The following is a 67,546-nucleotide window of genomic DNA, read 5'->3' as shown; positions in this document are numbered from 1 at the left end:
CTTTTTTCCAGGAGCTTGAATATGAAACAAGGAAGGAAAGTCTCATCTTTACAAGGTATTCTTTAATGAGTAAGCTGCACTTGCATTTCATACGTATTGGAGCTATTTCTGGATGGTGAAATAAGGGGCTTGGAAGTTCTTTGGAGAGGTGCGGAGAAGCTTTTGAAAGAGCATTTATATTGAAACTCTGCATTTAGGTGAGTGTACAGTATTCGTCATATACTGTATATACACACAAACATATATGTACACATATAAACACACACATAGATACATATATATACACATATAAACACACATACATTTACATACATATACACAGAAACATACAGTGGGGCAAAAAGTATTTAGTCAGCCACCGATTGTGCAAGTTCTCCCACTTAAAATGATGACAGAAGTCTAATTTTCATCATAGGTACACTTCAACTGTGAAAGACAGAATGTGAAAAAAAATCCAGGAATTCACATTGTAGGAATTTTAAAGAATTTATTTGTAAATTATGGTGGAAAATAAGTATTTGGTCAACCATTCAAAGCTCTCATTGATGGAAGGAGGTTTTGGCTCAAAATGTCACGATACATGGCCCATTCATTCTTTCCTTAACACGGATCAATCGTCCTGTCCCCTTAGCAGAAAAACAGCCCCAAAGCATGGTGTTTCCATCCCCATGCTTCACAGTAGGTATTGTGTTCTTGGGATGCAACTCAGTATTCTTCTTCGTCCAAACACGACGAGTTGATTTTATACCAAAAAGTTATATTTTGGTTTCATCTGACCACATGACATTCTGCCAATCCTCTGCTATATCATCCATGTATCCATTTTGGTATTTTGGTAATTTCAGTGCCCCTCCCGAAAATCTCCTGGGGCAACCATTCTCCCGATTTTCACCCGGCCAACAATATTGGGGGTGTGCCTTAAAGGTACCTTTAGCGTCCTCTCTCACCTGAGACCTTCACCCCTTAACAGCCGGCAGCTGTCCAGCCATCCGCTTTTCCTCCGTATAAACAATGTGCCGGCCCAGTCACATAATAATGTAGTGTTGAACGGGTTTAACAATGATCTTTATTTGAAGATGTCAAGAAATGCTGATACGTTGTGTGATCTTTTAACTGGTTAAATGATAACGTTAATTTCAAGCACACACACACACACGCACACACAAGTGAATGCAAGGCATATTTGCTCAACAGCCATACATGTCATACTGAGGGGGGCCGTATAAAAATCTTTAACACTGTTACAAATATACGCCACACTGTGAACTGTTGAGAGGCACTTCTAGTGCCGTCTCACCCGGGCCGGGAGCAGGAACACAATTCGAGGAGGCAGAAGTTGAGTCAAGTAGAAGTATTTTATTGAACGCAGTCTGCAGAGAGCGGAGATCGTACAGTACCCTTGACGTGCATTATACATGGTGCATTCAGGGCAAGTATGTACATGATATTAACACATATCTTTCAAAAATGGGTGCCACCAATTTTCGAGGTTTCTCTGTATCTGTGCAGCCCCGACGTGTCCCACTCCGTGCACCTCAGTTAGTGCTATGTTTTTTATTCCAGGTGGTAGCACAATCCGGCCATCTGGACTTCGCCACAAATCGTCGGTTTTTGTGCAGCCTCTGGCCAGCCATAGTGATTTCTCCTCCGGTGAGGCGTTTTTACATGTACAAGTTCCCTATCGGTGTCTGGGGTTGTCTCAGTGTCAGAGCAGAGTCAACGCAACGTAAGGGTTGGGAACTGGGATGGTTTGCGTGCATAACGCAGAGTTAATGGCCCTAAGATCATGAACCATGCGATATTTACCAGTGCCGTTCTTTTCAATGGGCCATATGGGAGTGTTCCATTCCGAGGATGTTTTTACCAACACCCCCTTTTCAAATAGACCTTCAATGGTATCTGCAATGCCGATTTCGGCGTCTTTTTTACTTGGGTATTGGGGAACCCACACTGGGTTGTTATTTTTCAGCTTGAAAGTAACTGGGGGGCAGTCGACTAGGCCAACATCCGTGGGCCCAGCGGACCATAGTGAGTCAGGCAGTGAATCCAGCAACAATGCTGCTTCGGGGTGATCTGTTTTCTCTCGGCCATGGTGGCAGGAGATTTGAGCGTGTTCAAGGAGAGCGTGGTCAGTGCAAGAAACCTGTATTTTGTAGATTTGGGTTGCGGGTGAATACCACAACGAAGAGCCAACCCTCTGCCAATCAGTTTGCAGTTGTGCTGTTTTAACTATAGAACCCAGCTCTTTGGCTTGGTGCTCTGGATGTAAGGCTAAAGACATATGGGGGGAAGCCTCGTCACTCATCATGTACCACTGTAGTTGCTCTGGGGTGAGAGAAACTTCTGCCGCTACACCTATGGGAGCCACATAAATGTTATTAGTGGAAAGAGCCCAATTAGTTCCCTCTATGTCCCTGCTAAACTGTTCCTCATACCACTGTGTATCCTCTCTATCATAAAACAATGTCATATGAGGAGGGTCAGGAGGGGCCACATAGGGGTGTATTTGGGAGATCCAGGGTTTCCAAGTCAGGTAAGCCGACAGGATTCCACCTTTATCACTAGTTTCACAGTGTAGGAGACCCCAGTAGATGTCAGCCGATCTGTCTGCAACTGGCTGAATCATGTATTGGCTTGAATGTGAAGACTCAATACTGGCGCAGGGTAGAGATGTTCCATCAGGGAATGAGACTGTTAGTCCGTCAGGCGAGCAGAGAATAGTAGCCCCCAGTCGAGTCAGGAGGTCTCTCCCCAGCAGGTTGGAAGGTACCTCAGGGGAGTAGATGAAAGGATGCAACACAGTCTGATTGCCAAGCCGTGTTGTGAAAGGCTTGGTGTAAGGCAGCGTAGTAGGAACCCCAGAGAAACCCATGACTGTTATGACGTCTGATGAAAGCAGCTTCTTTTCCACAGTCTTGATAGTGGAGACGGTAGCACCGGTATCCACTAAGAAAGGCAGCAAGTCCTGATTTACTGTCGCTGACAGCACCGGTTCTGCCGTAAGGTGCTGTTCAGGGCTTCTCTGTGGGGCGTGTCACTCAGTGTCTTGCCACAAGGGGAACTGTGGTGCGGGTCCTCTCCCTTGAGACTGAGGAGGGTGTGTTCCTCCCCTGTTCTGAACTCCTCCTCTCTGTGGAAACCCTCCTTGTGCAGAGTTATATGGGCACTCCCTCACCCAATGGGAGGAGTCCCCACACAGGAAACAGCCTTGGTTTCCTCCTTGAGGCCTTCCCCCTGAAAACCCCCTCCTTCCTCCACCCCGTGGGCCTCCCCTTCCCCTATTTTGTCCTCCCCCTCTTCTGAAATGTGGCGTCCCAGACTCCTGAGCGTTATCGCCGTCCCACTGCTGTACAGTTTGAGACATAACCTTGACCTGATCTTTCTTCCCCTTCTTTTTGTCGTTTAAGTCATCTCTAGCTTTGGCTAGTTGTAACTTCAGTAATTGTGCCTGCAAATCTGCTTTGTCTTTCTCATCTTGTTGTGTTTTGTCTTGAGCCGTGGTAAGGTGATGAACGAGATGCTTCTCCCATGTACAAAGTCAGGGTTACTTTTCATGGCTGTTTGCACTGACTCAGGCACTCCACTCAGAACTGCTTGTCGGAACCACTCGGCCTGTGACCCAGTGTTACCGGGGTGCTGGCCGGTTTGATTGGTCCAGGCCTCTTTGGCTTCACATAAAAACTGCCTGGGGTTTTGTTTGGGGGTCCCATCTAATTTTAGGCATAACGGCTGAATTAGGCAGTGGGAAATGACTACGCATTGCAGCACCAAGAGCAGTGCAGAGTTGGGTGAATCTGACCTCACCGGACAGTGTTAGAGTTTTTGCGTCCGTCTCTACATCTCTAAGATTAGTCTGGGTCATGCACCGAGCAGCAACAGCGCGGAAATCTCCTAATGCCAGAGTGTGGCCGGCTGTTAAGGTGTCTAATTTATTCATCCACAGCCCTCCTCCATCGGTTACTGGAGGTAATTTATCTACCATTGCTTGCACATCACCAAAAGAGAATGGTTTATACCTGGCTACTTGTCCCTGAGCTGTGGGCACAAGTGGGTACGCAGATGCGACATGTCGTGGGTTGGAGGCGCATAGGGTGGAGGACATGTGGGGACATGAGGTGTAGTTACCGATTTGGAGTGAAGCTCCCTTTGGTGCAGATGTTTGGTGCTTTGCCAGCAGATCAACAGTTCAGCCCACTCCCGTCGCTCCTTCTCCCAGTCGCGCTCCTTTTTCCTCCAACTGGACTTCTGCAACAAACCTGCAATCTTTCCCTGCTCTTCCGCTTCATCTGTCTTTACAGCGGCTGTGTTCAGCTTATCAAGTATCAATTGTCCTAAGGGCCCGCTGTGTTCCAATGTTTTCCCCATGTCCTGAATAAGTTGTTCTAATTTTTGTTTTGCTTTTGTTATTTTCTTCTCTTTATCTGTTGGCTTTGATGTAGCAGCTAGGGCATTAGCTGTGGATCCAATTTGGGTCAATAGGGTGACATATGGGCTGACCGGGCCCCATCCATCATCATCTATTTCTCTATCAAACTCTCCTTCCAGTTTAACTAGACTGTGAGCTCCGCAGTTTTATTGCGACAACAATCTTCCCGGAGATAGCTGCGTTAGCCCACTGCGGTTCTCTGAGAGACAAGCTTCTAGGCCGGCCCTAAAGGTCGGTCCGGTCTCCCACTGGGTGTCCTATCACAAGAACCACAGCGTTTACGCCAAAGATAAGATATCTCGCTTATCAACTGGGTGATTTAGCCCTCGCTGCGTGTCTGTTGGTCAGATATGGATGGTTTTCACCGCCCACCCTGCCCTAAACTGTAGCGAATGAACGACGTTCGTTTACACCGTTAGGTATCCCGTCAGTTCATCAGCTGCAGACCCAGCACACAACGAGTATTCACACAACGATTTACTCAGAGTCTTATTCTCCCCACTTCCCTTCTTACCTCAACAACACTTAAAATACACACACAAAGTTAGTGTCACATACACATTCGATACCCACACAGTATTTTCTTTAGCTTAAAGTTGTGTTATCGAAAGACTACTCAGTCTCTGTTTTCAACTGCAGTTTCCTTCGACTGTATTTTTCTTCTCCCCTCGTTTTTCCCACGTAAAATAACCTATTTTGTTGTTTTGAGGAGTTTTATACAGCGATATTTCAATCTCTCCAAGGTTTATAAACCTATTTTCCCAAACGTTTTTGGAGTTTTCATATTGTAACAACAACTAGAATTTAGGGACCTCAACCCCCGGGACTCTAACCCAGCCGCGGTACTAACCGCTCCTGGACCCCGTCGGATCTCAGGTGGAGTTACGCCACTCTCGAGGTTACTGTGTATTCCTCCTGTATCGAAGTTATTTTAGATTTACACTTCTACTGACTCTTTTAGTTTTTATGTTTTCTTACAAGTACATAGGACAGGACACTATTTTAGTAGTTTCCAATATGCAGAATTTTTTTTAACAGGTTTCTGCTTACCTTATTTGTAAGTGCCGGCTAGTGTCTTTGTCCTTTGTCCATGAAGAACATTTTTAGGTCCGAATGGTCCTCTCGATGTTCTCCTCACAACTCCCTCGATCCCGGACGAGCCCCCAAATTGTTGAGAGGCACTTCTAGTGCCGTCTCACCCGGGCCGGCAGCAGGAACACAATTCGAGGAGGCAGAAGTTGAGTCAAGTAGAAGTATTTTATTGAACGCAGTCTGCAGAGAGCGGAGATCGTACAGTACCCTTGAACAGTAGTACCAGTAAAACCCAAAGCGATCTCATGAGAGTTTGCTGTGCAGCAGCTTATATACTGTGCCAGTAGTTATCTGATTGGTCAGTCTACTGACTGACGTCTGTTGCTATGTGTCTCGTGTCTAGGGATAATTATGCTGAACTACTCTTGGTTTCCTGTTATGCTCGTTGTTGCTCAAGTATCTGTTTCCTGTATGTGCAGTGTTTGGCACACTGAGTCAAATTGAGGTCAGGACGTGTCCTGTTTTATTTGGTAGACTCTGTACTCTGAGACATGAGGCCTTGTACACTCATTAGAACCGACATCAAACAAGAATGACAAACACATTTCGGGAGAACATCCGCACCGTAACACAACATAAACACAACAGAACAAATACCCAGAAGCCCTTGTAGCACTAACTCTTCCCAAACGCTACAATAACTTCTACGGCTTTTGGAGCTCAGTGCACAACTGCACACACAACAAGAAGGAGACGAAGCAGAAGAACGAAGAAGAGACATGGCGACAACGAGTAAGAAGAAATACGCTTGCAAGTTCCAAAATGATTGGAAAAAATAATTTAATTTCATCCAGGACAGCTCGAAGGGGAAGAGGTATGCTGCCTGCACCTCAACCCCCCCTGACCCCCATCTCCCGAATTCGGAGATCTCAATGTTGGCAAGTATGGGTCGGCGCGAGTCCACATTTGAAATTGTTTTTGGAAACCTGTGGACGTTGTGTCCTCCGGACTAAAGAGGAAAAGAACCATCTGGACTGTTATCGGCACAAAGTTCATAATCAAGCCTCTTTGATGATATGGTGGTGTATTAGTGCCCAAGGCATAGGTAATATACACATCTGTGAAGGCACCATTGATGCTGAAAGGTACATACAGCTTTTGGAGCAACATTGTTGTCATCCAAGCAACGTCTTTTTCATGGACACCCCTTCTTATTTCGGCAAGACAATGCCAAGCCACATTCTGCATGTGTCACAACAGCGTGGCTTTGTGGTAAAAGAGTGCGGGTACTACACTGGCTTGCCTCTATTCCAGACCTGTCTCCCATTGAAAATGTGTGTTGCATTATGAAGCGTCAAATACCACAACGGAGACTGTTAAACAACTTAAGCTGTACCTAAGCTGTACATCAAGCAAAAATGGGAAATAATTCCCCCTGAAAAGCTTCAAAAATGTGTCTCCTCAGTTCTTAAACGTTTACTGAGTGTTGTTAAAAGAAAAGGCCATGTAACACAATGGTAAAATATGCCCCTGTGCCAACTTTTTGCACTGTGTTGCTGCCATTAAATTCTAAGTTAATGATTATTTGCAAAAAAAAAAAAAAATGTTTCTCAGTTTGAACATTAACTATCTTGTCTTTGCAGTCTATTCAATTGAATATAAGTTGAAAAGGATTTGCAAATTATTGTATTCTGTTTTAATTTCCTAATTGCACAACATGCAAACTTTACTGGTTTTGGTTTTTGTATATTCATATACACAAACACATATACACATATATACATATATATGTGTGTGTGTGTGTGTGTGTGTGTGTGTACAGGTACATTGCATTTATTCATTTTTCAGTATGCCGCCATCGGGGGAAACAGTTAGGAAACCCCTGCTTTATTGAACCTAAAATGAGGTTAGTTGGGTCTATCCACACAACAGTGCAGGTCTTTCAATATCCATATACTGTTTATCTGCAAAGGATAAGACGCTTACTTCCACTGAGACAGTAAAATTGCCTAATTGTTTTTGTTTTTATCGTTTGGAACAATACTCAGCCATTTACCAGAAAGGTCCAATCGCTTCCAGAGGTGTCCTCCAGGGCCAAACAAAAACTGGCTCAGGCAGAAAGATGTACGGACAAAGCTGAAGTGCATTTATAGGCATGAATTATTAATTTTGGATTGAGAGATGCATTAAAGGGCTCAGAAAGACAGAGAGAGAGAGAGACAGAGAGAGAGAGAGAGAGAGAGAGAGAGAGAGAGAGAGAGAGAGAGAGAGAGAGAGATAACCTGGGCGGAACAAAAAAAAGAATATCCATCCATCCAACCATCCATCCATTTTCTACCGGGGTCGCGGGGGGCTCTGGCGCCTATCTCAGCTACAATCGGGCGGAAGGCGGGGTACACCCTGGACAAGTCGCCACCTCATCACAGGGCCAACACAGATAGACAGACAACATTCACACTCACATACTAGGGCCAATTTAGTGTTGCCAATCAACCTATCCCCAGGTGCATGTCTTTGGAAGTGGGAGGAAGCCGGAGTACCCGGAGGGAACCCACGCATTCACGGGGAGAACATGAAAACTTCACACAGAAAGATCCTCAGCCTGCAATTGAACCCAGGACTGCAGGAGCTTCGTATCCATCCATTTACTACCGCGTATTCCCTTTTCGGGTTGCGGGGGGCGCCGGCGCCGAATATGAGCCCTCCAAATGGGACGCAGTCCGTCCAGCTGCAGCAGCAGATTTAGGTGTCCTGCTCTACAGACATGAACATAAAGCCACAGACTCAGTGGCATTTCTTGTTAGAATAGTTAACATTGAATGGCAGAAACAAAGATAAATCTAGATTGGGATGGCTAAAAGTTCATTGGAGCTTTTTTATGCATCCACACGTACAAACCCCGTTTCCATATGAGTTGGGAAATTGTGTTAGATGTAAATATAAATATAAAAACGGAATACAATGTATTGCAAATCCTTTTCAACCCATATTCAGTTGAATATGCTACAAAGACAACATGCCTGAAGGAATCAATAAAGTACTATCTATCTATCTATTTGATGTTCAAACTGATAAACGTTTTTTTTTTTTGCAAATAATCATTAACTTTAGAATTTAATGCCAGCAACACGTGACAAATTAGTTGGGAAAAGTGGCAATATATACTGATAAAGTTGAAGAATGCTCATCAAACACTTATTTGGAACATCCCACAGGTGTGCAGGCTAATTGGGAACAGGTGGGTGCCATGATTGGGTAAAAAAACAGCTTCCCAAAAAATGCTCAGTCTTTCACAAGAAAGGATGGGGCAAGGTACACCCTTTTGTCCACAACTGCGTAAGCAAATAGTCAAACAGTTTAAAAACAACGTTTCTCAAAGTGCAATTGCAAGAAATTTAGGGATTTCAACATCTATGGTCCATAATATCATCAAAAGGTTCAGAGAATCTGGAGAAGTCACTCCACTTAAGCGGCATGGCCGGAAACCAAACATTGAATGACCGTGACCTTCAAAAACGGACATCAATCTCTAAAGGATATCACCACACGGACGCAGGAACACTTCAGAAAACCACTGTCACTAAATACAGTTTGTCGCTACATCTGTAAGTGCAAGTTAAAGCTCTACTATGCAAAGCTAAAGCCATTTATCAACAGGCCAATTTATCATCCAAAAATGCCGCCGGCTTCTCTGGGCCCGAGGTCATCTAAGATTGACTGATGCAAAGTAAAAAAGTGTTCTGTGGACTGACGAGTCCACATTTCAAATTGTTTTTGGAAATATTCAACATTGTGTCATCCAACTGAAGGGAAAGCGAACTATCCAGACTGTTATCGACACAAAGTTCAAAAGCCAGCATCTGTGATGGTATGGGGGTGCATTAGTGCCCAAGGCATAGGTAATATACACATCTGTGAAGGCACCATTAATGCTGAAAGGTACATACCGGTTTTGGAACAACATATGCTGCCATCTAAGCGCCATCTTTTTCATGGACGCCCCTGCTTATTTCAGCAAGACAATGCCAAGTCACATTCAGCACGTGTTACAACAGCGTGGCTTCGTAAATAAAAGAGTGCGGGTACTTTCCTGGCCCGCCTGCAGTCCAGACCTATCTCCAACTGAAAATGTGTGGTGCATTATGATGCAAGGGCGTAGAATTGGGTAGGGACGCTAGGGACACGTCCCTACCAATATCCAGCCGTTACTGTGTAGTCACTATCAATACAAGCGCTGCTCGTAATGTTTAGTCAATGATTATGGCACAGAAAGGGTTAAATGTCGGTCTCTGCTAGAAGTCCCGCCTCTAACCTAAATATCGCTCCCTGATTAGTTGCTAACTTACGTGTGATTGGCTGTCCCCGCTGTCACTCCTTCTGCTTGTAAAAGCTAGCCTACATGCTAGTTGCTAGCGAGCGGACGAGAGGGAGTGCAACTGTCAGTGCAAGTTGTCAACATGTTCGGCATTTGTTGTTCCTGGCACACGGTAGCTGGATGGATTTTAATATCAGTGCTGTGATTTACATTGTGTTTGTGTCTGTTTGCGTGCGTGTGTGCTGTAGGTTTTGAAGGATGTCAATGAAAAGAAAACCGGATATAAGAGACTTCTTTAGGAGTCAAACTGTAAGTTACATCAAGGGTGTATAGAGGCTCAACAATATTGAATAATTAAACAATATATCACTCCAGTCACGCCCCTTAAGAGTGCTATAATGAGCATATACCATGGACTGGAGTGATATATTGCTTTTATAAAACGGTTACCAATAAAGGCAATATGAAATAGGAATACTCAATCAATTTAATGTAGTTTTATTCAACCAGAAATACATATTCAATAAAATAGCCTCACTGTGGAAAAAAATTGTCCCACCTATCTAGACGTTAGCTCCAAATTAGCACTGCATCTCGTCTTTTCCTCCGCTTTTTGTCAGGTGAAAGTCAATGCTCAGTCCCCTCTACCATTGTTAACCCTCCCCAGAGGTGAAAGTTAACCTTAAACATGTGAATTCAACTACTTTAGTCTCCGTTTTTTAACATCGTAAAAACATCAGCTGTCTTTTACTATGGACTGCAACAGTCCGTTGTCATGGATACATGACAACAACTTCCATTCATACCAGTCATACGTGCCTGAGGCGGAGTGATAGCCTGCGCTGTGATAAGGCTTTAGAATATTTAAACCAGGGTTAACAGCCAATCAGATCGTTTTATTTTTTACATTATATTTTAGTTTCATGTATTTGTGTAGAAGTGATCAACGGTTTGAAAATACCAATGAACAAAACTTTGTGGTGGAAATACAATAAAACCTCACTAGACGATCATGTGATTATACAATTATAAAATATAATTAATTAATATTAAATAATATTCATATTTAGTAAAAACCTTTTTGCTCAGGCAGTAAGGGTACCATCAAGCTCTATGGTCATTTTCCCTAATGTATCTGTTATGCATCAACATATTTTTTTGTAAGGTGACAGACAGCAGAGAGGCTGGAGGAGATGGAGGAGGAGAGGCCAGAGAAGTTAGAGGAAGAGAGGCAGGAGGAAGTAGAGAAGGAGAGGCTGGAGATTATTACAGTTCATTTATGTTTATTTACAATGTTGTATTGCATTAATGTATTTCTGATGTTGTTGATGGATAGTAGGCTATGTTAATTGACAGTATGATGCACAGTTGCACTACAGCCCTACACTAAAGAGTAAAGATGAAAACTCTTTGAAGTTGTCTCCTTTGCTTTCATTTTAGTTGCTTTACCCTACAACATCTGCAAGACGTGAAATTATGATTACTAATGTAAAAAAAAAAAAAAGTTAACTTTCAGAGTGCTGCCTTGGAGCACTTTTGTGTCCCCACCAATCTTAAAATCAAACCTACTCCCTTGTTATGACGCGTAAAATACGACACCGGAGACCCCGGAATATTGAACGACTGAAGTTCTACATAAAACAAGAATGGGAAAAAATTCCACTTTCATAGCTTCAAAAATTAGTTCCCAAATGTTTATTGAGTGTTGTTAAAAGAATAGGTGGTGTAACACAGTGGTGAACATGCCCTTTCCCAACTACTTTGGCACGTTTTGCAGCCAAGAAATTCTAAGTTAATTATTATTTGCAAAAAAAAAAAATAAAGTTTATGAGTTTGAACATCAAATATATTGTCTTTATAGTGCATTCAATTGAATACGGGTTAAAAGGATTTGCAAATCATTTTATTCCGTTTATATTTGGGCCTACCGAGGATGTCGTGGTGGTTTGTGCAGCCCTTTGAGACACTAGTGATTTAGGGCTATATAAGTAAACATTGATTGATTGATTGATATTTACATCTAACACAATTTCCCGACTCATATGGAAACGGAAAATTAACGAATTACACAATGTGCTAACTTCACTGGTTTTGGGTTTTGTACTTCACGGAAATAAAACTACCAGTCAGGCCGTGAACAAATTAACAGTGATAAATGAGGATTTACTGTATTCTGTAAGGGTCTGTGATGTATGACTGATTGAAAAATAATGTTAAAGCCCAGCTTCATTGCATGTTTTATACTTATTTTTTCTTTACAGTTTTTTCGTAACTATGTTTATTTAAACAAATGAACTTGAAAACATGAAAACATTCAGAGAATGGTACGTGTAATTGGTGAGTTAAGTGTGCCCTCTGCAGATGAAAGTAAGGTATAGCACAAGGCTCGGTTTATGAACCTTTACTGTATTAAGGCTGAAAGTATCAAAGAGACTCGGGGTATACATCATTTGACTTGAAAAGGGTTGATAAATTAGTCCTCCATCACTTCATCTCATCAACTGGTCCATAAATAGTAAACAAATTGTTTCTGAACAATCTTTAAAAAGCTGAAAAACTAATGTGATACCATCCTAAACACCCAATATTACAGCTTAATAACGGTACAAAATATGCAATCACATCACAAAAGCTTATATCTTTAAGAAATTCGCAACACATTTGGAAGCAGTAGAAATTGACATAACTGCAATGTAAGTTTATTTGCAAAAATCAACGGGCTTGATTTAGCAATCTACCACTAGGTGTCCTTATTGTGCTGGAAGAGATGCTGTCACACATTGTAAGGACTTCTAAAACATTAAAAGTTAAAGTACCAATGATTGTCGCACACACACTAGATGTGGTGAAATTTGTCCTCTGCATTTGACTCATCCCCTTGTTCACCCCCTGGGAGGTGAGGGGAGCGGTGGGCAGCGTTGCCGCGCCTGGAAATCATTTATGGTGATTTAACCCCCCATTCCAACCCTTGATGGTGAGTGTCAAGCAGGGAGGTAACGGGTCCCATTTTTATAGTCTTTGGTATGACTCGGCCGGGGTTTGAACTCCCAACCTACCGATCTCAGGGCGGACACTCTAACCACTAGGCCACTGATGTTGACTTGTTTATGGCAATGCCGTTTCAAAGTGTGTTTTAGAGTGCATTTAAAAGAAAATGTGGGTGAACTTTTAAACAGAATGTAATCTTTACTACTAAAGGCTATGTAGCTGCTTCCACATTCAAACAAGCTGTTCCGCTGGCAGTCTGGCCTCATATTGAAGACACTAAGGACGTTTAAAATAAAAATAAAAACCTTTTCTAGTCTACCAGCCATCGACACTATGGAGGTGGAGGGTAGGAAGGCTGAGTGGTTCTGGTGCCGCCGGTTGGCGCGGACACTTAAAGAGAAGGTGAAGGATGCCTTGTGAGCGAGTGGTTCCAATTGACAGGGTTGGTCATGGTCAGCCTTGTGAGTGGAAATCCACGTGAGAATGTAGCAGTTGGCCCAGCGAGGGTCACAAGAGGCCAACAGTCAGACAAAGGGGGCACTCACGGATAAGCTGGATACAACTTCCATTGATTTAACTCTTCATCAACTGGTTATCCATTGCAGTTAATAGAAGTGAGTGTGACTTGCTACGGTTAAGGGTCGCAAAATAAAATTATCTCCAGTTTGATGAGTAAAGATTGTCCTGCTTTGCTACAATAAAAACTCTAATTGAGTTAGTGCACGTAAACTCAAGAGGCAACCAGACCTCAACCGTACTTGTGACTTTTTTTTTTTTACCAATTAGCCAAGGGCTGTCGGCTGAATGTGATTGGCTGCTTTAATGTCTAGGAGGGCCGCGGGGTCAGTGCTCAATCACAGTCTAGTTGGAGAGGTTATGTGTATGAACGACTTGCTAGTTGACAGGGCGGGGATGGGGTCAAAAGGAGTAAGGGCGGGGGAAAGGACCCCTGCCAGCTCTAAAGAGTTGCCTTTTGTAGCCAACACAGTGTTCGAGGCGGCCAAGCCTTTCAGGACTCTCCGTGCCCCCCTCCCCTCCAAACCCACAACAGCTGATGACAAGGCCCCAGCTGCTAATTATCCGAGTGACAGAGAGTCACTGAAGTGGGCCTGTCAGAGTGAGGGGTGGCCCTTGTGTGTGCAGCGGGCTAACTATGAGTGAGGGGGATCATAAAGAAAGGCCGACCCTGGCCGAAAGTGATTGAACTCAAATTAATATTTCTTCCAGTTAAACAATCCTAATCAGTCTATTTGTATCCACAAAAAACTACAAATTATGTTTACTGTCACATAAATGCTATATGTATTGAGCTGAAGTAACAGACTACAATTTACATGAAATGTCGTATCAAAGTATCATACATAAATACTTGGATTAGGAAGACTAAAAAACCTAAAAGTAATCAGACTAATTACAGTTTTACAATTATTTAATCATGATTAATCACCATTTATTCTGTTTCTGTCATCATTTCCTGTTTGGTAGTTTTATTTTCTTATAATGCATTGTTTCGTAATTTCTAAACACAGGCCTGCTATCTCCTGCTTCCCGCTATGTTTTTACTCTGTGCCTTATCTAGTTAGTTTGCACCACTGTCTATTTGTGACTTTTTTTGTATCTTGCTGCTTCGTGTGAAATTATGATTTATTAATAAATACTTTATTGATCCTCCGAGCAGCCATGTCTTTACATCCTGGAGTAACTCCAGACAAAATCAGGGCAACACGTAACAGTTCCCCCGTCATGACAAAAGTGTGGCTTTCCATGATGCGTATGTGTAAATCAGGTTAAAAAAAATGCAATGTAATTAATGAGAAAACTTAGTTACTGCCGTTAACATACAATTTTTGACAGCCCTAATAAATACTTGTCGCCTTTTTGAGTCCATATTAGAGTAACATCTGGGATACAGGAGAAGTTCCGGTGGAATTCCATATGAAATAGTCCTTAGATTGGAGTTCACGAGCTGCATGAAAGCAGGGAAAAAATACTTTTAGTTTACAAAAAATATGTTTTGTAGCAATAGTTTAAAAAAAAATAGCACAAACTTACAAGTCGTAATCTTTGGTTTGGCACAGGAATAGACCTGCACCGAGTGCTGATCCACACAGCATCCTGACAGCGTCATGTCAGGCACTTTGAAATACAACTTGGAAGCAAAACAAAAACAGTTAATCACTTTAAAACAACATATAGCTTACAAACACAGTGGTACCTCAGTTTTTGTTAGTAATCTGTTTCAAAAAATCTGTGAAAGACCGAATTGTACGAAAAGCAAAGCAATTTTTCCCATAACAAATAATACAAACCAAAAAATTATGTTCCAGGCACGGACACCCAAAAAACTTTTTATAAATAATAATAGTAGTTTTACATACAGAAAACACTTTTAAAAATATGTATAAATGACAAATTCAACTAAACATTACAAACAGAGAAAAGGGGGTTATGCAGAAGCCACACATACTTTGTTAGGAGTTCTTTCTTGAATTCAATAGTGTTTCTCACCTTCTTTAAAAAAGAGCAAGTATTCCAACTCTCTCTGTCCACATGGTGGATTATTTTGCAGTCTCTATATAGAAAGTGAAGTGAATTATATTTGAATAGCACTTTTTCCTAGAAAGACTCAAAGCTCTTTACATAGTGAAACCCATTATCTCCATCTTAAAGCTGAATTTAAACCAGTGTGGGTGGCACTGGAGGATGGTGGGTAAAGTGTATTGCCCAAGGACACAAAGGCAGTGACTAAGATGGCGGAAGCTGGAATCAAACCTGGTACTCTTAAGTTGCTAGCAAAGCCACTCAACCAACTACAGCCACGCCGCCCCGTTAGCAAATAAACTATAGCGCTTTTTTTTAGATTTTGACTATCATTTACATTGCCTGTGTGAGACAAGCACACATATAATTTTCTTTTTTTTTATGCATATCAAATCGTAAATAAAAGCTAGCAAAGGGTGGCTAACAATGCAGGCAATGGGGATTTCATCTATTCGGTCTATGAAGCCCTAAAAAACAATCAAAACCCTCCAACACCGTTTTATATACATGCTGTAAGTATGTAAATAATTTAGTAACAGACAAATAATAATGACATTTAATATCAGTTGAAGTGTTACGACACATTTATTTCACAACATTCACTATTTCCTTCATTAAAATACAACTATTACCAAACATGGCAGACTTCATGAGAACATAATGTAGCAGTATTGCTCAATGCTGAACAACAAATACGAAGTACAAACATAATTAAACAATCATTTTATAGTGTCTGCTCTCAAAACTTGTGTATTCTGTTTAGATGTTGAATTCAGCATAATCCTCACTGAGGTGAAAAAAAAAAAAAACGACTTTTGTGGTCGATCATCGCGTTGTCTCCGGGACTAAAGTGAATCTCAAATTTGACTACCGGTAACTTCCAGGTTTATGGCCACAACCTTCTGCTATACAAGTGAGAGGCATGGATCATTATACGGATTTAACTTTTACCAACTCAGAGGCAATGCAGCAGTTCACCGACTCAATATGTGATTACGGCACTGATAAGAGTAGTCCCTCGGTGTTAGCGCTTATAATAGCAATGTCGTTAATACTTTGTTAATATTCAGGTGGTGACATGTAAATTGGGAATATTGTGAGCGGTTTTTGGGCAGTAAAGACTAATTAGTGGTCTTGTACAAGCCTAATATTACAAATTAAATTGCATAAAAAAAGAGAAAAACATGTTTTCTTGTTTGACATATGAATTGTGAATGGTAAGCCAAACTCCAAAAAAAGTTCACTTCGCCTTTTGAAACAGTAATACTAACCGTCGGGATTTTTACCCAAAGGACCCGGATTTCCCTCGCCCGTACGCGGGTCTCCGGGCCCCCCCCCTGGAGCCAGGCCAAGAAGTGGGGCATGATGGCGAGCGCCTGGTGGCCCGGCCTGTCCCCATGGGGCCCGGCTGGGCACAGCCAGAAGAGGGAACGTCGGTCCCACCTCCAATGTGCTCACCACCCAGAACAGGGGCCATAGAGGTCGCGTGTAATGTGAGCTGGGTGGAAGCCAATTTAGAATCAGAATCAGAATCAGTCATACTTTATTAATCCCCGAGGGGAAATTAAAATTTTCAGCAGGGTACTTGGCGGTCCAATCCTCAACTACATAAGCCTAGCTCTTGCGACATGGAACGTCACCTCGCTGGGGGGCAAGGAGCTACAGTAGTGCGCGAGGTGGAGAAGTTCAGGCTCGATATAATCGGACTCACTTTGACGCACAGCAAGGGGCTCTGGAACCAGTTCTCTCGAGACAGTCTGGACTCTCTTCCACTCTAGCGTTGCCAGCACAGAGAGGCGACGGGCTGGAGTGGCAATTCTTGTTGCCCCCGGCTTAAAGCCTGCACGTTGGAGTTCAACTCGGTGGACGAGAGGGTAGCTTCCCTCCGCCTTCGGGGGGTAGGACGAGTCCTGACTGTTGTTTGTGCCTACGCGCCAAGCGGCAGCTCAGAGTACCCACCCTTTTTGGATTTACTCGAGGGAGTACTGGAGAGTGCTCCCCCGGGTGATTCCCTCGTTCTATTGGGGGACTTCAACGCTCATATTGGCAATGACAGTGAAACCTGGAGAGGTGTGATTGGAAGAATGGCCGCCCAGATCTGAACCAGAGTGGTGTTTTGTTATTGGACTTTTGTGATCCTCACAGATTGTCCATAACAAACAACAAGTTCAAACATAAGGGTGTCCTTATGTGCACTTAGCACCAGGACACCCTTGGCCGCAGTTCAATGATTGACTTTCTAGTTGTGTCATCGGATGAAGAGAGGGGCGGAGCTTTCTATCGTGGTGAGTTGACTGCAATGGTGCGGGACGACGCCTTACAGACCTGGCAGGCCTAAACACACTGTGAGGGTCTGCTGGGAACGCCTAGCAGAGTCTCCTGTCAGAGAGAGTTTCAATTCCCGCCTCCGGAAGAACTTTGAACATGTCACGAGGGAGGCGCTGGACATTGAGTTTGAGTGGACCATGTTGAGTACCTCTATTGTCGAGGCGGCCGATTGGAGCTGTGGCTGCAAGGTGGTTGGTGCCGGTTGTGGCGGTAATCCTAAAACCCACTGGTGGACACCAGCGGTGAGGGATGCCTTCAAGCTGAAGAAAGAGTACCATCAGGTTCTTTTGACTCATAGGACTACGGAGGCAGCAGACAGGTACCGACAAGCAGTCGCGGAGGCAAAAACTCGTACATGGAAGGAGTTTCAAGGAAGCCATGGAAAACAACTTCCAGATGGCTTCAAAGCAATTCTGGACCACCATCTGCCGCCTCAGGGAAGCAGTGCAATGTCAACACCGTGTAGGGTGGGGATGGTGTTCTGCTGACCTCAACTGCGAATGTTGTGTATCGGTGGAGGGAATATTTCGAAGACCTCTTCAATCCTACCAACACATCTTCCGATGAGGAAGCAGTGCCTGGGGAATCTGTAGTGGGCTCTCCTATATCTGGGGATGAGGTCGCTAAGGTAGTTAAAAAGCTCCACGGTGGCAAGGCCCCGTGGGTTGATGAGTTCCGCCCGGAGTTCCTTAAGGCTCTGGATGCTGTGGGGCTGTCTTGGTTGACAAGACTCTGCAACATCGCCTACCTCTAGATTGGCAGACCGGGGTGGTGGTTCCTCTCTTTAAGAAAGGGAACCGGAGGGTGTGTTCAATCGTGGGATCACAATCAGCCTTCCCCGTAAGGTTTATTCAGGTGTAATGGAGAGGAGAGAAGATAGTCAAACCTTGGATTCAGGAGGACCAGTGTGGTTTTCGTCTTGGTCGTGGAACTGTGGACCAGCTCTAGAGTCTCGGCAGGGTTCTTGAGGGTGCATGGATGTTTGCCCAACCAGTCTACATGTGCTTTGAGGACTTGGAGAAGGCATTCGACCGTGTAACCCGGCAGGTCCTGTGGGGAGTGCTCAGAGAGTATGGGGGAAAGGACTGTCTGATTGTGGCGGTCCGCTCCCTGTAAGATCAGTGTCAGAGCTTGGTCCGCATTGCCGGCAGTAAGTCTGACCCGTTTCCAGTGAGGGTTGGACTCCGCCAAGGCTGCCCTTTGTCACCGATTCTGTTCATAACTTTCATGTAAAGAATTTCTAGGCGCAGTCAGGGCGTTGATGGTATCTGGTTTGGTGGCTGCAGGATTAGGTCCCTGCTTTTTGCAGATGACGTGGTCCTGATGGCTTCATCCAGCCAAGATCTTCAGCTCTCACTGGATCGGTTCGCAGCCGAGTGTGAAGCGACTGGGATGGGAATCAGCACCTCCAAGTCACAGTCCAAGGTTCTCGCCCGGAAAAGGGTGGAGTGCCATCTCCGGGTTGGGGAGGAGATCTTGCCCCAGGTGGAGGAGATCAAGTACCTCGGAGTCTGGTTCAAGAGTGTATAGTGAAATCGACAGGCGGATCGGTGCGGCGTTTTCAGTAATGCGGACGCTGTATCGATCCGTTGTGAAGAAGAAGGAGCTGAACCGGAAGGCAAAGCTCTCCATGTACCGGTCGATCTACGTTCCTATCCTCACCTATGGTCATGACCTTTGGGTTATGACCGAAAGGACAAGATCACGGGTACAAGCGGCCGAAATGAGCTTCCTCCGCCGGGTGGCGGGGCTCTCCCTTAAAAATAGGGTGAGAAGCTCAATCATCCGGGAGGAGCTCAAAGTAAAGCCGCTATTCCTCCACATCGAGAGGAACCAGATGAGTTAGTTCAGGCATCTGGTTTGGATGCCACCCAAACGCCTCCCTGGGGAAGTGTTTCGGGTACGTCCGACCGATAAGAGCCTACGGGGAAGACCCAGGACATGTTTGGAAGTCTATCTCTCCCGGCTGGCCTGGGAATGCCTCTGGATCCCCCGGGAGGAGCTGGACAAAGTGGCTGGGGAGAGGGAAGTCTGGGCTTCCCTGCTTTGGCTGCTGCCCCCGTGACCCGACCTCGGATAAGCGGAAGAAGATGGATGGATGGATGGGAGTTTTACCACAGTTTTCATTAATACCGTTTATATTTATATCCCTACCCAACATCTACCCATTTTTCTACAGCGAGCGTCTGCCACCTTTGATCAGAAGTGGGATAAATCAGACAAAAACAGCCCGGTTGTTTTTATGTGTGTACCCCGCTTAAATCACCAACGCGTGGGATTCTTTGTTTGGGCACTCAATTCCGTGGAAAGAGATTAGTTTGTTAGGCACTATGTTTGGCCATTCCATATACATGATGGTATACCAAAACCGCGGCAAACTTTTGGTGAAAATGTATTTAGAATATGGAATGCAAAGTGGGGCCCACAAAAACTGAGATACCACAGTACTTTTTACATTTCAAGATGATTTACACATATGCCTTTATGTCTGAACTATTACCAACTTGTCATCTTTGAAAATACGACATATGGTGCAATATATATAAACTTGCAGATTTATAATTGCAGCAGTTTTGTGTATTAACCTACTTTGACATAGGCGATGAGGTCTGTGCAAAGGGGGTCAGTCGGTCCTGCTGCCGGACCTGAAAAGTCGATGTTGCCTTCCATTGTGATTTCGCGAGATTTAGGAAACTTTTGTCCTGAATGTTAATGAAGGCAAAAAAAATCCGTAGTTGTTCTCCTTCTTTCTTTAAAGAATGTATTCTCTGAGTAACCAACTCTTACCGAGGACCCACACAAGAAGGTTCTTCTCCTTAGAAACATCTAGTTGTCCAAAGCTCACTTTAACATCCACACACCCCATCTGAGGTCTGCACAAAAAAAATAAATATAATGCAAACACATTAAACAAAAATATATTTGGATTTAAGGTAGTCTAAGATTCTTTTATCAGTATGGTGTTGATCTGTGGTACAACATTACTTCCAATTTTGTCACCATGAGCTATATTTCACAATATTGTAGTGCAGCACAATTCTACTACAGTATAAATGTGGTTGAATATTAGGCTTGACATTGCAATTCTCTGAGACAATTTTTCAAACACCATGTACAGGACAATGGGCTTTTTATTTACATTAAATCACACTGTTTTACTATAATCATACTTCAAATATTGTAAGTTTCCTATCGTCTTGTTCTTAGTGTCTATTGTCTTTCTGCCATATTTAAATGGGAGGTCTGGAAAGGGCAATCGATTTAGGAACCTTTTCAATAATAATTAATAGAAAGTAGACAAAATAATACATTGAGTAAAAACATTTTTAGCACACTCGCATACTCCACAATACATTCATGCATGTAATAGACAAGTAAAAATAGGAAATTATTAATGCGATCCTTACCCCGCGAGCTGATGAATTATAGCCATGCGTGCATCAATGGCCAGAGCAGTGTCGTCAGGATGTTGGTTTGTGATGCAATATAGTACCTTCTTGTCTAAATCGTCGATATTTAAAAATTTGATTGTATTTTAATGTAAATATAGAATACTATTATTTTCCTTTTGTTGTGCAACTCCAGATACAGTAACTGCAGATAAATGCATACAGTGCTTTTACGACTTACTGTAATTGTCACTTGCTGGCAAAATCACAATATTGTGGAACCTCTTCTTTGGATTTGTGTGTTTTGTTTTTTACCCGCATATACTCCAAAAGAAAGAGCAACTGAAAAAAGTAATATGCGAAGGAACATGAGAAGGGGAGAATACACACTGAGAGTTGTATGAAAGTTTACAGTTAATACATACTTATTATCAAAGTAAAAATAGGATATTACTGATGTTCTGTCTTACTTTTAAAAATGGTTATATTATTTGTATATTTGTGAGGAAATGAAGTGTGACAGTCAGGTGTCATCAGTCTGAGTAGTTTTACATTTGTTATTCCTTACCATAAGTAGTGGCTAGCTTCTTCTTACACTTCTATGATGACTATATTGCCATAAAAATTGCCAGTATGGTTGAGGTTTTGTGGTGACATTTTAATTGTATGATAATATTTATAATTTCAATATTTCCAATGGAAAGAAATTGTTTTGAAATGTGTTCAAATCCATGGCTGACCAGGGACCTGAGATGATTTGTGTTTGACGTTACATTGTATTTCTTCACTGACTGATTAAATGATGATAAATGAAAAATGGCATAATACTAAAATAGTTTACCTGTTAAAAAAAGGCAGGTGTGCTTCACAGTACTCAAAACTATTCTTGACGCTTTCATGAAGTTTGAGAGTCACTGACACAAGCAGGTGGTTTTGCTCTTCCTTCAGTTGGTATGACCCCAGAATAGGAGGAACAGGGACCTGTGGAAAATGTTGGACGTATTTAACAAAGAAAATGTGAACTTGTATTAGCTGTGTGTTTGTAACCTGAGATGTGTAGCCACAAAGTCGAAAGGGTTCCAAAGGAGGAGAGAAAGGAAACTTGTAAGGTCCAGAGAAAGATGAGCCATCGTCGTTATCAACACTGCACGCTGTTAAGATATTGGAATCCAATGAGGTGACGCAGGGATGCACCAAAATATCCTGCAATGGTGATCCATTAGGTGGCAGAGTAAGGGTCACTGTCACATTTGGGAGCACCCCCTCCACTTCACACTGTTGATAGTAAAACGAAGTGCAATGAACAGACTGAGAGCAATTAGTACAAAAAGTAATTTTGCTTTAGAGCTTACTTTGCACATCACCGTGCCAAATACATCCCACGTATCTTGTCTACTTGGGTCACCATACTGTTTTGAGCGCACCGTTTCTGTTAGTGCTATGTTCACAACAGCACGTCCCTTGTGGAAGCCTGTTTTCCAGGCTGGCTGCTTCTGGTTCCCAGCAGGGGCGAGAACAGAGGCTAAAGCAAGTACCCCCAAAGAGGGCACATCAAGGGGTGTACCAAAGGGGCAAACATGCAGGAGCACAGTGGGCAGCGCTGCCAGTCGAGAGGCTGTCACTTCACTATCGATCTTACCCCCAGAGTCCAGGAGAAAATTCTGCAAACCAGTCAAAAATGTGATGCCCAGGGAAACGGACAGCAGGTTGGTTAAAGGGGGCCGGGGCTCAGCCGGGACATCCACTAGACCTAGGCAAGCTAGGATGAGAGGTCCATGAGTGATGACCAATACTGGCCAGAGTGCTCCCTGGCCAGGACCGTCCACACACAACTCATGAACAGGTGTCCGTGGGCAACGACGGCAATCATCTCTGAGAAGAACGAATGACTTCTGTTGATCTGAAAGGCCGAGCTCAGTCAGCAGGAGTTTGAGCACAGTGTTGTCATCTGGAACAGCTACATAGGAGGAGCCTGCTAGTATCTTTGCACGGTGCTCCACCGTAGCAAACCTCCTGCGTGAGTGAACATGGAGCACAAGCAGATACAATTAGTGTGAGTTTGAGTTTATTTCGAACATGCAGACATACAACATGATACACCACAATTTCCAGATTCTCTATTCAACATGTTCGAAAAGGAGTAGCAAGAAGCAGATCTTGTTCAATCCAACCCCTTTTCCTTTACATAGCAGTTGCTAAAACTTTTGTTCACTTCTTGTTCTCAATTTATTCACAATATACTCCATTAATAATAACAATAAAAATGTATGAATAAATAAATACTCCTCTCTGAGCTGCAACCTTATCGTGGTAGAGGAGTTTGCGTGTCCCAATGATCCTAGGAGCTATGTTGTCCGGGGGCATAAAGCCCCCTGGTAGGGTCTCCCAAGGCAAACAGGTTCTAGGTGAGGGATCAGACAAAGAGCAGCTCGAAGACCTTTATGAAGATGAAAAACCATGGACCCAGATTTCCCTCGCCCGGACGCGGGTCACCGGGGCCCCCCTCTGGAGCCAGGCCCGGAGGTGGGGCACGATGGCGAGCGCCTGGTGGCCGGGCCTGCTCCCATGGGGCCCGGCCGGGCACAGCCCGAAGAGGCAACGTGGGTCACCCCTCCAATGGGCTCACCACCCATAGCAGGGGCCATAGAGGTCGGGTGCATTGTGAGCTGGGCGACAGCCGAAGGCAGGGCACTTGGCGGTCCGATCCTCGGCTACAGAAGCTAGCTCTTGGGACGTGGAACGTCACGTCACTGGGGGGGAAAGAGCCTGAGCTAGTGCGCGAAGTCGAGAAATTCCGGCTGGATATAGTCGGACTCACTTCGACGCACAGCAAGGGCTCTGGAACCACTTCTCTCGAGAGGGATTGGACCCTCTTCCACTCTGGCGTTGCCGGCAGTGAGAGGCGACGGGCTGGGGTGGCAATTCTTGTTTCCCCCCGGCTCAAAGCCTGTACGTTGGAGTTCAACCCGGTGGACGAAAGGGTAGCCTCCCTCCGCCTTCGGGTGGGGGGACGGGTCCTGACTGTTGTTTGTGCTTATGCACCAAACAGCAGTTCAGAGTACCCACCCTTTTTGGGAACACTCGAGGGAGTACTGGAAAGTGCTCCCCCGGGTGATTCCCTTGTCCTACTGGGAGACTTCAACGCTCACGTTGGCAACGACAGTGAAACCTGGAGAGGCGTGATTGGGAAGAATGGCCGCCCGGATCTGAACCCGAGTGGTGTTTTGTTATTGGACTTTTGTGCTCGTCACAGTTTGTCGATAACAAACACCATGTTCAAACATAAGGGTGTCCATATGTGCACTTGGCACCAGGACACCCTAGGCCGCAGTTCCATGATCGACTTTGTAGTTGTGTCATCGGATTTGCGGCCTCATGTTTTGGACACTCGGGTGAAGAGAGGGGCGGAGCTTTCTACCGATCACCACCTGGTGGTGAGTTGGCTGCGATGGTGGGGGAGGATGCCGGACAGACCTGGGAGGCCCAAACGCATTGTGAGGGTCTGCTGGGAACGTCTGGCAGAGTCTCCTGTCAGACAAAGTTTCAATTCCCACCTCCGGAAGAACTTTGAACATGTCACGAGGGAGGTGCTGGACATTGAGTCCGAGTGGACCATGTTCCGCACCTCTATTGTCGAGGCGGCAGATCGGAGCTGTGGCCGCAAGGTAGTTGGTGCCTGTCGGGGCGGCAATCCTAAAACCCCTTGGTGGACACCAGCGGTGAGGGATGCCGTCAAGCTGAAGAAGGAGTCCTATCGGGTCCTTTTGGCTCATAGGACTCCGGAGGCAGTGGACAGGTACCGACAGGCCAAGCGGTGTGCAGCTTCAGCGGTCGCGGAGGCAAAAACTCGGACATGGGAAGAGTTCGGGGAAGCCATGGAAAACGACTTCCGGACGGCTTCGAAGCGATTCTGGACCACCGTCCGCCGCCTCAGGAAGGGGAAGCAGTGCACTATCAACACCGTGTATGGTGCGGATGGTGTTCTGTTGACCTCAACTGCGGATGTTGTGGATAGGTGGAAGGAATACTTCGAAGACCTCCTCAATCCCACCAACACGTCTTCCTATGAGGAAGCAGTGCCTGGGGAATCAGTGGTGGACTCTCCTATTTCTGGGGCTGAGGTCGCTGAGGTAGTTAAAAAGCTCCTCGGTGGCAAGGCCCCAGGGGTGGATGAGATCCGCCCGGAGTTCCTTAAGGCTCTGGATGCTGTGGGGCTGTCTTGGTTGACAAGACTTTGCAGCATCGCGTGGACATCGGGGGCGGTACCTCTGGATTGGCTGACCGGGGTGGTGGTTCCTCTCTTTAAGAAGGGGGACCGGAGGGTGTGTTCCAACTATCGTGGGATCACACTCCTCAGCCTTCCCGGTAAGGTTTATTCAGGTGTACTGGAGAGGAGGCTACGTCGGATAGTCGAACCTCGGATTCAGGAGGAGCAGTGTGGTTTTCGTCCTGGTCGTGGAACTGTGGACCAGCTCTATACTCTCGGCAGGGTTCTTGAGGGTGCATGGGAGTTTGCCCAACCAGTCTATATGTGCTTTGTGGACTTGGAGAAGGCATTCGACCGTGTCCCTCGGGAAGTCCTGTGGGGAGTGCTCAGAGAGTATGGGGTATCGGACTGTCTTATTGTGGCGGTCCGTTCCCTGTACGATCAGTGCCAGAGCTTGGTTCGCATTGCCGGCAGTAAGTCGAACACATTTCCAGTGAGGGTTGGACTCCGCCAAGGCTGTCCTTTGTCACCGATTCTGTTCATAACTTTTATGGACAGAATTTCTAGGCGCAGTCAAGGCGTTGAGGGGTTCCAGTTTGGTAACCGCAGGATTAGGTCTCTGCTTTTTGCAGATGATGTGGTCCTGATGGCTTCATCTGACCGGGATCTTCAGCTCTCGCTGGATCGGTTCGCAGCCGAGTGTGAAGCGACCGGAATGAGAATCAGCACCTCCAAGTCCGAGTCCATGGTTCTCGCCCGGAAAAGGGTGGAGTGCCATCTCCGGGTTGGGGAGGAGACCCTGCCCCAAGTGGAGGAGTTCAAGTACCTAGGAGTCTTGTTCACGAGTGAGGGAAGAGTGGATCGTGAGATCGACAGGCGGATCGGTGCGGCGTCTTCAGTAATGCGGACGTTGTACCGATCCGTTGTGGTGAAGAAGGAGCTGAGCCGGAAGACAAAGCTCTCAATTTACCGGTCGATCTACGTTCCCATCCTCACCTATGGTCATGAGCTTTGGGTCATGACCGAAAGGATAAGATCACGGGTACAAGCGGCCGAAATGAGTTTCCTCCGCCGTGTGGCGGGTCTCTCCCTTAGAGATAGGGTGAGAAGCTCTGCCATCCGGGAGGAGCTCAAAGTAAAGCCGCTGCTCCTTCACATCGAGAGGAGCCAGATGAGGTGGTTCGGGCATCTGGTCAGGATGCCACCCGAACGCCTCCCTAGGGAGGTGTTTAGGGCACGTCCAACCGGTAGGAGGCCACGGGGAAGACCCAGGACACGTTGGGAAGACTATGTCTCCCGGCTGGCCTGGGAACGCCTCGGGATCCCCCGGGAAGAGCTAGACGAAGTGGCTGGGGAGAGGGAAGTCTGGGTTTCCCTGCTTAGGCTGTTGCCCCCGCGACCCGACCTCGGATAAGCGGAAGATGATGGATGGATGGATGGATGAATAAATAAATAATAATTAGTGATGTAAGTTATATTTCAAGGCAGCACAGTGAAAGAGGGGTTAGTGCATGTGCCTCACAATAAGAAGGTCTTGAGTTCAATCCCGTGCTCGGGATCTTTCTGTGTGGAGTTTGCATGTTCTCCCCGCGACTGCGTGAGTTCCCTCCGGTTTCTCCGACTTCCTCCAACCTCCAAAGACATGCACCTGGGGATAGGTTGATTGGCAACACTAAATGGTCCCTAGTGTGTGAATGTGAGTGTGAATATTGTCTGTCTATCTGTGTTGGCCCTGCGTAGAAACAGCGACTAGTCCAGGGTGTACACCACCTTCCGCCCGAATGCAGCTGAGATAGGCTCCAGCACCCTCCACGACCCCAAAAGAGACAAGCGGTAGGAAATGAATGGATGAAAGTTATATTTCATATGGTGAGATAAGTAAGATTATCTAGAAAATGAATGGATGGTGACGTCACAAGACATAGATATATTATTACATTGTACATATGGCCGTCATATGTAATTATTTAAAATACAGACGCAGAAATTAAAACAGACCAATTATTAAAAAGCTATATACTAACCTTGAAAAGCGTACAGACGCATTTTCCCCATTATCTTGAGAAATAATCCACAAAGCACGAAAACTCATTTATGCAGTTGCACTATACAAAAAGCTACACAAAAAGTGACAACTTTAAAATATGTAAAATTATACTTTCGTCATTTCATCGACGGACATGTATTACTGGAAGCATCGGCGACACACGGCAACTTACTTCCTGTTGCTATCTCACGTGACACAATACGCGCCAATCACCTGACAAGAACGCATGCGCAGTGGCGAGGATTGGCCACCGTCTCCACCCTTCTCTACCATACAGGAAGCTGCTGGACTGCTAACCAGCGAGCTGTCAACAAAGGACACAATTCAAGCAAATCCATGTGAAGGTCGGCGGCTGGGCCGACCTTACTCTCCTCCATCCAACTTGTATTCCGTCACAGTGCAACATGGCAACGACTGCACAATTGTTCGAGGTAAAATGATTGCTGCTGTCCTGAGTCTGAGTTGTGTTAGCTCTCAGTGGCTAAGTGGCTACACATCCTAGCTTTTTATAAACATGCATGCTTTTATCTGTATATATTTGTACAGTATTTACAAAACGAACCACTACGCTGGGTTAGTGTGTTTAGTAGATCATATGAATGTTTCAAAGCAATGTTCGCCGAAGTAGTTTAACATCGCCGGGATGATTATAAATGGTGTTCTGGTTGCTCTGAGATGATCGACGCTATTTTTTTTCCATTTGTGTATCTCAGGAGCCCTTTGATGCAGATGAGTACATTGAAAGATTGGCATGGAGGACCCCTGGAGGAGGCTCCAAAGGAGGAGCTGAGGCATTTGACCCCAAACGGTACTGTTACGTTATTTCTAAAAGAAACAACAAACACTAAAAGACTGCCTATAAACCTCCTACTTCATACTTAATCCGTAAAATATGCACATTTATATATTCGTGTGCACAGTTCCAGTGGTCTTCTTAAAGGCCTACTGAAACCCACTACTACCCACCACACAGTCTGATAGTTTATATATCAATGATGAAATATTAACATTGCAACACATGCCAATACGGCCGGTTTAGTTTACTAAATTGCAATTTTAAATTTCCCGGGAGTTTCTTCTTGAAAACGTCGCGTAATGATGACGTGTATGCGTGACGTCACGGGGTGCTATGAAATACGAGCGCTGCACACACACACAGCTAAAAGTCGTCCGCTTTAACGGCATAATTACACAGTATTTTGGACATCTGTGTTGCTGAATCTTTTGTAATTTGTTCAATTAATATTGGAGAAGTCACAGTAGAAAGATGGAGTTGGGAAGCTTTAGCCTTTAGCCACACAAACACACAGTGATTCCTTTTTTAAAATTCCTGGAGGTGAAACTTTCCTATGGATCAGAGCGCGGTCAAGCCAACATGGATCCCTACCAAATGTCAACCAGCAGGTTTGGGTGAGAAAATTGTGGTTAAAAAGTCAGTTCTTACCAGAGATAAGCTGAGCTTGTGACGTCCATAGCTGCCGTCGACTCCCCTGAGACACTGCGCGTCAAGACACCAGTGGAGACACCCTTCCGACTATCAGGTACTGTTAAACTCACTAAAACACTAGCAACACAATAGAAAGATAAAGGATTTCCCAGAATTAACTTAGTAAATGTCTCTAAAAACATCGGAATCCGTCCCAATGCAATCGCGTTTTTTTTTTGTTAACTTATTTTTTTTCATAATTTTTTTTTCTAGTCCGTCGCTATCAATATCCTCAAATACAAATCTTTCATCCTCGCTCAAATTAATGGTGAAATTGTCGTTTTCTCGGTCCGAATAGCACTTTTTGTTGGAGGCTCCCATTAAAAACAATGTGAATATGTGAGGAGCCATCACACGTGTGACGTCATCGTCTGCGTCTTCCGGTAGAGGCAGGGCATTTCTCTTAACACCGAAAGTTGCAAACTTTAACGTGGATGTTCTCTACTAAATCCTTTCAGCAAAAATATGGCAATATCGTGAAATGATCAAGTATGACACATAGAAGTAGGCCTTTGAAGCCCTACTAAAATGAGATTTTTCTTATTTAAACGGGGATAGCAGGTCCATTCTAGATATATAGATATATAGATAGTACTTTATTCTGTGTCATACTTGATAATTTGGCGATATTGCCATATTTTTGCTGAAAAGATTTAGTAGAGAACATTGACGATAAAGTTCGCAATTTTTGGTCGCTAATAAAAAAGCCTTGCCTGTACCGGAAGTAGCAGACAATGTGCGAGTGACGTCACGGGTTGTGGATCTCCTCACATCCTCACATTGTTTACAATCATGGCCACCAGCAGCTAGAGCGATTCGGACCAAAAAAGGGATGATTTCCCCATTAGTTTGAGCGAAGATGAAAGATTCGTGGATGAGAATAGTGAGAGTGAAGGACTACAAAAAAGAAAAAAAGACAGGGCAGTGGGAGCGATTCAGATGTTATTAGACACATTTACTAGGATAATTCTGGAAAATCCCTTATCTACTTATTGTGTTACTAGTGTTTTAGTGAGATTATATAGTCGTACCTGAAAGTCGGAGGGGTGTGGCCGCGGGTGTGGTGACCGCCAGTATCTCTGAGGGAAGCCATGTTTCTTGACGAGGCGACGCAAAGGCAGCCGGTCGGACTGGGGTGAGCTTTTTTTCCCCCTTCTCCACGGTGGAAGCATCAAACGTTCGGGGGCGGCCGGTCGGAGGAGGATGCAAGAGAGTCCGCAGCTGCCCCTTTGACAGGTGCACGAGGAACGTCGCAAGCGCCGCTCATGTCTACGGTAAGAGCCGACTTAATACCACAATTTTCTCACCGAAATCTGCCAGTTGACATGTGGTAGAGAACCATGTTCGCTTGACCGCTCTGTTCCATAGTAAAGCTTCACCTTCGGGAATGTAAGCAAGGAAACACCGGCTGTGTTTGTGTTGCTAAAGGCAGCCGCAATACACCGCTTCCCACCTACATCTTTCTTCTTTGACGTCTCCATTATTAATTGAAAAAATTGCAAAAGATTCAGCAACACAGATGTCCAGAATAGTGTGTAATAATGCGATTAAAGCAGACAACTTATACCTGGGATCGGGCTGGGATAAAATGTCCTGTACAATCCGCGACATCACACGCACGCGTCATCATACGCGTCATCATACCGCAACGTTTTCAACAGGATACTTCACGCAAAATTTAAAATTGCAATTTAGTAAACTAAAAAGGCCGTATTGGCATGTCTTGCAATGTTAATATTTCATCATTGATATATAAACTCTCAGACTGCGTGGTCGGTAGTAGTGGGTTTCAGTAGGCCTTTAAAGGCAAACTGCACTTTTGGAATGTTGCCAATCATTCACACGTTTTATGTGAGACAAGCACACATATATTTTTCTTTGTTCAATCCATTTTAACTGGTAAAAAAAAAATCGATAGCAAAATTCTGCTAACAGAGATAATGGTATTAGCTCTATTCCGTCCATGCTGTAAGTTAGAAACAGGTACATTAGTAGAGATATCCAAAAAAAAAAATTAAAATGAATTGCGATTTTCGGCAGCACGTTGAAGCAGGGGTTAACACGTGTACCTCACAATACGAAGGTCCTGGGTTGGATCCTGGGCTCTGGGTCTTTCTGTGTGGAGTTTGCATGTTCTCTCCGTGACTGCGTGAGTTCTCTCCAGGTATTCCGGCTTCCTCCCACCTCCAAAGACATGCAGGTGGATTGGCAACACTAAAGGGTCCCTAGTGCATGAATGTGAGTGTGAATGTTATCTGTCTATCTGTGTTGGCCCTGCGATGAGGTGGCGACTTGTCCAGGGTGTATCCCGCCTTCCTCCCGAATGCAGCTGAGATAGGCTCCATCACCCCCCACGACCTCGAAAGGGACAGGCGGAAGAAATTTGATGGATGGATAGAATTGCGATTCTTATTTGTAACAATTAAAAAGAAAAAAACAAAATCTTTTTTGTTCCCTCTCAAATTTGTCCTGTTCAGCCACTCCGGTAATCAAATTGTTGAAACTAGATCCCCCTATCTGCTGTACAGATTTACTTTAGCAAAATAGAAGCGTGGGAATCGAATCGTTACCCCCAAGAACTGAATTAAACTGAATCGTGTGGTGCCCAAAGATTCCCAGCCCTAATAAAAACAAGTTATTTTTCCTTTTTTTGTTCATTTTAAACATACGGTGATGCATTACTTACAAATATGCATTGCATCGTGCAATATTTCTTTCAACATCAACAACACTGCTAATCTTGGTAGACTTCACAAGAGACTACAAAGACTACTTTGGGACGAATGATGATCCAGAACCTTAATTTTAAGCTCAAATTTACTGTGTATGAGCTGCAAATATTAGAGGTTGAATAATGGGAAGATCCAAAAAAGCACTATTGCAGTCAGTGCTGGACAAGAAATACAAACTACAAACATAATAAAACAATCACTTACTGTACAATGTCAGCTCTCAGTGGCATGCTGACTGAAGGGATGTTCATATCGTTTCGTTTAGATGAAGAATTAATCATCATCCTCACGCAGGTAATGAATTACATTGTTTTTAAAAGGTGAGCGCAAACTTAACCAACTTCTCAATTCATGGCCACAATCTTTCTATACAAGTGAGAGGCATGATTTAAAATCTAGAATTAATTTTCACCAACTCAGTGGCGATGCAGCAGCTCACCAGCTCAGTATGCCAATACCTGCATAAGATAGTTACTTATTTGTAGTCATGGCACTGCTATTAGTAGTTCCTCGTCGTTATTGCTTATAATAACAATATTGCTAATATTTGGTTAATATTTATGTCACAACATGTAAATGGAATATCGTTGGTGGTTTTTGAATGTTTTTTAGAGGGCTTTATGGGCGTAACAGATTACTCTCATTAGCTTCATTGTTAGCCACCTCAAACTTGCCGTATACTACAGATTACTATGCAGAAAAAAAGAAAGATATTTCTGTTCTTGTCTTACATGGGGATGTAATAGGCAAAATCCCCAAAAAGTTCCCCTTTAACCCAGTAGTGCGAGTAGTAAAACATTTTGAATTTAGTTTTGCTCGCCGTTCATCACAGTATCAAAGACAATCTGTTTGACAGCAAACAAACGTTGCTTAAATCGTATCCATTGGAAGTCATTCAAGTTTAGCCTTATTTCAGAATGTAAGAGTTTAATAAAAAAAGTATTTTATGACAAGTTACCTCAACCGCACTGTTTGAGTGAAGAACTATACGTAAAACACAAGTTATTTGTTGACATTCATACAAATGTAACAAATAGTTAATCTCTTCTTTCTTTTTGTCAAAGTAGCTGTAATGGTGATGAAAGTAGGAGACTTCTGAGCATGACGAACATTTAAAAGTTGTTTCAGGCACAGTAAACTGCTGATTTAATACTTTTTTATTACAGTTTTTATTTTAGAGACAAGTTAGAAAATGTGCCCAGAGAAAAAAAGGAAGATTCCAAAGCGAAATCTGTAGTTAATTTAGTGAAATGAATTACGTCTTTATATACAATACATATTAGGGGTGTGGGGAAAAAAATTATTCGAATACGAATCGAATTGAATACGTTGTGCGATTCAGAATCGATTCTCTTTTTTTTTTTAAATCGATGATTTTTTTATTTATTTTTTATTTTATTTTTTTAATGAATCCAACAAACCACGACACAGCAATACCATAACAATGCAATCCGATTCCAAAACCAAACCTGACCCAGCAACACTCAGAACTGCAATAAACAGAGCAATTGAGAGGAGATACAAATACGATACAGAACAAACCAAAAGTAGTGAAACAAAAATGAATATTTTCAACAACAGTATCAATAATTTCAGCATAGCAGTGATTAAAAATCCCTCATTGACATTATCATTAAACATTTATAAAAACAAAACAAAAAAACAATAGTGTCACAGTGGCTTACACTTGCATCGCATCTAATAAGATTGACAACACTCTGTGTCCAATGTTTTCACAAAGATAAAATAAGTCATATTTTTGGTTCATTTGATAGTTCAAACAAATTTACATTATTGCAATCAGTTGATAAAACATTGTCCTTTATAATTATAAAAGCTTTTTTTACAAAAATCTACTACTCTGCTAGCATGTCAGCAGACTGGGGTAGATCCTGCTGAAATCCTATGTATTGAATGAATACAGAATCGTTTTGAATTGGAAAAATATCGTTTTTGAATCAAGAATCGCGTTTAATCGAAAAAATCGATATATTATTGAATCGTGTCCCCAAGAATCGATATTGAATCGAAACATGGGACACTCAAAGATTCGCAGGCCTAATATATTTAAATTGCTGAAAATATTGCACCCCTTTACGCTATGGAAATGTGTTGTTTACACTTGGTAAGTTTTTTTCCATTAGCTCACATGCCACAACACTTAATTTATATGTGGGTTTATCCCTCTTGCCTTATCTACTTCCTCCATTAAACTGTTGCCACCACGTCGTTGGAAGCTCGTAGTGAGGAGTCAGAGGCAACGTATCTTCAGAGCCCACCACATTTGAGTCACCAACCCGGGGAATGAGTGTCTACTGGGAAAAGCTGGGAAATGTCTTTAAGCTGCAGCCATTGCTTTGGGAATTAGTCAGAAGATTATACACTCATCATTTTGGGATGTTTCCTGCTTCGTGAAATACGCTGCTGACTTATAACATTTGCTCTGCAGCCTTGATGGCGCAAAAAATGCAGCCGAAGAAGCTTTTTGAGCTTCTTAGGGATGGGGTACCCTATAATTAAGTATGTAACATTATTCTGCGACTAATAACAACTGTGTATAATAACTGTGAGGTCAGTGGGACAAGTTTAACAGTGTGGGACTTTATTACGTTTCCAAGCAAACTGCATGATTTTAAACTGTGGCTCATTCCCGCCGGAATGTCTGCGTCTAAACAACACTTTTCTACCGCATTGCAGATTGTTGGAGGAGTTTGAGAACCACATTGAGGAACTGAAGCAACTGGATGAGAAAATTCAGCGGCGAGTTGAAAAACTGGAACATCAGTGTCACCGGGAGGCTAAGGAATTTGCCCACAAAGTGCAGGACTTGCAGAGGAGCAACCAGGTGTGTTGTGTGGCTCACTTGGACATATCTTTTTGGTATTGTTGATAAAAGTGGTTTTCTAACTTTTTTCACCAATTCCCACCTCAGCAAAAACTTGACTCTCCACTATAATGACCCACAATAAAACACAGCAGCAATTAAGTAGTCTTAAGTATTCTTTAAAAAACTACACAGAGGTTTTATTTGACATGTACCATAACCGTATCCACTTGGCATCCATAGCACCCGTCACCCAGAGGGCGGGGGTCCCCACATCTGCGGTCTTTTCCAAGGTTTCTTGTTATTCCCATTGGGTTGAGTTTTTTCTTGCCCTGATGTGGGATCTGAGCTGAGGATGTTGTTGTGGCTTGTGCAGCCCTTTGAGACATTTGTGATTAAGGTCTATATAAGTAAACTTTGATTGGTTGACGATTGATGTATACTTATTTTTTTGGCCACTTTCACATCACAAATAGTTTGAATATAGAAAAATAAAACACAACTTAAATTTTTAACTTAACTTTTTACGTGATTTGTTGCCGTACCACTAGATAGCACCCGCATAACCCTAGTTGTACATGTACCACCGTTTGAAAATCTCAGGTTTAAATAATCTCTGATATCATTGTAAATTCAGCACTTTTGGAGCATTGCCTATGCTTAACAGTGACCGTATTTTCTGCACTAAAAGGCGCACCAGATGATAAGGCGCACCTTCAATGAATGGCCTATTTTAAAACTTTGTTCATATTTAAGGCGCACCTCATTATAAGGCGCATAGAATAGACGCTATTGTAGAGGCTGGGGTTACGTTATGCATCCTTTAGATCAGTGGTCCCCAACCTTTTTGTAGCTGCGGACTGGTCATTGCTTGATAATTTGTCCTGCGGGAAGGGGGGGTGGGATTCTTTTCTTGTTTTGTTTTGTTTTTTTGTCATGAAAAAGGGAGGTTTTTAAGGTTGGTGTACTAATTGTAAGTGTATATTGTGTTTTTTATGCTGATTTAATAAAAAAAAAATATACATATATAAATTAAAATAAAAAATAATAAAAAAATATTCTGCGGCCCGGTACCCATCGAGCCCGGTGGTTGGGGACCACTGTTTTAGATGGAGCTACGCCAAAGGGAATGTCAACAAAGCAGTCAGATAGGTCAGTCAAACTTTATTGAGAGATTACAAACCAGCGTTCTGACAACTCCGTTCACTCCTAAAACGAATAAACAGCTGTTTTATTATTTTCCCCGATTCAATAAACACGTAAAAAACAGTCTGATACTGTTACAAAAAATCAAACGTTAGTCCCATCACAATATCTTAACACTCGAAATAGTGCAAAGCAATAATATATCAATAACTCAACGTTGCTCAAACGATAATGTCACACAACACAACACACAAAATAAACATGTAAAGCTCACTTTATTAAGTTATTCCTCATCCACGAATCCCTCGAATTCTTCTTCTTCAGTGTCCGGATTAAACAGTTCGGTGAATACGACATCCAACTTGCCTGGCTCCGTCTCGTCGAAGTCGTCATTAAACGAGTCAGTGTCGCTGCTGTTAATGTTAAATTCTCTCACTGCTGCTCTATTCCTGTGTTCTACTGTGTGACTGATCGCCTTGAGTTTAAACTCTGCGTCGTAAGCGTTTCTCTTAATAGGAGCCATTTTGGGGTCTTTACATAAACACACAGAAACGGCACGCCTCCCGCAGTCATATATCCCAGCATGCACCGCGCGCTTCTTCTTCTACGGGGGAAAATGAAGTCGGCGGCTGCTTATCGTAGAAGAAGAAGCGCACTTCTTCTACAGGGGAAAATGAAGTCGGTGGCTGCTTACCTTAGTTGCAAGACCTGTTGTGGCTCAATATTGGTCCATATATAAGGCGCACCGGATTATAAGGCGCACTGAAAAAATTTGAGGTTTTTAAGTGCGCCTTATAGTGCGGAAAATACTGTACTTTAAAAAAGGAGAAAATGTTGCCCCGTTTTTTATTTTTTACAGAATTTAGTGACATACAAATTAAACAGAGTATTTATTTGAATACTTTAACAACATACATAACATTTTAAATACAGTAATATATTTACCAATATAAATGAAAATGTAAAACAAACTTTCATAATTATTAAATTCAGCAGCAACAAGGTTTTACAGCACTTTGAGTGCAAACATTCCGTATAATGTGCTCTTTTTTCACTTTTTTCTACGGACTTGAAGTTTCGCACTTTTCCCTTATTCGTATTTTCTCATCTAGATTCTGGACACGCCCATCCCACGCAAGTCTGTGAGTTGGAATGAAGGCGGGCTCTAATAATTGATTTATTAATGAGGCAAACTTTGGCATGACACCCTTTTTAAATGTGATAGTTTTCTGGAAGTTTCTTTGATCATTTTATTACATGTAGTGTACAATGCATCGACACTTTGAGTGCAAAATAACGTTTAAAATTCCCCAAGTGCTGGACTTATTTCAGCCTCAGAAGCACGTTGGAATCAAAAGTACTTAAGTCAATGGGAGAATACGCGGAAAGCCAAATTCGAAAGGGAATGCCCACATTTCAACGTTGCACTATCCGGAGCCCACATTTTGGATGAAGGCTCGCCAAGACAAATAGGCTACGCGCCCAGAATCTGCGCAACTTTTTCCACTTAGGCACATGGGACATTAGGGCCCAATTCAATCAGAAATTGATAATTGATGCACAATTGTGGCAATGTCAAAATACCCTTACAACGGTGTTTAATTGTTGACCACCTTGCAAGAGTCATGTATTAATTGAGAATAAATGTAGTAATTTAGACAAAAGTTATTTGCAGAATATCACCTTCAACTGTTGTAGGTGGCTGAGTCTGCATCTTTTTGAGGTTAAGCGTAACCTAGGTAGTTTGGCCCTGTGCCTTTTTACCACATTCCTTACACAAATACAAACTCTGGTCGTTCGTATGAGAGGCGAGTGTGGTGACCACTGAGCTAACAGCCAGAGCTGGAAGCCCAGCAGCCAGCACTATTATTGAAGTTGTCAGGGAGTGACAACTTCACACTGGCTGACCCCCATTACATTCACCCCCCTTAACCTCTCTCTCATCCGGTTCACGGCACCAATTGTAGCTAGTGTTATTTTCCTCTGCGTTGTGTGATTAATTGTTTTAATAACAACGACCGACAACAAGGTTGCTGCTCAGGTGTCACAACAATTAATGCAGTTAGGGGGGAAACAGAGAGACAAAGGCTCCATATATTGTGAAAACTTTAGACAAACATTAAGTACTTTGTGTAATTATAATATTGATAAAATATAATATAATGCAATATATTTCCAATACATTACTGCCCCAGTTACAAAGGTAGAACCTAACTTTCGAGCGTTTTTGCCTGAGCCTTTTCGGTAGATCCTTATCGTCATCTGAAAGGATGGGTACTTTTCACACATTTGAATCAATACAAGATAGATGGATAGAAAGATAGATATTACTTGATTGATTCTTTCAGGAGAGTTCCCGCAGGAAAATTAAAATTCCAGCAACAGTGTACAGAATTAAGATCAAATTTAAAAAGAAAAAAGTTAATAAGAAATAATGGGGGCATACACAAACCCCGTTTCCATATGAGTTGGGAAATTGTGTTAGATGTAAATATAAACGGAATACTATTATTTGCAAATCAGTTTCTCCAGTCTTAATTGTAATTGTAATATTTTTGTTTTTAACAATGAGCTATGCTGCCCTGTTATCTATCTATTATCTTGTTTTCTTACTGTACTGTATCATATATTGTATTTTTCAGACTATAGAGCGCACTGATTTATTAGCCACAACCACAAAATTTTAGAGAAAATATAGTTCTATATATTAGCCGCACCAGACTATTGAGTCGCAAATATAAATGTTTATTTACATACCAACGGTATATGTTGCACGGCAGTAAAATGGATGATCAAACAAACCTGAAGTAATCGTAATGAACCCACAAGCTGCTTAAGCTCGCTCTCCAATCAGCTAACAGAGTCAATAACTCCACAGTGACGTTTTGGTGAGTTTATTGCGGAATTTGTGAAACTGAAACAATACATAAAGAATGCTGTTTTAAGTTAATAATACTAACATAGAAATTTGTAAGTGTGTTAGCATATTAGCTAGGGCTGGGAGATTTGGCAGAAAACTATATCACAATATAAGTTTTTTCAATAATCTATATTGATAATTATTGATACTTTTTATGACTTATTTAAGCCTGGGGATAAATACAGTAAGCAATTTCCAACTTACCCAGGGTGCTATTTATCAGTGGAGAGAGTATTTGGTAGCCAGGTAGGATGAGCGTGGCCAAGGTAATAAAATATTGAACACTGCAAAGAGTAGTTTGGCAAGTTACTCGTTAAACCCACACATTGGAAGTGTCAGGATGTTGCCGCACCGTCTGCATTAAAACCAAGAAAACTTAAGACAAGTTTCTGTTATTGAGTTTATATATCAAGATATCACAGTTTCTCTTCTCACTCCGTGCAGAGAATCCACAGGAAAACAGAAAGACGGCAAAACTACAGCAGTGTTAAGAGAGTGCTTGCTCCTTTAAGAATGGCAGTGTGTATTGTTGAGTGAGTGACGTCAGGGAACAAGCGGTAGCATGCAGCAGTAGTGGCGACTGGCAAATGTGTCCGGTTGCGTCCTAACTGCGACCAAATTGTTACAAAAAGAGGGCATCGTCATTCTGGCCCAAAAGCACAGCTTAGAAGATCCATGCATCTTAGTCTTGGTTGTATTCCCAAATTTGGAGGTGTTGAAAACGCTTTGTAAAATTGCTAAGGCTAATTGGTAGCGTGTTTATGGCAAATTAAATGTAAATTAGTATTGAGTTTGCACATTTTACAGATTGTATTCTTACTGTACCTTAGAGCAGTGGTTCTCAAATGGGGGTACGTGTACCCCTTGGGGTACTTGAAGGTATGCCAAGGTGTACGTGAGATTTTTTTAAATGTTCTAAAAATAGCAACAATTCAAAAATCCTTTATGAATATATTTATTGAATAATACTTCAACAAAATATGAATGTAAGTTCATAAACTGTGAAAAGAAATGCAACAATGCAATATTCAGTGTTGACAGCTAGATTATTTGTGGACATGTTCCATAAATATTGATGTTAAAGATTTCTTTTTTTGTGAAGAAATGTTTAGAATGAAGTTGATAAATCCAGATGGATCTCTATTACAATCCCCAAAGAGGGCACTTTAAGTTGATGATTACTTCTATGTGTAAACAATCTTTATTCATAATTGAATCACTTATTTATTTTTCAACAAGTTTTTAGTTATTTTTATATCTTTTTTCCATATAGTTCAAGAAAGACCATTACAAATTAGCAATATTTTGCACTGTTATACAATTTAATAATTCAGAATCTGATGACTTAGTGCTGTATTTGACCTCTTTATCTCTTTTTTTTCAACCAAAAATGCTTTGCTCTGATTAGGGGGTACTTGAATTAAAAAAATGTTCACAGGGGGTACATCACTTAAAAAAGGTTGAGAACCACTGCCTTAGAGCACCTTATACTTGCTTTGTTGGCGTGGAAAATTGCAACGTTACCTAGTAGAAATCTGTTTGAGTCCACTCTAAGTGCTTGACCGCTTGTTTCCTGGCCAAGTGCTTGAACTGGTGCAGAGTCTGCAACTGGATGTGTCATCGAGTGCAACAAAGGTAATGAAATATGGCAATGTTTGATTTTACTCGGTATAGAAGTATCAATTTCGGCACCCACCCCTAGTTATCTGTGCAGATGAAAAACTAGCATTAATTGTAACACCATCATGACAGATGACAAGGATTAGGTGGCAGTAACTCTATCTCATTTTTATGTGCCACTGACAGTAACAAATATCTACTTAGTTTTTATGTCTGCTTACTACAGTTTATGTCGGTATATAACACATTATTGATACCCATCCCTACTAGTACACCTTTAAACGATTACATGACATCACCCGTTTTGCTTACCTTTTTTTCTCAGGTGGCGTTTCAGCATTTTCAGGAGCTGGATGAACATATTAGTTATGTGGCAACCAAAGTTTGTCACCTTGGTGACCAACTGGAAGGAGTGAACACTCCAAGACAGCGGGCTGTAGAGGCGCAGCGTTTAATGACCTACTTCAACGAGTTCTTAGATGGGGATCTACGCAGCGACGTCTTCAATAACCCAGACAAGGTGGGTATGTTGTTCCCTCCCTCAGTGTGTTAATATGATTGTGTGTGAGACCATTGAGGAGGATTTTTGCTGTGATTCTTGCCTGAGGTGAGACCCAAGAGCATTATGAAGTAAATAACACATAATAAACTGTCAAGTTCATCCCCCCCAAATTGCATCCCAACGCTAATTAGGATTAATAAACTGTCATGTGCTAGTTTGCTGATTGACTAGCGTGGATGTCGGGGGTTTCAAGTCAACCATAATTATATTTACAGTAGGTATTTTATCAAAACAAATATTTGGTTGCAGTCATGATGCACAGATGCACTCATTCACTCCTTTTAGTAAGACTGTCATAAATCAGTGAGTTATTGGTTCAATCCCAGAGTCACAAGCTTGCTTTCTAAAAAGGGATGCAAAAACATCTGTCCAGATTCCTTTTCCTGATTATACCTCCAAATAAGGTGGGAAGAGAAAAAGTTTCAAGTGAGTAGCTGGAGGGGAATGGCTTTGCTAATCCTCCTGAAAGGGAGGGCTGGCCCGCCAGCGTGGAGACAAGTGCTGCTAAACCCTGACTGCAGGGAGACGGCTACATTACTTACATGGGATTTAGCTAATCTTAGCTGGGGGACAGATACTTAGAAAACCTTCGCTGAGCAGAAAGGCTGGATCCTTCTCACGGGAGCAGAGTAATGATGTTAGCTGAGGCAGGCATCTGCGGGAACAGAGGAGTTGCAGACGGCGGGCCTTTCGCGGGTCCGGAGCTTTTTACAGTCAGCGTGTATGTCAGGCGGGGCGGGAGAAGGAGGGGGGTTTTGCGGCGGCCTCCGTTTTTTTTTTTTTTCCCGCTGAGAACCATCCCTGGCCGGACAGATTATTGAAAGCGATTTGGAATCCTGCAGGATTACAGGCCATTGAGAAAAGGCATGGCAATAAAGAGCTGGATGTGCTGTTAAGTCAGGATCGCTGGTGTCGATGCCCAGGTGAGTGCTGCCTGTTATCAGCTCTCTGTTCAACATGGAGAGGCGGAGGAGGGCTACTTTAAGATGATGATCCTCCAGGTGGACACACTGCCGGCGGCCTTACTGCTTTCTCTCAGAAATGTCCACCTCTCATGGCCATGATGGGCTCTCTCTCCCTCTGGTTTCTCCCCCGCGCTGACTTCCTCTCTCTTCTGCTTCCTTCCTTAGATTAAAGAGGCTGCTGATATCATTCAAAAGCTGCATCTCATTGCCCAGGAGCTGCCATTCGACAGGTGAGTCAGACATCCTGGAGGCAGATTTAGACAAGGGCACTGTCAAACAAGAGGAAGGTGCTGCATTAAGCATGTAAACTGTTCCTCACAGTCTAAGCCGATTGAAGGTTTTTACCTATTTAAGTGGTGTAATTTATTATATTAATGGCGTTCTGAAGACAAAGCAATGAGTCGTGTGTGTACGTGCACGGTACGCTTCATTAGGCACATATGCATCTTAGCATACTATCAAAAATTTTAATACACAGTTTTGACTGACACCATTTGAGGTGTTCATTAAATAAGTTTGCTTGCGATGCGTAGAACTAGACTACATCACACAGAGCTGTTGTTAATGTTTGGGTTGGCATATTTAACATACAATACAATAAAACAAACACAGTATTGACCGGAAATATTGAGTTTGTGTGTGTGTGTGTGTGTGTGTGTGTTTGCGTTCACACACACACACACACAAACTCATATTTCCGGTATTTTGGATGTTAAATATGCCAACCCTATATATATATATTTATATATATATATAAGTATTAGGTCAGCCACCGATTGTGCAAGTTCTCCCACTTAAAATGATGACAGAGGTCTGTAATTTTCATCATAGGTACACTTCAACATTGAGAGACAGAATGTGAAAAAAAAAATCCAGGAATTCACATTGTAGGCATTTTAAAGAATTTATTTGTAAATTATGGTGGAAAATAAGTATTTGGTCAATAACAAAAATTCAACTCAATACTTTGTAATATAACCTTTGTTGGCAATAACAGAGGTCAAACGATTACTATAGGTCTTTACCAGGTTTGCACACACAGTAGCTGGTATTTTGGCCCATTCCTCTATGTAGATCTTCTCGAGAGCAGTGATGTTTTGGGGCAGGCGCTGAGCAACACGGACTTTCAACTCCCTCCACAGATTTTTTTATGGGGTTGAGGTCTGGAGACTAGCTAGGCCACTCCAGAACTTTCAAATGCTTCTTACGGAGCCACTCCTTCGTTGCCCGGGCGGTGTGTTTGGAATCATTGTCATGCTGGAAGACCCAGCAACATTTCATTTTCAAAGCTCTCACTGATGGAAGGAGGTTTTGGCTCAAAAACTCACGATACATGGCTCCATTCATTTTTTCCTTAACACGGATTAGTCGTCCTGTCCCCTTAGCAGAAAAACAGCCCCAAAGCATGATGTTTCCACCCCCATGCTTCACAGTAGGTATGGTGTTCTTGGGATGCAACTCAGTATTCCTCTTCCCCAAACACGACGAGTTGAGTTTATACCAAAAAGTTCTATTTTGGTTTCATCTGACCACATGACATTCTCCAAATCCTCTGCTGTATCATCCATGTGCTCTCTGGCAAACTTCAGACGGGCCTGGATATGCACTGGCTTAAGCAGAGGGACACATCTGGCACTGCAGGATTTATTCCCTGTCTGCGTAGTGTGTTACTGGTGGTAACTTTTGTTACTTTAGTCCCAGCTCTCTGCAGGTCATTCATTCACCAGGTCCCCCTGTGTTGTTCTGGGATTTTTGCTCACCTTTCTCATGATCATTTTGACCCCACGGGATGAGATCTTGCGTGGAGCCCCAGATCAACGGAGATTATCAGTGGTCTTGTATGTCTTCCATTTTCTGATAATTGCTCCTACAGTTGATTTTTTCACACCAAGCTGCTTGCCTATTGTAGATTCACTCTTCCCAGTCTGGTGCAGGTCTACAATTCTTTTCCTGGTGTCCTTCGACAGCTCTTTGGTCTTGGCCATAGTGGAGTTTGGAGTCTGACTGTTTGAGGCTGTGGACAGGTGTCTTTCATACAGATAATGAGTTCAAACATGTTCCATTAATACAGGTAACGAGTGGAGGACAGAAGAGCTTCTTAAAGAAGAAGTTACAGGTCTGTGAGAGCCAGAGATCTTCCTTGTTTGAAGTGACCAAATACTTATTTTCACCATAATTTACAAATACATTTTTTTAAATTCCTACAATGTGAAGTCCTGTTTTTTTTTTTACATTCTGTCTCTCACAGTTGAAGTGTACCAATGAAGAAAAATACAGACCTATGTCTTCATTTTAAGTGGGAGAACTTGCACAATCGGTGGCTGACTAAATACTTTTTTGCCCCACCGTATATATATATATATATATATATATATATATACACATATATATATATATATATATATATATACACATATATATATGCGTTTATATACATGTTTATATGTGTATATATATATTCGTGTAATCTGAGCCGAGGATGATGTTGTGGCTCGTGCAGGCCTTTGAGACACTCACGATTTAGGGCTTTATAAGTAGACATTGATTGATTGATTGATTAATATATGTGTATGTATATACACACCTTGTTTCCATATGAGTTGGGAAATTGTGTTAGCTGTAAATAGAAACGGAATACAACGATTTGCAAATCCTTTTCAACCCATGTTCAATTGAATGCACTACAAAGACAAGATGTTTGATGTTCAAACTCATAAACTTTAATTTTTTTGGGAAATAATAATTAATTTACAATTTCATGGCTGCAACATGTGCAATAGTAGTTGGAAAAGGGCATGTTCACCACTGTGTTACATCACCTTTTCTTTTAACAACACTCAATAAACGTTTGGGAACTGAGGAAACTAATTGTTAAAGCTTTGAAAGTGGAATTCTTTCCCATTCTTGTTTCATGTCGAGCTTCAGTCGTTCAACAGTCCGGGGTCTCCACCCTCATTTTACGCTTCATAATGCCCCACACATTTTCGATGTGAGACAGGTCTGGACTGCAGGCGGGCCAGGAAAGTACCCGGACTCTTTTTTTTATGAAGCCACGCTGTTGTAACACGTGCTGAATGTATCTTGGCATTGTCTTGCTGAAATAAGCAGGGGCGTCCATGAAAAATACAGCGCTTAGATGGCAGCATATGTTGTTCCAAAACCTGTATGTACCTTTCAGCTTTAATGGTGCCTTTACAGATGTGTAAGTTACCCATGCCTTGGACACTAATCCACCCCCATACCATCCCAGATGCTGGCTTTTGAACTTTGCGTCGATAACAGTCTGGATGGTTCGCTTCCCCTTTGGTTTGGATGACACGATGTCGAATATTTCCCCAAAAAATTTGAAATGTGGACTCGTCAGACCACAGAACACTTTTCCACTTAGCATTAGTCCATCTTAGATGATCTCGGGCCCAGAGAAGCCGGTGGCGTTTCTGGATGTTGTTGATAAATGGCTTTCGCTTTGCATAGTAGAGCTTTAACTTGCACTTACAGATGTAACGACGAACTGTATTTAGTGACAGTGGTTTTCTGAAGTGTTCCTGAGCCCATGTGGTGATATCCTTTAGAGATTGATGTAGGTTTTCGATACAGTGCCATCTGAGGCATCGAAGGTCACGGCCATTCAATGTTGGCTTCTGGCCATGCCGCTTACGTGGAGTGATTTCTCCATATTCTCTGAACCTTTTGATGATATTATGGACCGTAGATGTTGAAATCCCTAAATTTCTTGCAATTGCACTTTAAGAGACATTCTTAAACTGTTTGACTATTTGCTCACGCAGTTGTGGACAAAGGGGTGTACCTCGCCCCATCCTTTCTTGTGAAAGACTGAGCATTTTTTGAGAAGCTGTTTTTATACCTAATCATGGGACCTGCCTGTTCCCAATTAGCCTGCACACCTGTGGGATGTTCCAAATAAGTGTTTGATGAGCATTCCTCAACTTTATCAGTATTTATTGCGACCTTTCCCAACCTCTTTGTCACGTGTTGCTGGCATCAAATTCTAAAGTCAATGATTATTTGCAAAAAAAAAAAATGTTTTTCTGTTTGAACATCAAATATGTTGTCTTTGTAGCATATTCAACTGAATATGGGTTGAAAATGATTTGCAAATCATTGTATTCCGTTTATATTTACATCTAACACAATTTCCCAACTCATATGGAAAAGGGGGTTTGTACATATGTACACATACACTTGTAAAGAACATAATGTCATGGCTGTCTTGAGTTTCCAATAATTTGCACAACTCTTATCTCTTTTTTTTTTGTGATAGAGTGATTGGAGAACATACTTGTTGGTCACAAAAAACATTCAGGAAGTTTGCTTCTTTTATCAATTTATTATGGGTTTACTGAAAATGTGACCAAATCTGCTGCGTCAAAAGTATACATACAGCAATGTTAATATTTGGTTACATGTCCCTTGGCAAGTTTAACTGCAATAAGGTGCTTTTGGTAGCCATCCACAAGCTTCTGGTTGAATTTTTGACCACTCCTCTTGACAACATTGGTGCAGTTCAGTTAAATTTGTTGGTTTTCTGACATGGACTTATTTCTTCAGCATTGTCCACACGTTTATGTCAGGACTTTGGGAAGGCCATTCTAAAACCTTAATTCCAGCCTGATTTAGCCATTCCTTTACCACTTCAGACGTGTGTTTGGGTTCATTGTCCTGTTTGAACACCCAACTGCACCCAAGACCCAACCCCCGGGCTGATGATTTTAGGTTGTCCTAAAGAATTTGGAGGTAATCCTCCTTTTTCATTGTCCCATTTACTCTCTGCACCAGTTCCATTGGCAGCCAAACATGCGCAGAGCATAAAACTACAACCACCATGCTTGACAGTAGGTGTGGTGTTCCTGGGATTAAAGGTCTCCCCTTTTCTCCTCCAAACATGTTGCTGAGTATGGCGGCCAAACAGCTAAATTTTTGTTTCATCTGACCACAGAACTTTCCTCCAGAAGGTCTTATCTTTCTCCATGTGATGTCAGATGAAACAAAAATTTTGGTGTTTGGCCACAATACCCAGCAATATGTTTTGCATAACTGGCCGATGATAATACCATGTAACAATCACTATTACGTCAACAACAACTAGTAATCATGACAGACTTCATGAGAGCCAACAATGACTACTTTGTGACATATGTTGACCTACAACCTTATATATATTTTTGAGCCTGAATATCCTAGTTTTAGAAACTATGCGCTAACCAGTTGTAACTATAGTAAAACACTAAGCATGGTGTAGCAGTATTGCTAAGTGCTTAATAAGAAATACAAACTACGACTATATTGATTCAATCACTCACTGTACAATGTCTGTCCAGACTGGGATGCCGACTGACGGGTTGTTTATATTCCTGTTTAGATGAAGAATTAATCAAACAACCTTCTTTTCATGTCTTTCCTGCCATCTTCTGGTCCAAATTGAATGTCCAAGTTGACCAAATTCTCGGTTTATGGCCACAACCTTCTACAATACAGGCATGATTTATAATCTAAAATTAACTATTACCAACTCAGCCGATGCAGCAGCTCACCCGCTCAGTATGTCAATAGCTGCGTGAGCTAGTTACCTCTCTGTGTTTACGGCACCACTAAAAGTACTTCCTCAGCGTTAACGCTTAAAACAATATTGCTAGTACTTGGTTAACTTGCAGTTCACTACATGTAAATGGACTTTTGTTGGCGGTTTATGGATGTGTTTTTATAAAGGGCTTCATGGGCGCAATAGATGAATCCCATTAGGGCATTTTTAACTTGCCGTATATTAAAAATTACAATGCATAAAGAACAGAAGGACATACATTATGTGTTCATGTCTTACATAATGATTGTGAATGAAAGGAAAAAAAAGTGCAGTTCCTCTTTAAAAACTTTTACTGGAATTCACGTTATTTTTTTGCTCAAAACTTGGTAAGAGTTTTTTTTTAAGTCTAATGAGAGTTTATTTTGAAGTGTAAATTTCTAAAAAGCACACCAGTTTTTCTCCTCTCTCAATTTTGCACTGACCTTTGCATTGACTTGGTCACTGACCATATAACAACCTGGTCGCCTTATAAGTAACCATCCACTGTCAATGTACAGGAGCATACACCTCTGTATATAGATTATTAATGCAATTTTTGTGATCAGTCACAAAACTTAAAGGGGAACTGCACTTTTTTTTTAAATTGTGCCTATCGTTCACAATCATTATGAAAGACATAACGAGGGATGGCTTTTTCAAATGCATTCTAACTTGCAAATAAACGTAGATAAAAGTCATCTTACAGCAAAGCTATTGGGAGGTCATCCATTTTGCTCATAAAACCCAATAAAAAAAATATTAACCAAGAATTAACCAATACTTGAATATGAACCAAGTATTGGTGATATTTTTATTATAAGCGCTAACACAGACAAACTATTTATAGATAGTACAGATAGATACTGCTTTTTTGATTCCTTCAGGAGAGTTCCCTCAGGAATATTAAAATTAATTATGGCGGCGCCGTAATCACAAGCTTGTGTGTAATGTTTGCATCATCGAGTGAGCAGCTGTTTCCTCGCTTTCTTGCACCCTGGAAGTTTATTGTAGATCATAAATCATGCATCTCACCTGGATAGAAGAAGGCTTAAGATGTTTTCCCACAAGTTGCTACACTTTGACAGCCAAATTAGACTTGGAAATGGTGAGAATGACACAAAAAGACGCTTGGTCTCACTCCCTGTCTCTTCGCAAGAATTATGAGTAATCCTTCATCTAAATGAGAATATATGAACATCCTAGCAGTCTGTATCCTATTAAAAGCAGACCTCGTACAGTAAGTGATGTTTTATTATGTTTGTTGGCTCTCATAAAGTCTGCAGTGAGTGCTAGTCTGTGATGTTTTATATGAGTGTGCCGTGTATGCTTAAAGTGATTAGAGCATACGCTTTAATTATTTAATTAAGATGATTAAATTATATTATAAATGTGCCCGTTACTACATTACTTGTATACTTACAGCATGTATATAAAACCCTAATGGAAGTGTTTGGATGTTTTTAGGGGCCTTATGGGCAGAATAGAGCTGTTCTCATAGGCTCCATCGTAAACAGACCTTTCATCAAATGTATTTAATATTTAGAATGCATTAAGAAAAAAATTCCATCGAACGTCATGTCTTTCATAATGATTGTAAACAAAAGGCAAAAAAAAAAAAAGTGCACTTTTCCTTTTAATTTGATATTTTTGAAATCCCTACTTATTTTAATACAGCTCTTCTATTGGATCTTGTTAGATTGTACAGTATATTTGTACACAATGAAGTGACTGTTGTTTGTAGGATTGATTGTGGAATATCAGTCATTTTCATGGGTAATTTTGTGGTTTCCAGATTTGCAGACGTTAAAGCCAAAATTGCAAGTAAGTTCACCACATGCTTCATTGTGAACAAAGATGAGCTCTAATATGTTAGTTTGTGGGCGATGTTTTTTTTTTAATTCATTGTTGTCTTCAGGTAAGTACCATGACCTGGAGCGACAATTAATCCAGGAGTTCACTGCTGCCCAGCGCAGGGGCGAGATTGGACGTATGCGGGAAGTGGCAGCAGTTCTCCTACATTTCAAGGTACAGTAATCCCACAACGTCGTCCGTTTTTCATCAATTAATCTTCACTGTAAGCATTTATAGATGATCCTTTCCTGTTTGGTAGGGATGGGCGATATGATGTAAAATTTATGTCGCATTATATATTGTAGCCCTCTGCGGTATAAATATATAGATTACAAATTATTATTTGGCAGATTATTTATAATGGAACTATTTAAAAACAAGTTAAAAAGGCTCTTAATTTGGCTGCTCACGTATGCAATACCATACTGTGTAATTTCCTGTTGTATTATTTTTGCAAAATTATTATTAATCTACTTGCTAAATCACTTTTAATAGCTGGTTACTTGGTGTTGTGACATGGTTCTATGTACACCTCTTTAAAATGTACTAAGCACATATTTTTATGTTGTTTGGGTACTTTACATTATATTAAATTTAATACAAATTTGGGTATACCCATACTTAAAATGTTCAACATCAATAAATGATTACATTTTTAATCGCAAATATAATCAGACAAAACACAGGTTGGCGGTGTAACAACGTCATTGAAATATTTTAATTATTTCCTACCATTGGGCCTGATTCAATTTCTGTTGTTTTTGTCTTTAAAGTTCTCCTGTATCCAGGGACTTATTTCCTGAGTTGGTAAACAAAAAAACGATGAAATATTTGACAATAAAAAAAATATTGATTTAATCACTGTCGTGTTGATACTAATACAATACTTGGTGTCATACTGTCGATTAGCGACCTCTCTTTACATTTAAGCTTAGTATTTAGCACAGCTCCTATGCTGTGTAGTGTAGCATGTTTAGCCATTCCTCATCCTCCAGTGATGATTCTTGTTAGAAACATAGTTTATTTACCACCATGGAGGTGAGGATTAATGATTTTGAAGCATCTTCACACTGTGGAGAAACGCATTTGTTGCTGTTAAACATGAGTGACACAGCTAGAATGTGTCATCAATATGAAATCTAACGTCGGCCAAATGTATATGATTTATACCGTTTATCTTCTATATCGCCCAACCCTACTGTTTTGTAAAGAACAATTTCTAAAAAAAACACTTGTGAATGTTTCTCAAGGGCTATGCACACTGTGTGGATGTATACATCAAACAATGTCAGGAAGTAAGTCATTTTTCCCAAGCTTGTTCATCATCTGGTGCAAACATTTGCATGAAGTTTGTATATCTGTCCAAGGGTGCCTACATTATGAATGATGTGTTCGAGGACACAGCCATCCTCTGCCAGCGGGTCAACAAACAAGTCGGTGAGGTCTTCAGCAGCCCGGAGACCGTCATGGCTAAACTTATCCAAAATATCTTCGAAAACAAATTACAGGTACCCCCTAATGTCTTCAGGTTGTTGGAAAACTGTTCTCACTTGACTTGTTGTGTAGGCCCATGTCAGGGAAAAGCTGGACAACACTCGGCATTCTGATGTGGAACAATACCTCAAGAACCTCTATGACCTTTACACTAGGTACAGTTAGTCACTAGTTATTTTTTGTATACACAGAACATCATGTTTTTACTGTTCATCCTAATGCTCCAGAACTACCGTGTTGGCCCCTAAGTTGACTGAGTTCAACCTGGGCTCTGACAAGCACACCTTCCTGTCCAAGCTCATCAAGAGCATCTTCTCCTTCTACCTGGAAAGCTACATTGACATGGAGAAGGAGTACCTTCGCAGTCGTGGCGCCATCATTCTGCAGCGCTACTACGACTCCAAGAACCACCAAAAACGTTCAATTGGCACCAGCAGGTCAGATTAAATGTAATCGTTTATCCCCCTGTGCACACCTGTAACTTGAGCATATTTTGACCATTGGATATACGCGTCGTTGCTTTCCAGGGATGCATTTTGCTAGTTTAAGTTGCACACGCCGGCTAGACCGTCTGACTTCTCCCCCTGCACACCCTCTTGCTTAGCATTATGTGCACCTAAAGAAAAAGATAACTTACAAAAAAATCACACTTTCCGGGTTTACACACTCACCCACGCCTGCCCCCTCCGCCTTGTTGCAAGTCTCGAGGTTTATGTAGTAATATGTATGTGCTTTGCTTGAAGTATTTCCTGAGCTCTAACTACTCACCCAGGAGTTTAGTTTGGGACTTGCTTTTTTCCTGCTCCTCCCCCCATGTTCACCATTTTTCTTTACTTTTTCCACGGAGCGCTGCCCATGTGACGACTTGATCAGTTTCCCTGTTATGTCCACCCTGTTACTGTATGTCTATTCTTGAATGGATTTTTACTGAAAATCTCATTTTGTTGTACTTTCTAAGTGCAATGAAACTAAAGTACCGTCCATCCAACATTAGCTATGTGTACATGGATTAAATGTATATAATCTGATAATCATTTTGATTAGAATGATCCTGTGTACATTTACTGAAAAAATTAATCTGATTATGACATGCAGTTTCATGCATCATGTCTTAAATCGGAATACTTTACCTTGACATGCGCAGCACACATCATAAACGGAAAAGTGTGTTATTGTTTGTGCTGTGGCGCCATCTTTTGGACATGTTTTCTCACTGCAGGTGTTGAAAAAGTAGACTTCCACTGTAAAAAAACATGGCTTTGTTCGTTTCTGTTCGTTAAACATTATTACAGTATTTATTTTATAATTGTTTCCTTCTGTTCACTACTTTTGTTTTACCTCTCTTTTTGAAAGGTAGCTGTTCTGTGCTATTTATGTTGCGATATGTTTAAGTTGTCGCACGTCTTCATGATACAACATACTATTCAATTTAGTTCCCCTCCACCAACAAAGTATAACTGACATCAAAGACATGCACAGTAAGGATAATTCCGACCTGAATATCAGAAGGTGTTTTCATGGGCTACAATCCAAATTAATATTGGCATAAACCACACTTCTCGATCAGAATGAAACTTTGATTCGAACGTGTGTGATCGGGTCAGAATATTCAAAATGCCGTGTTTACATGAAGCATTTTTATTCTGGTTAGGCTTTTAATTCGATTGAATGTGTCCATGTGCACATAGCTAATTGTTTCCTGTTCCTCATTCAGAGCCTCCCTGGATGCATTTTCCTCTGATTTTAGAAGTGACTGTTGTAATGCACGAATTAGTTCCAGTTGCAATAACACATACGCTCACTACTCAGTGGCCTAGTGGTTAGAGGGTCCGCCCAAAGATTGGTAGGTCGTGAGTTCAAATCCAGCCGAGTCATACCAAAGACTATAAAAATGGGACCCATTACCTCCCTGCTTTGCACTCTGCATTAAGGGTTGAAATTGGGGGTTAAATCACCATAAATGATTCCCGGGCGTGGCACCGCTGCTGCCTACTGCTCCCCTCACCTCCCCAGGGGGTGATCAAGGGTGATGGGTCAAATGCAGAGAATCATTTCACCACATCTAGTATGTGTGTGACAATATTCGGTACTTTAACTTTAACAACAAAAGAAGCTAATAAGCTAAATACTCGACGGGAGCTGTGGTTGATCACCTAAGTCCTGTTTTTTATCGGCCCGTGATACTATGTGCTACTGTACATTTAATAACATTATTTCATTTAGTTTTTTTCATCTGTTATTGGCCACATTCTGATAGGACTTCAGCTATTGATAATTTTTTTGGACTAATCAGATAAAACACACTTTATAGCCTCAATGTGTATTTTAGATTAAAATGGTTGCACGGTGGAAGAAAGGTTAGTGTGTCTGCTTCACAATATGAAGGTCCTGGGTTCGATCCTGCGCTCAGGGTCTTTCTGTGTGGAGTTTGTATGTTATCCCAGTGACTGGGTGGGTTCCCTTCGGGTACTCCAGCTTCCACCCACTTCCAAAGACATGCACCCAGAGATAGCTTGATTGGCAACACTAAATAGTCCCTCGTGTGTGAGTGTGAATGCTGTCTGTCCATCTGTATTGGCCCTGCGATGAGGTTGCGACTTGTCCAGAGTGTACCTTGCCTTCCGCCCGATTGTAGCTGAGATAGGCTCCAGCGATCCCGAAGGGAATAAGCGTTAGACAATGGATGGATGGATGGATGGATGGATAGATGGATGGTTGAAGTAAACAGAGATTTTTCTGTTGGCCATAATCTTATTTTTTTCCTAATAAATGCATATTATCAACATTAAAATTGCACTTTTAACATGTGGTTGCCGCAACACAGATCATGACATTCCACCAGTGGCCGTGTGGAATTTTCGTCCACGTATTTACAGTTCTGGGGACTCCATGCGGTTCGGATTTTCTCAATTCTAATAGTTACACTCGATTAAGCGTGAAGCAATAGAATATGAATGAAAGCTTTTTCTTTCACGATTAATCATTACAGTCTTACATAATAATGTTAAAGTGTCCTTCTACAGTATACAAGAGCTAAAAGAGAGGATCAGACAACGCACCAACTTACCACTGGGCCCTAGTATTGACACCCATGGGGAGACATTTCTGTCACCAGAGTTGGTGGTTAACCTGCTCCAGGAAACCCGGCATGCTTTTGAGAGGTGCCACAAGGTGAGCCCACTATCTTCTTTTGCAGCAGCGTGTCGATTATACATACACACTCCTGCTGTTTTCTATTCCTGACTTGTTTTCATTTGTGACAATGCAGCTTTCAGATCCTGCCGACCTGCCCAAGAATGCCTTCTCAATCTTTCTGCTGTTGGTTGAGCATCTGTGTGTGGACCACATTGACTATGCTTTGGAGATCGGCCTCTCTGGTACAATCACCTCAGATCTTTTAGGTGTTTAGGCATTATTACCTAAAAATTTAATATATTGAGTTTTTCCAAAAACATTTATAATAAGATTTTATATCTACTCTTACAACGATAAGTTCAAATGACAGAGATAATGCAAAACAAGTTTTGCTTTTATTTGATCCAAACTTAACAAAAGTTAAAAAAAGATTCCCTCTGAAAGTAATGTGGCAGCTGTTCTTCTCTTAAAAAATACACTTGGTACTCTGAAAGGAGACAGACTTATTTCCAATCACATTAAGTCACTGCCTTAGTGATTGTTCCCTGCCGTGCTCTTTTTATTCATACGTGATGTTTTACGTTAATGATTCTACCACATTAAACTGCAATTTAGCAGGAGTTGGTTAGTTGTGACGAGTGACATACAGCAGTGGTCCCCAACCTTATTGTAGCTACGGACCAGTCAACGCTTGCAAATTGTCCCACGGACAAATATTATTTATTTATTTATTTTTCATTAAGAAATACAATCATGTGTGCTTACGGACTGTATCCCTGCATGCTTTATTGATCTATATTGATATATAATTTATATATTGTGTTTTTTATGTTGATTTAATAATTTAAAAAAATGTATACATATATTTTTGTATTTATTTCTTGTGCGGCCCGGTACCAATCGAGGCCCTGTGGGTGGGGACCACTGACATACAGTATCTCCCACTCGGCTGGATGGTTCTGTTTTACATGCTGGAAAAAGTTTGTTGTTCAGCTGCCTTTTGTTGCAAAGGGCTTTATACAAACTTTGCAGCGCAAAGTCATTTGTTCACACGCATAAACCCAAACCACTACCAATACTATACAAAAAAAAGCTCTCGTTACCGGATGCCATGTTGTAGCTGTGTGTGCATCTCAGTAAAGGAAATGGGGGAGGCTAAAGAAGCTCCTGGGGGCAAAACCTGCTCCATATCAAAGAGTAGAAAAAACGAGATTGTTTAAATTTTTATATTATCCTAGCAAAAACCTGGATTATAATAATGATAATGGATTCGATTTATACAACACTTTTTAAGACAATCAAAGCACGTCAAAGAGAATTTATGGTGGTAAGCTACATTTGTAGCCACAGCTGCCTTTTGGTAGACGAACAGAAGCATGGCTGCCAATTTGCACCACTACTAAACATTCATTCACATTCATAAACCAATCTCAGCGGCACTGGGAGCAAGGTGGGTGACGAAGATGGTGGAAGCTGGAATTGCGCTTGGAACCCTCAATTTGGTGGCACGGCTGCGCTACCATCTGTGCCACTATGTCCAAATTAGTCGAACTGATCAATATATCGCCCAGGCCAAATGGGTATGCCAAATAATGCCTGAACCTGCCCATTGAAGGACTTCCTTTATTAGGCCTATTACTCTCATTCCTTTCACTTTCAACATCACAGTTTTAGTGATGAACTTTTTTGGGGTCTGCATTGGGCAGACCTTTTAAATTCATTGTTTAATCATTCTCTCTCTCTCTTTCTCTCTCTGTCTCTCCATATTGCTTTAATAAAGCAATCCCCTCTGCAGATGCCAAGAATGCCAATTTGTACTTCCTGGATGTGGTCCAACAGGCAAACTCTATATTTCACTTGTTTGACAAGCAGTTTAACGACCAGCTTATGCCTCTTATAAGGTTGGTTAAAGGTTAAAGGGTTTATGATATTTAACTTACACTCACTGGCCACAACGTTGCTGTATTTAAGAATACTGCTTTGACAAGAAGTTTTGGTTAGCTTACAAAAGATTAGTAAAGTATGATCTTCACCAAAGCAAACTACATTAATAAACATTGTTTTATCAGTAGTGCATCTCATGTATTGGTTTGTATTGCATTGTGCACATGAACATGATGAAGTGTTCAGTGAGTGTGAATTATAAGAGGTCATCAAATAACTAATCTTTTAAACGATTAACCATTATATGTAAAAAAAAAAAAAAAGACATCTCAAATGTTTACGTTTTGCAATCCATGCTTGCAGTTCATCTCCAAAGTTGGCAGAGTGTTTGCACAAAAAGAAAGAAGTGATAGAACAGATGGAGGTGAAACTGGACACAGGAATAGACAGGTCAGTGTGTACTGACCAACAATCTTCCTTTGAAATCCTACATGTTCGTGAAAGATGTGGTTTTATGCTGCAGAACGCTGAACTGCATGGTGGGACAAATGAAGCATGTCTTGGCAACGGAACAGAAGAAGACTGACTTTAAGCCGGAGGACGAGAACAACGTCATGATCCAGTACACTACAGTAAGACACAGACAGGCTAATTGAACCGTCAACTGACGTTTTTTTTGTGTTTTTTTTAAACAACCTTCTCTGCCCTCTTGTAGGCTTGCTCCAAGGTTTGCGCCTACGTCAGTCGGCAGGTGGAGCACGTGCGAAAGTCTATGGACGGCAAGAATGTGGACACGGTGCTGACCGAGTTGGGCGTTCGCTTCCACCGCCTCATCCACGAGCATTTGCAGCAGTACAGCTACAGCTCCATGGGAGGCATGCTGGCCATCTGCGACGTGGCTGAATACAGACGATGCGCCAAGGACTTCAGGGTGAGAGGGGGGCAAAGGTCCAGGGCAAAACATGGCCTTTTGTACAAATATTCTACTGTGCAACAGTGATTCTCTACTAGGTCCAGAACTAAGGATTATTTAAATTTAGAAGAGTTAAAATTGCATCACTTAAAATCCACATTCTCAGACCTTAGAACATGTACACATTTCAAGACGTGCCAATCAATCTGCCACTGATCAGTATCAGCCAATTTCCATGAAAAAGTAAGTGCCAATTAATGCCTTTTAAAACCAACCACAAAAACCTATCGCCTCTGGCTGAAACCATTTATTTTTTTAGAAACCAGCTGACAAGCGGCTAGCAGCCAATAAAGTGTCTCCATACACATTGTGGAACTTTCCCCTAAGCTAATAGGAATCACCTGTATTTCTTAGTATCTTAAATATTATAATTTATAAGCTAATAAGCTATTAATTATTACTGGAAGACAATTCTGAACATTTTACACACCGAGAGCAAGACAAAAGCATCCGTGCTAATACTTAAGCTAGCTTAAAGGCCTACTGAAACCCACTACTACCGACCACACAGTCTGATAGTTTATATATCAATGATGAAATATTAATATTGCAACACATGCCAATACGGCCGGTTTAGTTAACTAAATTACAATAGAAAATTTCCCGCGGAGTTTCCTGTTGAAAACGTTGCGGGATGATGACGCGTGTTTGTGACGTTATTGGTTGGAGGGAACATATTAGCCCAGCACCACTTATGTCTAAAAGTCGTCTCTTTTCATCGCGCAATTACACAGTATTTTGGACATCTGTGTTGCTGAATCTTTTGCAATTTGTTCAATTAATAATGGAGAAGTCAAAGTACAAAGATGGACGTGGGAAGCTATTAGCCTTTAGCCACACAAACACACGGTGTTTCCTTGTTTAAAATTCCCGGACGTGAAGCTTTACTGTGGATCACAGCGGTCAAGGGAACATGGATCCGACTGGATGTCAACCGGCAGTTTTCGGTGAGAAAATTGTGGAAATAAGTCGCTTCTTACCGGAGATCAGCGGAGCCAGCAACCTCCTGCAGCTGTCATGACTTCTCTCAGAGACTCTGGCGTCAAAACACCCGTGGCCACACCCCTCCGACTTTAAGGTACTGTTTAACTCACTAAAACACTAGCAACACAATCGGCAGATAAGGGATTTTCCAGAATTATCCTAGGAAATGTGTCTAATAACATCTGAATCGCTCTCACTGCAATCGCCTTTTTTTTTTTTCTTTCCTTAGTCCTTCACTCTAAATGACCTCATCCACAAATCTTTCATCCTCGCTCAAATTAATGGGGAAATTGTCGCTTTCTCGGTTCGAATAGCTCTAGCTGCTGCTGGCTATGATCATAAACGATGTGAGGAGCCCTACAACCAGTGACATCACGCGCACATCGTCTGCACATCAAGGCAAGGCTTTTTTATTAGCGACCTAAGGTTGCGAACTTTATCGTGGATGATCTCTACTAAATCCTTTCAGCAAAAATATGGCAACATCGTGAAATGATGACACAGAATGGACCTGCTATCCCCGTTTAAATAAGAACATCTCATTTCAGTAGGCCTTTAATCAACACCAAGAAACAAGTGCTTAGTAAACTTTAAAGTATAGATGGAACAGAGGTGCAGCAAAAAGTAAGCAGTCACTGTATTTATAGGAAATGAACAAGTAGATTAATTAGAAAATAGAGAGACAAAATCCAAACTTTGTGTTAATACACTGCATTGACGCCACGGATGGCCGTCACATTACTTTGCCCTCTTGTACTTGATGCATATTAAATAAAGAAAGGACAGTCTGCCAAGTCAAATTCTTTGGGTGTTAAATAAATTTGGCCAATAAAGATGATTCCGATTGTAAATTATTATTACAGTATATAATCAAGGAGGAGCAGGCATCAGTTTAAACATTCACATTCTCTGTAACATCCAGCAAGAACTTGTCAGCCAATAAACCAAATCAATTTATTATTCTGCTAATTTTAAACGTGTCAGACCTTCCTCCCTGTTCATCCAATTCACACCGTTCGAACTTTAAAATCTTCAACCCATCTAGGAATCACAGACTGTCCTTTTAATAGTCTTCTAAAATTTTTTAGAATTCCTAGAATTCAATTTTTACAAGAAAGGTTTCTCTTTGAAACAGAATGGGCCATTTTTCACACCTCGACTGTGTTCACATTTTTTAACCGATTCATACAATTCCACTTTGAGCACTAGAAATTCAAACCTCCAGGGATTCCCAGAATTCTCTTTGTCCATTCTGCCTCACCTTCCACCTTTTTCCACCACTTCCAACCATTTGAACCGTCAAAACCATCAAAACATTCCACATAGTCAGGACATCAAAGTTACCTATTTTGTTACCTAAACAGCATATGCAAAAAATAAAATAGCGCGTACTATGAGTGGGCGTGTTGCGTTTGACTTACTAACACCGCATGTGCAATTGAAAAGTGGTGCAGATCATCTTATTTAAATGAGGATTTTGCATGCATACGGTGCTTTTACCACAGAGACGATCTTTTTCTTTACGTGTCACCTGTGTTAGGATGTGTTGAACCAGCAGCATACATCTGTAATCTGTAACACGTTTTATGATTTGCAATCTAGCCAACAGAAACATATGCACAATGACACTGTGACACTGTTCTTTCACTTTCACATTCAGTGTGTAAGGCTGTGGATGGCATCACCAGTGCATCCGTGCGTCTGGAATGACTCGAAAGCAAGAAAATGCATAATGAAATATATTATAGTAATACCTTTCCTAAAAAAAAAAAAATGAACAACATGAAAAAAAATAGCCAGCTGATACCAAAATACATCAATTGAATTCATTTTATCAGCCCTATTAGTCATGGAGTACCAATAAAATTATAAAACGAAATTGCTGAATAGACTGCTTTTCTGTAGTATTCCCATATTACCAGGAAATTTACCCTTGCAATCATGGATTTTGTTACTTAAAACCATTTTAGAAGTATGATAGATGTTCTCCTGTTAGGATGTTAATATTAACATACTAATATTACCATGCTAGCATTTACTTGGCGCCATCTTAGAAGTATGCAAACTGTTCTCCTCTTAGCATTCTAATGTTAACATGACAATGTTAACATACTAACGTTTTATGGTAATATTTGAGCTAATTTTGTACTTTTTAACCAAATATTCATGGATTTCATTACTTGGTGCATCTTAGATGTATACCAGCTGTCACCCCGTTACCATGCTAATGTTAGCATGCTAGCATTTTAGCTAATTTTATAGAATAAAACCTACTAATCATGGATGACGGTACTTTGCGCCATATTAAGAGTATGCTAGCTGTTCCCCTGTTACCCTGCTAATGTTGCCATGCTAATGTAAGTATGCTAACATTTACTGCTCGCATTTTAGCTAACTTTGTACTTTTTAGTCAAATAAACATGAATTTTCTTACTTGCTGCCATCTTAAAAATAGGCTAGCTGTTCCTCTATTAACATGCTACCTTTGTATATTAGATTTTAGCTAATTGTATACATTTAGAGCTAATATCCATGGATTCTGTTACTTTGTAACCTCTTGGAAGTATGCTAACTCTTTAGCTATTCCAACATTTAGCATTTCAAGATTCATGCTACATTTCAGTACAACGTCTGCTCTTCACCTTTGAAACTATTTTTTTAACCCTCAAACCATGTCTACAGCCATTAGCATTTCAATTCAGCGTCAGCTCGTCAACATTCAAACTATTTTAACATTAAAAAAATTCCTACAATCAAATAATTTCAACATTTAAACCATTTCAACATTAAAACTGCTTCAATATTCAAAGTATTCTTACATTCATTCTACATTTTATCAGCATTTCAGTTCAGCTCATTCACATGCAATTTCTACATAGATGGCTAATTTTAGTTTAAATATTGTGTTCGTATTGTTAAACTATCAAAAGCACCTACCATAAATTAAGTTCAAAATGTACAGTTGATACATGTGATCGGTATCAGCTGATCTCACTCATGGAATATCAGTTTAACAATCCTTGACTGCCTTAATTAAGCCCTGATCGGCACACATTTTGACTCTTAAAGGGGAACATTATCACAATTTCAAAAGGGTTAAAAACAATAAAAAATCAGTTCCTAGTGGCTTGTTTTATTTTTCGAAGTTTTTTTCAAAATTTTACACCTCCCGGAATATCCCTAAAAAAAGCTTTAAAGTTCTTGATTTTCGCTATGTGCGATGCGCGTGTCCATTTCCCTGTGACGTCATACAGGGCTGCCAATACAAACAACATGGCAAGATATAGCGACATTAGCTCTGATTCAGACTTAAGCTTAAGCGATTCAACAGATTACGCATGTATTGAAACAGATGGTCGGAGTATGGAGGCAGATAGCAAAAACGAAATTGAAGAAGAATCTGAAGCTATTGAGCGAATAGCTATTGACGCTATTCGGCCATAGCATGGGTGTACCTAATGAAGTGGCCCACAGCATGGCTGCCTTATTAGCATCGCCGGTAAAATGTGTGGACCAAACGATCAGGACTTTCGCATCTTGTGACACTGGATCAACTTAAATCCGTCGATTGGTAAGTGTTTGTTTCGCATTAAATGTGGGTATCTAGTTTCAAATGTACATACAGCTAACATAAATAGCATGTTAGCATCGATTAGCGTAGCATGTTAGCATCGATTAGTTGGCAGTCATGCCGTGACCAAATATGTCTGATTAGCACATAAGTCAACAACATATACAAAACTCACCTTTGTGATTTCGTTGACTTAATCGTTGCAAATGCATCTGCAGGTTATCCATACATCTCTGTGCCATGTCTGTCTTAGCATCGCCGGTAAATTGTGCAGACACTCTGGCAAATTCAATGGGGGTCTGGCGGCAGATTTCTTGCCAGTGGTGCAACTTGAATCCCTCCCTGTTAGTGTTGTTACACCCTCCGACAACACACCGACGATGCATGATGTCTCCAAGGTTCCAGAAAATAGTCGAAAAAATGGAAAATAACAGCTGAGACCCGGTGTTTGTAATGTGAAAATGAAATTGGCGGGTGTGTTACCTCGGTGCTGCGATGAGGTGGCGACTTGTCCAGGGTGTACCCCGCCTTCCGCCCGATTGTAGCTTAGATAGGCGCCAGCGCCCCCCCGAGACCCCAGAAAGGGAATAAGCTGTAGAAAATGGATGGATGGATGGGTTACCTCGGTGACGTCACATTCTGACATCATCGCTAAAAGACCGATAAACAGAAAGGCGTTTAATTTGCCAAAATTCACCCATTTAGAGTTCGGAAATCAGTTAAAATAATACATTGTCTTTTTTCTGCAACATCAAGGTATATATTTACGCTTGCATAGGTTTGGTGATAATGTTCCCCTTTAAATAAGCTTGTTACTTCCAGTTGCTACTGTCCAGTTTTGATTTAAAGGGGTCACACTATGATTTGTAGTTAATAGTCTAGAAAACATGTAACGGTGGTTCTTTGGTCAAAATCCTGCATTGATGATGTTTTACAGACCGTCTTCAAGCCACTTTGTGACCTTCTCTCCAGGATGTGCCGCTTTGACTGTGTGGTTTTCCTTTCAGCCATGTTGTAGTTTTTAGTGCTTCCATAAGGAATCTACTGACAGATATAGGTCCAAACTATACTGTACTTTGTATTAGAAATGGTAACAGCGTGCATGTGCATGTAGGAGACAGAGTGCTTCACAACAAGAGAATAGAGAAAAAGAGGAAGCTTATTGACTACGGCGTTGTACTACAATGGCGGACTCGCGCAAAGCTCTTCAAGTAAATGGCTAATGTTACCAATGGTAAAAATGTCACAAATTTGGCAAATTAAAAAAAAAAAGTATAAAGGAGGGCAATATTGTTTTATAATCAACTCCGCAATGCATACATGGTTTGATTTCAAATGTTCACATATGCAGATCCCAATTACACAAAAGCTAGTACCAATAGCAGGTACTGTACCGATTGGTAAGAAAAGTTGGTTTTGCATATGTGGTCCCCTTTAAGTCTCTCTCTCTTTGGCACTCATCGAAGGCGGACTCTCCCTTATCTCTCCTGCTTGCTTCTTTGTTTTGTCTTGTCTTAACATTCTTGTAGCCTCTTTTTACATTGCTTCCCACAATTTAAACAATGAAATTGATCAACTGTCCTCTCAACGAAATTGACAAGATCTCGGGTTAGGGGGAACTTGGCTTTCCTGATGGAATGGTTGCTGTGTACACATGACGAACTCTTGGGAGAAGAGGAGTGCCGTGTGCTTAGCGACCCTTTCAGTCAAGGACGTTGAAGATATCTACCTATTGGTAATCATCATAACAGGACATCTGGGCTGACAAAATGATTGGAAGATGTGGACAGAGATCCAGACACTAAGACTTTGGTTTTATTTACTAAATCGCAAACTTAACAACATCTGGGGGACACCATCTGCTCTGCATGGCAAAATATGATGAAATTGACAATTAGACCTGAAAATGTTAGATTGGTTTTCATTCGCTCAAACACAAATATTCTAATACGGATTAGTTCCCTGGCTACAAGCGACGTGACAAGGTCATTGATTCGTGACTCACCTAGAAAACAGTGCAGTGAAGATGTAACAAACTCATTCCCTGTCTCCCATGGACATACACCTGTTGTTTGTTGACTTTTGTAGAACTGATGAGCACTAAGGTCGCGTAACAGACACACGTCAGGCTTACACGCATGTGCATCCACTTAAAATAAACGCTACACACACATACTCCAACCCCATCCCAGACCTTCGACGCTTACCCCACATGGTATGACTGAAAACGGATCAGAGCCCCCAGTGACTGGGAGCTTCGAGCCGGTTGCCCATCCCCTCCTGTTGCAAGTCTTGAGTTGTAGGTTGTAATATGTATATGGGCTTGGCTACCAAGTTTTTTTCCTCACCCCAGACTGGGCCCCTCCCCAATAAGAACCCAGTCATCCACCTTTTACAGGGTGCCATAAGTACCTGTTCCTGTACTGTTACCCTGTACAATGTATGTCTGATCTTGAACGGGTTTGTGCTAAAAATTACATTTTGTTGTACTTGTGCAATGACAGTAAAGATCCTTCCTTCCTTCATTCCTCTGAGGAACAGCAATAAGCATCTAAGGTTGATTGAGAAGCTCTCTGCGAATCAAAACACTCCCTTTTTATAAATGCCTCCGGCAGCTGCCACTCCTGGCGATTCATTTCAGTCAAAAGGTAGAATTTAGACATAGCGCTCAACTGACTGTGTTGTTAGCCCTCGTCAAAATTCCTATTCATCTGTTTGATGAGCAATACAACCCGAAACATAATGGTATTGAGAATAAAAGAATCATAAGAAAAATAAATATTTTGCAGATAAAAAATAAATTTAGATCGGTAAAAATCTATTTTGCACACCATGGCAAAGGTAACGACGGAGTATACATACAATGTCTTCAGTGTTGGGAGGTGGGTATTGAAAAAATGTCACTTATCTCATCTTTTGTGCTTTTTGAAGGTTGCATTCTGGAAGTTTTTTTTCTTACATGTGTGTCTGTCCTGCAGATGCCTTTGGTGCTTCAGCTCTTCGACACTCTGCACGCCCTCTGTAACCTCTTGGTGGTCGCCCCTGACAACCTGAAGCAGGTGTGTTCAGGGGAGCAGCTCACCAACCTGGACCGCAACCTTCTGCACGCCTTCGTCCAGCTCCGAGTGGACTACCGTCCAGCCCGACTGGGCCGTCACTTCAGCTAATGACTGGACCAAAACACCCACCCTAATGGCCTCCGTCCAGTACCGCTGTCATGCTTCAGTGAGTTGATGCACTTTGGAAATAGACACCTCCGCTATAGAGGATGCAATATTTCAGACTCCTGGGAATGACACCACAAAATATGGTGGCTACGGCTCCTTGAATGTGGGATATTGTGCATTTTACCTGCTTTTTTTTCTCTCCATGTTGATTTCTTTTGAGATGTTAAAATGTGTATTGACTGTTTTTAAATACTAATCTAGCAGCACAGTAAATGGACATCATGATTTATCTACCAATGTAAAAAAACATTATTTTTTGATTGTGCCAAATTTAAGCATTCTCTGGCTGCTCTTTTGCACCAACGTAAACCCTAAAGCTGCTTTAAAAAGGAGCACATCTGACCCAAACTAACTTGTCAGGGACAGTCAGCCCGTGAAAGCATGCGATAAGAGAGACACATGACCACCTCTTCGACCTCTGACCCTTGAGCACTAAGCACAGGTCAAGATGCCACTGCAGTGAAGGGAAATCCAAACTATAAACCGGGCTGAGAACCTCTCCAGAGGTTTTGGGTGGTCTACTGTGATGGGTCACTGAGTATGTGTGACTGTAATTACTTGGATCAACACTTGCTCAAAGACGTTCCCGTCTGGATGTGCAGTGTTTCTGGGCCAGGGGACATTGAAATGTTGACCCCCTGTGATTAAAGAAACACACCAGGGACGACTTCTTCACACAGGGATGTGGCTGTCTTTTTTGCACTTCAAGAGAAGACAGACGATACCTGCTGCCTCCGCAGAGATGTACTGCTGTTTACTTTAATCAGTGACTCATTAATTAAAGAAAAAAACATTTTATCTTTGCCCATATATCCTTCAAGCCGGAGAGGTGCTTTATTATGTGTGAATGTCACTTTCAAAGTCTTCTTTTCTATAGAAGTCATCAAGTATTCATGGGAATTCTTGCCACCAGAGTGAAGTTCTTTCTTCGACTTGGGAAAGAGAGCGGAGCCAGAGGGGATTAGATATCTCTAGCTTGATGAATTGTGTGCAGCAGTCACGGACGGGTGTGAGATAGAGACGCCTGAGAGCTCTGTTCCAGCTGCGGCTGGTCGACGTTGTGTAGACGGCACACACGGCGCCGAGCGTGTCCAAACAATATAATTAATTAGGCTAATATTAATATTATCAATGCCACATAAATTCAATTCTCTCTTCCCTAATCACAACCGGATAGCTTGTAAAAATTATTTTGTTAGGCCCTGATGCAAACACAGGGTCTCTTCCAAACATTTGAAAACTATTTGTTTTTCAGGGGCGATTAGCGTGAGCGATGCAGGATGGGGACGAGGGAGGGATGCCGGGCCAGGGATGATAACGGGTGTAGGGACCAAGCACGGCATATGAGGTGGGCTCTGTCCCCAGGGATGCCCCAGCACGAGCACATTGAAGAGAGGGAGTGATGTATTTTTTAGGGGGCGGTGGGTGTTTGAGCAGGTGGAGGGGATTAGTAATAGTGTCAACACTGGAGAGCTGGATAAGACTGTCCTCTGTTACTTGTCAGTTGAAGCGGCATACAGTTTCAAAGATGGCCGCTCATACAAGCCATCTACTGTAGGGCGAAGGGACAGAAGGGGAGGAACTGACTTCTGTTCTTAGACTAACATCGCAAATATATGCGACCTTCATGTAAAGAAACCTCATAACAATTGCATCACAGTAATCCAATGACCCAACAAATGCAATGTATTGTGTGCTCTTTACGGCGTGGCGCGGTTGGGAGAGTGGCCGTGCCAGCAACCTGAGGGTTCCTGGTTCGATCCCCTCCTTCTACCAACCTCGTCACGTTTTTAATGTCCTTGAGCAAGACACTTCACCCTTGCTCCTGATGGGTCGTGGTTAGGGCCTTGCATGGCAGCTTCCGCCATCAGTGTGTGAATGTGTGACTATGGAAATAGTGTCAAAAGCGCTTTGAGTACCTTGAAGGTAGAAAAGCGCTATACAAGTATAACCCATTTACCATTTATGGCATTTCAATCTTTTATAAGTTCTTTATGAGTCTCTTGTTAAGATTTACACACTGTCTCATTCAATAGCATGAAAAAATGGTATGCCTTTGACTGGCAATGTACATGAAAATCAAAGTCCACATTAGACTATTTCAATTATTTTTAATTATCTCTATTGTTAACTGGAAGAAGGAACCATATTTGGTATCTTAAGAAATGTCATTATAATACTGTTTAATAATAATACTGTTACCACATACTGTTTGCTTCATATGTCAATACAGATAACTCTTTTGTTGCATACTATTATTATTTATTAAGTCACCAAATATAGTTCCTTGTTCAATATAATTAATACTATATATTCTTATGAATTCTTAAGTAAACAAATGTGGTTCCTCCCTCAATAGACTTAAAGGCCTATACTGAAATGAGATTTTCTCATTTAAACGGGGATACCAGGTCCATTCTATGTGTCATACTTGATCATTTCGCGATATTGCCATATTTTTGCTGAAAGGATTTAGTAGAGAACATCGACGATAAAGTTTGCAACTTTTGGTCGCTAATAAAAAAGTCTTGCCTGTACCGGAAGTAGCAGACGATATGCGCGTGACGTCACAGGTTGTGGAGCTTCTCACATCTGAACATTGTTTACAATCATGGCCACCAGCAGCGAGAGCGATTCGGACCGAGAAAGCGACAATTTCCCCATTAATTTGAGCGAGGATGAAAGATTCGTGGATGAGGAAAGTGAGAGTGAAGGACTAGAAAGAAGAACAAAAAGACTATACTGTGGGAGCGATTCAGATGTTATTAGACAAATTTGCTAAAATAATTCTGGAAAATCCCTTATCTGCTTATTGTGTTACTAGTGTTTTAGTGAGATTATATGGTCGTACCTGTATAACCTGAAGGTCGGTCCCGCACCTTTCTTCAGCACCAGTCGACGGGTAGTGGCGATGCCCATCTCTGCCCTTCGCAAAGGACCCTCTTTGAAACACGATCTTTCGAAATGATCGCTGCATAATACACTGTACTTTGTGTGTGTGGTCCAATCCAACCGTGTTCGCTTGACCGCTCTGTTCCATTGTAAAACTTCACCATCATCCTTCGGGAATGTAAACCATGAAACACCGGCTGTGTTTGTGTTGCTAAAGGCAGCCGCAATACACCGCTTCCCACCTACAGCTTTCTTCTTTGACGTCTCAATTATTCATTAAACAAATTGCAAAAGATTCAGCAACACAGATGTCCATAATACTGTGGAATTATGCCTTGAAAAGAGACTACTTATAGCAGTGAATGGTGCTGGAACAAAATGTCCTCTACAATGCGTGATGTCACACGCACGCGTCATCATGCTGCG

General features: G+C 41.8%; 2 protein-coding genes across 4 annotated transcripts; one reads left to right on the top strand and one right to left on the bottom strand.

Annotated features, from left to right (window-relative positions):
* Nucleotides 1-10,255: 10,255 nt before the first annotated feature.
* Nucleotides 10,256-27,475, bottom strand: ap5m1 (adaptor related protein complex 5 subunit mu 1). 2 transcript variants are annotated; one of them, XM_061895309.1, is made up of 8 exons: nt 27,251-27,475; nt 22,372-23,032; nt 22,067-22,294; nt 21,861-22,000; nt 20,418-20,503; nt 20,220-20,332; nt 14,814-14,910; nt 10,256-14,727 (listed from the first exon to the last, which is right to left on the bottom strand). In XM_061895309.1, the coding sequence occupies exons 1-8, from the start codon at nt 27,316-27,318 to the stop codon at nt 14,651-14,653; spliced, it is 1,470 nt and encodes a 489-aa protein (XP_061751293.1). In that variant the 5' UTR covers nt 27,319-27,475; the 3' UTR covers nt 10,256-14,650. The 2 variants fall into 2 exon arrangements, with proteins under 2 accessions (XP_061751293.1, XP_061751292.1); XM_061895308.1 differs by lacking the exon at nt 27,251-27,475 and adding an exon at nt 26,749-27,225.
* Nucleotides 27,476-27,512: 37 nt separating this feature from the next.
* On the top strand, nt 27,513-65,026 carry exoc5 (exocyst complex component 5). Of its 2 annotated transcripts, XM_061895306.1 has the most exons (18): nt 27,513-27,704; nt 27,987-28,081; nt 34,189-34,336; nt 40,327-40,521; nt 41,694-41,758; nt 48,902-48,930; nt 49,025-49,134; nt 50,211-50,255; nt 50,328-50,468; nt 50,527-50,609; nt 50,682-50,891; nt 53,478-53,625; nt 53,723-53,831; nt 55,370-55,490; nt 55,837-55,923; nt 55,997-56,105; nt 56,189-56,404; nt 63,980-65,026. In XM_061895306.1, the coding sequence occupies exons 1-18, from the start codon at nt 27,678-27,680 to the stop codon at nt 64,166-64,168; spliced, it is 2,127 nt and encodes a 708-aa protein (XP_061751290.1). In that variant the 5' UTR covers nt 27,513-27,677; the 3' UTR covers nt 64,169-65,026. The 2 variants fall into 2 exon arrangements, with proteins under 2 accessions (XP_061751290.1, XP_061751291.1); XM_061895307.1 differs by lacking the exons at nt 27,513-27,704; nt 27,987-28,081 and adding an exon at nt 29,885-30,033.
* Nucleotides 65,027-67,546: the final 2,520 nt, after the last annotated feature.

Source organism: Nerophis ophidion, linkage group LG03 (genome assembly GCF_033978795.1).
Source record: "Nerophis ophidion isolate RoL-2023_Sa linkage group LG03, RoL_Noph_v1.0, whole genome shotgun sequence".
In the NCBI taxonomy this organism is placed as follows: Eukaryota; Metazoa; Chordata; class Actinopteri; order Syngnathiformes; family Syngnathidae; genus Nerophis; species Nerophis ophidion.
Note: the sequence above shows the minus strand (reverse complement) of the source record. Positions and strands in the feature narration are given on the sequence as shown.

Excerpts from the sequence above, each read along its gene's own strand:
- ap5m1 (XM_061895308.1), bottom strand. The coding sequence starts at position 26,870 with ATGTCTTTGGAGGTTGGAGGAAGTCGGAGAAACCGGAGGGAACTCACG. Across the intron at positions 23,033-26,748 it reads GAACTCAAGACCTTCTTATT|GAGGTTTGCTACGGTGGAGC; the intron begins GTGAGGCACATG and ends TCACTCACGCAG. Across the intron at positions 22,001-22,066 it reads TTTGTGGCTACACATCTCAG|GTCCCTGTTCCTCCTATTCT; the intron begins GTTACAAACACA and ends CATTTTCCACAG.
- exoc5 (XM_061895306.1), top strand. The coding sequence starts at position 27,678 with ATGGCAACGACTGCACAATTGTTCGAG. Across the intron at positions 40,522-41,693 it reads TCTTCAATAACCCAGACAAG|ATTAAAGAGGCTGCTGATAT; the intron begins GTGGGTATGTTG and ends TTCCTTCCTTAG. Across the intron at positions 55,491-55,836 it reads CAGCTTATGCCTCTTATAAG|TTCATCTCCAAAGTTGGCAG; the intron begins GTTGGTTAAAGG and ends CCATGCTTGCAG.